At 41.7% G+C, this 72,089-nt stretch overlaps 2 pseudogenes; both read right to left on the minus strand.

Annotated features, from left to right (window-relative positions):
* Window positions 1–47,304: 47,304 nt before the first annotated feature.
* On the minus strand, window positions 47,305–47,741 carry LOC121032634 (60S ribosomal protein L30-like; annotated as a pseudogene).
* A 2,638-nt stretch (window positions 47,742–50,379) lies between these two features.
* Window positions 50,380–52,792, minus strand: LOC121032699 (protein NipSnap homolog 3A-like; annotated as a pseudogene).
* Window positions 52,793–72,089: the final 19,297 nt, after the last annotated feature.

The raw sequence follows: 72,089 nt of genomic DNA on the forward strand, positions 1-72,089 counted from the left end.
CTCTTCTCCTCTCCTTCCCTTCCTGGAGGCCTCTCTGCTTTACTCCTCACTGATCAGATGTGCTGTCCATTCACCCATCCCTCTCCTCAAATTAGTCAAGGCCTCCCACCACTCCTGATTCCAGGCAGCTTACCAATGCTTCTGCCCCCACGCATCTGCAGAACATGATCTGTCTGGTTTTCTGCTGATCTCCCAGAAGAGTGAACTCCAGTCTTCGTATTAGCTGGCTTCATCAGCAAGGAGTTCCATCTAGTTTCTGGAGACGAAGACAAGTGGTTAACCAAGGTACATGCTGGGGCTCCCCATCTGAGCTGTAACTCATGTTTTCTTAAAGTTTCTGTGACCAGTCTCATCTTGCTACCCAGAGGGTCATGGAAGGGAGAAGAGCTTTATTAGGGATTTGGGAGGGGCACCACTTCAGTTCAAATCCCAGTTTTCTTGCTTATTAGGTGAGCATGTTCTTCATTAAATGGCTTTAAGCCCCATCCTTGTGTGTCAGGTTCCTCCTCTATAAAACGGTGATTAAAAATGCTTAACCCCTGGGGCTAAGAATTGAATGCGATAATATGTGTAAAGTTGAAGGTGTATTTACGTGTCATATAAATATTTGAAACCAGCAGTTGCCTTCGGTAGACATTTCCACTTAGTCAAAATGAAAATTTTACATTCTTCCTATTTCTTGTGAAATAATAAGCCTGGTCTCAACTACCTGAAAGGCTAGCTCACCTGACACTGGCAGACTGTGGCAATGGATGTCATTGCCAGTGATTTCCTTTAGATCAATGGGTCTCATCCTTCTTACATTGGAATCGCCTGGGTGCAGAGCTTTAGGAAGTACTAACGCCTGGGACTCACTCCCCAGAAATGCAGATTTCACTGGTTTGGGGCAGCCAAGGTATCAGCAATCTTAAAAGCTTCCCAGGTCGTTCTAATGCATAGAAGTCTCCTTGGACCTCCAGACCTCCACATAGAGGGGTAAGAAAGAGTGGGATTTGAAGGTTAGATTCATTCACCATACGAAACCAGGATTTTAGGGGTGCCTGGGTGGCTCAGTCGGTTATGTGTCCAACTTTGGCCCAGGTGACGATCTCATGGTTTGTGAGATAGAGCCCCGCATCAGGCTCTACGCTGACAGTGTGGAGCTTGGAGCCTGGACCCTGCTTTCAGATCCTGTGTTTCCCTCTCTCTCTCTGCCCCTCCTCTGCTTGTGCGCTCCCTCTCTCTCTCTCTCTCTCTCTCTCTCTCTCTCTCTCTCTCTCTCTCCCTCTCTCAAAAATAAATAAACATTAATTTTTTTTTTTTAAAGAAAGAAGCCAGGATGTTAGTAGGTGTTTTAGTAGGTGTTTCTTGAAAAACAGTGTTTCAATGCTAAATACAGCTGGAGATTTCTGGGTTAAATAACAGTAAATAAACAACTTCTCTTTGCTGTGGGACTTGTAAGACCTTTGGTATGTTAATGGACATTATCACTCTCCATAAGGAGGCTTGCTCATCAGTGTTTCTGACACTAATACAAACACAGATACTTTTAGAGTGTGGACTTCCTTGGGAACCTGGCAATCTGAGAAACATACTTTGGAAACATACTTTGATGACCATGCTTGAAACAGAGCGGGGAGCTAGGGGAAGCAGAGCCTAGGAGAGTGTTGACTTCCTTCCCAGAGCATTCCAGCCCAAATTGCCCCACTCACCTCACTGGGAAGGAAGAGAGCACACAAAAGGGACACTGCCTACCCCTGTCCGGGGGCGGGGGGGGGGGGGAACACTACACATCTGAGTAGAATTGTAGGAGACTCAGTCTTGGGCTGAGAATTTTTATTTAAATTAGAGTTCTTGGTTTCTAGGAATAGGTGTGACTTGGGAAACATGTGCATGAAGGAATGGTAAGAGCCTGGACCTGGGTCCAGAAACCTGAGTGTGATCTTCCGAACACTGCCTCGATACTCTGATTCAGTTTTATTAGTAAAGCTAAAATTGGGGCTGGAAATACCATGTGTGGGAAATAAGCTTAGGAATTTAACAGGGCATAAAGAATTAGAAAGCCACAGGATGAACACATACAAGACTAAGTACAACAGATTAGGTAAACAGGGCAAAGGCCCCCAGTACAGGACAAAGGTATAGGAATAGAAAAGCCTCAGGATGAAAGCATCAAAAATGAGGTTAAAAAAAAAAAAACAAAAAGATTAGGTATTCAGGGTGGAAACGTCCCCAACTTAGTACAATAGCAGAAAGCTGCTTTCACAGGAAGGAGGGACCAAAATAGGTAAACAGGTAAATAGGACTATAGACCTCAGCAGGGTGAAGTTGCCCAGAGTGGAGCTAATTAGCAAAAGAAAGGTGCCTGTTGACCCTGAGGTAGCATGCTCTGTCTTTCTTGTCCCCTAGACCAGTTCAGGTAAACAGAGGTGGTGCCTCATGTTGGCTGTAAACAACCTTCTGCCCAGCACCAGAATTTTGTTTTGTATTGACCCAAACCCCTAATACTACATGTCTTCAAAACCTCCTTTCCCCCATGCCCATGAGCTAATGTTCACAGTTTCATTGTCTCTTTGTGCATGCTCATCATGCTTGTAAGCTTTCTAATCCTAATAAAAACGGAGCAAGGACCCTTACTTGGGACACTTGTCTCCTCCCGGACATTAGCCTCTCTCACATTTTAATTCTGCATCCTGCTCTCTTGCTGGACAAGAGAGAACTCCAGACCCAGAAGTCTATAACAACTATATAGTCCCTAATTTCCATGAGTCAATAGTGTGGCTGTTAAATTATGGAAAGAGCCTAAATGTCCATCAACTGATGAATAGATAAGACGTTGTGGTTTATATATATAATGGAATACTACTTGGCAATGAGAAAGAAAGAAACATAGCCTTTTGTAGCAACGTGGATGGAACTGGAGAGTGTTATGCTAAGTGAAATAAGTCATACAGAGAAAGAGAGATACCTTATGTTTTCACTCTTATGTGGATCCTGAGAAACTTAACAGAAGATCATGGGGGGAGGGGAAGGGGGAAAAAAAGTTACAGAGAGGGAAGGAGGCAAACCATAAGAGACTCTTAGAAACTGAGAATAAACTGAGGGTTGATGGGGGAGTGGGGGGTGGGGGGGAAGTGGGTGATGGGCACTGAGGAGGGCACCTGTTGGGATGAGCACTGGGTGTCGTATGGAAACCAATTTGACAATAGATTTCATATTAAAAAAAATAGTGTGGCTGTTAATTTTATGTGTCAACCTGACTAGGCTATAGATGGTAAAACATTATTTCTGGGTACTCCTGCGAAGGTGTCCCTAGGAGAGATTAGCATTCAAATCAGTAGACTGAATAAAGCAGATGGTGCTCTCCAAGGTGGGTGGGCATCATCCAATCCACTAAGGGCCTGAATAGAACGAAAATATGGAGGAAAGGCAAACTTGCTCTCTCTTGAGCTGGGACATCCATCTTCTCCTGCCCTCTGATATCAGTGCTCCTGGTTCTTGCACCTTTGGATGCTGACCAGGACTTCCATCCTTATCACTCTTAGTTCTCAGGCGTTCAGACTCTGAGTTGTACCACTAGCTTTCCTGATTCTCCAGTTTGCAGATGGCAGATTACAGGACTTCTCAGCTTCCATAGTCACATGAACCAATTCCTATAATAAATTGTGTGTGTGTGTGTGTCTGTGTGTGCGGCTCCTACTGACTGGTTCTGTTTCTCTGGAGAGCCCTAATATGAATAAAATGTGCTTTCTACTTCACTCTTATCTTATACAATTCCTTATAATGTTTCAAACTTTTTCACTGTCTCATTGGACTCAGACATCAATGCTTTCTGGCAGGTCATGTGCAGTTTTGGTTATCCACAGTTTTTCAGCTAAGAGAGGTGAGCTGATCTGTCTGGGATTATAGAAATCAATGTTGGATCCAGTCTGAGAGCACAGACCTTGCCATGAGTTCCTTCCATAGCTCTGTACCTGCTTTAGGAGTACAGACTCAGAATTCTCTAGTGGGAACCCCCTTTTCCCATGGATGCGTGTTCCTGTGTGAAGTCACCCTACCCTTAGTGCCCTTAGGTTACCACCCCTGCCTCTGTCTACACTCACTCATGTCCACTGCAGAGGGTGGGAAGGGTGACTTAACTGACTGGAAAGCTTGGGAGCAGAGGGTGAGCCTCCGGGCTTAGTCCCTTCCGAGATATGCCGTGGGCCTCTGCAGGGTCTACAGACAGCACACATTGTCTCCCACTCTGGCCATGCGGCAAGAGTGGGCCCTCAATTTGTGGAGAGAAGTTGAATTCAGAGTAGGGTTAGCGGGTCCTTTTGCTGCACACTCAGCCATGTCCTTCAGTAGAGCTTTTCTTACAAAAGCCTATTTTGATCTCAATCATTTATAACTCCTGAGTGTGGCTCTGTTACAACAGATTCCAAACATGGGTAGGGAAATGGGACACTATTTATTTGCCCCCCCCATCTTACATATATGATAGCTGAATCAAATATTAATTTATTTGTTAAAGGTATTTTTAAAGCTAGTTACAAAAGATGCTCTACATCATACGTTGTCAGGAAAATGCAAATTAAAACAATAATGAGATACCACCACACATATAGAATGCCCCAAATCCAGAACACTGACAATGGCAAATACTAGTGAGAATGTGGGACAGGAAATTTCATAAAATGCTGGTGGGAATACGAAATGGTACGGCCCCTTTGGAAGCCAATTTGGAGGTTTCTTACAAACTAAATATACTTTTACCATAAAATCCAGCAATCATGCTCCTTCATATTTACCCAAAGGAGTTGAAAACTATAACTACACTAAAACTTGCACGTGGATGTTTACATAGCTGCCAAATCTTCGAAGCTACCAAGATGTCCTTCAGCAGGTGAATGGATGAATAGACTATGGCACATCCAGGCAGTGAAATATTATTCGGCACTAAAAAGAAATGAACGGGCCATGAAAAGACATGGAAGAATTTTCAATGCATATTGCTAAGTGAAGGAGGCCAATCTGAGAGGGCTACATACTATATGATTTCATCTATATGACATTCTGGAAAAAGAGAAACTATGGAGACGGTAAAAATACCAGTGTTTGCCAGGGATTAGGGTAGGAGAGGGATGAATAGGTGGTAGAGGACGATTTTTAGGGCAGTGAAAATACTCTGTATGATACCATAAGGACAGATACATGTCATTAAACATTTTCCCAAACTCATAGAATGTATAACACCAAGAGTAAACTGTAATATAAGCTATAGATTTTAGATGATTATGATGTGTAAATGTAGGTACATCAATCGTTAAAAAAAAAAAAAAAGGTACCGCTCTGGTGGGGGATGTTGATAATGGGGAAGGTTTTGCATGTATGGGGGCAGGGAGTGTGTGGGAAATCTCTGTACCTTCCCCTCAATTTTGCTGTGAACTTAAGCTGCTCTAAAAAAACCAAAGTCAAAATAAAATAAAATAAAATAAAATAAAATAATAAAATAAAAACACATTGCTTCATACTCTTGGCTGCTGTCTGATTACAAAGATGACCACCTCCCTTTGCATAGCACTAACAATGTGAAGGCCTAGTAAAATAAATACAAGTCTTGGCTTCCTATTACTAAGGTTCAGACATGTGATTTAATTTCCTCCGGTCAGACCCACATGTGTGAGCTTTTGATCCGGCAACGAGAAAATGAACAATCATGCAACTTCTACTTCGCAACCTAGGGTAGTGACAGAAGCAGGTTTGTATGACCAGAAGTAGAGGTGGAGGCAGCAGAGGCCACTTTCTGATCCTGTTTGGGGCAGGGGGATTCTGAGAGTGGCAGCAGAGGCAGCAGCTCCTTCACCAGGACACATCTGCAGGATATTTCTAGGAATTGCTCTGGAAATCAGCCTAGGGTTTCCCTCTAGCCCTCCCAAGCCCTCTGGGAGTTAGAGAAAGCAGCCTGGGCTCCAGCCCCAGCTCAACCGCCGACTGTGTGATCTCAGGCAAGTTATCTAACTGCTATGTGCATCAGCTTCTTTGTCTGAAAAAATGGAGCCACTAGGTAGCTGCCTGACAGGGCTGTTGTGAAGTACCAAGGAATTCATATACGTAAAGCATGTAGAATACAGTGTGACATGCAGCAAACACATTAATATTGGTCATTATATGATTGCAGTTGCTGCTGTTATATAGTGCCTTGTATTGTAACTCTAACTACCTAGAGTGGATACTCTTGCCTATAACTAAGCGCACTGATTAATACAGAGAATTTATGCATTTTATGTACTTGATTTTCCAGGTAAAGAAGTATTAACACGCATATGCATTTGTGCCAGAAAAGGCCAAAAACTCAGGATAAAAATGTGCAGGAAATTAGCAGGATTTTGATAGGTCATGCAGTATTTAAAGTATAAAATTGAATAAAGACAAATTTTTTAAAAACATTAAGGCAGCCGAGAGATCACAGGAGGAAATGCAGAATGTAAAACAAAACAAAACAAAACAAACCTAGCTGTGTTACACCTGTAATGCAACTGTATTACTAAAGGAAGTGGGGGAAAAGTGTGGACTTAGGCAACTTTGGAAGTAAACAAAGATTGTAAGACTAAAGGCAGGAGAAACTGTATGTAATTAAGCACTGTATTGTGGTTAATAAGGTTTTTCCTATGAGTTAACAATTCTGATACTGATTTACATGTGTACTGGAATTGAATAATTCCGCAGACAAATGGCAGATGATGGGAGCCAAGTTTTTCTACTTTTGGAGTACAAGATGATAGATAAGGGGAGATGTCTAGAATGATCCATATGGTAATAGATTAGAGTTGGGGACATCAGTCTGAAGTCATGTTTAGCTAATATAGATACAGAGCGTCAAATATAGAAATACTTGTAAGTAAATGCGTATACATGGGTTATTGTATTCAATATATTTCTTTTTTTCTGTCAGCAGAGATGTGCTAAAAGAAACAATACCCCACCAGCATACCTAGTACCCTGATCTTGGTTTATAATACCATTCTGCAATAAATGGAATAAACGCTCCGTGGAAAAGTGACTGATTCTAGAACTAGTGAGGGAAATATAGAAGATAAACCTGGAGTGGCTTGTAGTGACAGAAAATAAGAAAGGACTTTAAAAGAAAACAAAACAGGGGCGCCTGGGTGGCTCAGTCGGTTAAGCGTCTGACCTCGGCTCAGGTCATGATCTCACGGTCCGTGAGTTTGAGCCCCGCGTCGGGCTCTGTGCTGACAGCCCAGAGCCTGGAGCCTGCTTCCGATTCTGTGTCTCCCTCTCTCTCTGACCTTCCCCCATTCATGCTCTGTCTCTCTCTGTCTCAAAAATAAATAAACATTAAAAAAATAAAAAAAAAAAAAAAGAAAGAAAACAAAACAAAATGATAGGGGCTCTGTCAATAGGACACAAGAACCAACTTCAAGAGCTCCCACTGGCCAAAGCTGGAAAAACATAAGCACCAAAATAAATAAAGTCATGTTGATTAATAACCCAAAGTGTAAAATAAATACCCATGAGTCTATACTGACATAAATAAATGATTGACTAATACATAACTGAGGGAAAAAAGGATAATCTGCTGTGTTAAAGAATTCTAAAGAATTTGTATACATACTCCACCTGAAGAAGATAATGAGTAAATCTCTATTCTTTAAGTATGGGCTACATCGAGTGACTTCCTTCCAAAGAGTACATACGGAAACAGGAAGGGAAGAGAGTAACTTCATAGTGGAAATTCTTGACAAATACCACCTTATCCAGGTGATCAAGGTCAACATCAATAGTCATAAGTCAAATTGATAATATGTATCCTAATATGATGTGATGAGAATGTCGGTTACCTCTGTGGTCTTCTTCCCCAAAACTCATAACTCCATTCTAATCATGAGAGAAACATAATACAAATCCAAATTGAGGGATATTCCAGAAAACATCTGATCAGTACTCCTCAAAATTCTCAAAGTCATCAATATTAAGGAAAATCTGAGTTACTATCATAGTCTATAAGAGCCTAAGAAGACACGACAACTAAATATAATATGGTATCTGAATGGGGTCCTGGATCAGAAAAATAACATTGATAAAAGACTAAGCAGGTCTGAATAAAGTATGGACCTTAAATTTTTTTTTAAGTGGATGAAGAAATTTTGAAAGAGAGGATAGCCAATGACAAAAGCCTTACTGGTGTCGATATTTTAAAATCACAGACCCAGCCACTGGAATGGAGAACTCTGTCAGACAAAGAAGCTCTTTTGGATTCTATACCAGGTGCACAGAATTCCAGCTGGTGGTGGACTGTATTCTAGTCACAGCTAAAAGTTGTGATTTGAACTGGCAATGAGACGTAAAAAAAAAATCTATGTTGACCAAATCCCCTAGTACAAAAGGGGAGTTAAATCTGCTTTAAAGGACACTCAGGAATTTGGCAGAATACATCTCATTGATAAAATTAGTAGAACCCTGAAAAAGATTGGTAGCTGAGAAAATGCAATAACAATCACCTGGAGCACTCGGTCAAGACTATTGTGCTGCCCAATCCCAGCTGAGCAGGTAAGAGAGGATGCCATCTAAGAAATGGAGGAAAAATTGAAGAACCAGAATTCTTTCTAAAATCACAGAAGAGTAAATTAGAAATGGAATAAAACATTAGCAGCATTTCTAATAGTATCATTTTGCCAAATATGAAATAGAAACTCAATTGAAACAACAATTTAGGAGGGCATTAAACTTCTGGGAGGCAGCTCCAGTCAAAATCTAAGGCACAGGGTCCTGCATATAACAATTATTCCAGAATATGCAATGGATGCTTTTTTAAAATATATGATTACTCTTGCTTCTAAACAGTTGCTCTCTCATGCCAGATATAGCTCATTTTGCTTAGTCTTCAAAAACAATTATACCTCATAGAACTGGCTCAAAGTGTGTAGGAATATATATTTATCTAAATATATGTGCACACCTGTATATACATGCATATTGTATGGCAACTAACAAGATTTAAACTTTTGAGCATTAATCAGGCAATGCTTAATGATATTTTAAAAACATAATAGTTCCTCATTTGATCTTCTAAGGAATGTTGTGATGCAGTAACACCAGGTATTAGAATTCTCATTTTACAGAAGAAGAATTAAGTCCAGAGAGGTTAAGTGACTTGCACAAGGTCACAGAGTTACTTCATTAGAAGAGCTTGCAGCACAGTTAGGCTAATAAAAGACATCCAGGCACATAAAACATCCTGAGAATAATTAGAAGCTTGTGATTCTCTGAATCAAATTCCCAAGCTCAAAAGATGTCCTCCTAACTAAAAAGAGGTCCACACAAACAAATCATCCTTGTCTGCCTAAGAAATACAGTTGGTTCTTTTCGAGGATGAAAAACAAACTTGCTTTCTTCAAGCTTGCAGATGAAGTAGAAATATTGGTGCAAGACTTTTACACTTCATTAACTGTCATCCAGAGCAAGGAAGATTTGTGGCTTGCTTAAGGGATCGTTAGGCAGGGGTATGACAAATATGTCAATAGGGTTAACTCTTTAGTAGCAGGCCATGTCAACAGACCGGGAGGCCACCAGCCCCCAAACAAAGGCAATGAGGATGTCAATCACCTTCAGAGTAAATTTTTTTGAGTCCTCAAATTAAAAACTTTTTTCTAGAAAATTCTATTTTTGGAATGGTTTTTGTATGCTTTTTGGTGGTTTCCATTTTAAAATCAATATTTAGAAGCCACCTCTGGAAGACCTATGTTGTTAGTATCAGATGCTATAAATTGAGTATTATAGCCATCAGCTCCAGATTCCTAGTTCTCTAGATTTATAACCAGCATTTCGCATGTGCCAGAGTGAAGGACAAAAGCTGAACTAAAATCTATGGCAGAAAAGAACAATTAACACATAAAGTGTTCTTTCAGATTCAAGAGAATTGGTATTCTGCCCATGACATGTTGTTTACTCCAAAATAAATTTAAAAAGAATTGACTGATTTGGACCAAATTTATAACCAAAGGGCATTGCATTGAAAGAATACCTGAAATGTGATGTGGGGGTCAATCAGTCATCTTGAAAAGAAATAGTAACTCAAGCTTCTCAAACAAACTTATCTTCAATTGAGATTTTTATCTTATTGGTAGTTGTCCTGGATGGAGTTCTAGTTGACAGGAGCAGTGGTTTAGGTCCACTCTGTTCTTCTGTTGATAACATTTGCTTTTCATTTGGGTGAAATAAAGTCTTCTGTGTCCCTTTAAGTAATCAGTGCTTGATATTAAGTGAATTGTACTAGATTTATTCAGAAGTAAGTCAGGAGAGCTTGTATTTCACAGAAGGGATGTAGACAGTTAATATTTCTCCATGCTGAAAACTGCAACCAAGGCATAAGCTGTTATTTATGGTAACAAACAATTACCCATCACAATAGAACTAAAAACAGAAATCTGATTCATGAATATGCTCTCACTTATTCTTCCCTGCTGTGGACTTTATTAGTCCTTTTCAGCCCTGGGACATATTGAGAAAGAGTGTTCTGTACATGCACATGAATGGCTGTGTGTGTGTGTGTGTGTGTGTGTGTGTGGGTACACATGTGCGTGTGCATGTGAGATAGTCAATAACGTGTAATTCCACTCATTTTTTATAATAAATACGAAGTAACAGCATCTAGTGTGTAGCAAATGAGTATGACAAATGTTCTGAAAACTTTAATCTAGAGCAAAGATTATTCTCAAGATTATTACAGATATACTTTTTTTAGATAAGATTACAAATATAATCTTTCAATGAGTGATACACAAATTATTGTGACAATCCTTTGAGACCATAAGTATGTTGTCAAAGATCAATTATTAGGTAGTTATTCACCTCTGATTCAAACTGGTATAGAGAATATTTGTGTTACTTTCTGCAATACAAGCGCATATATTATACCGTATGCCATTGATATTAACTCTCTATTGCAAAATTCTTTTACATGTCTGACCTTGCAATCAATGGTAAAACTGCCAACCAGGTGGCAGTTGTAATGTAGCTCCCATTGCATACTCATTCATGAACTTGGCCATAAATACTCTATTATTATTACTTCAATTAAATTGAATAATTTGTTAGGCCTGAAATGAAAAGCATGTTGTAAAAGACAAAAAATGTCATACAGGACCTTTTCTTTCATTCTTATGTGGTCTAATTAACCAAACTTTTTTTTTAGTACTTCATGAGTATTGAATTCTCATTAGAAAGATTTTCCCCAAGCTAAGATTTAAAATGTTCCTACATTTTACTTTTTATTTTTATGGTTTTATTTCTTATTCTTAAATCTTTGATATTTTCAGAGTTTATCTTCATATTCTATCATTTCTCCCACTTATTATATTCTAAATTTGCTCATATTCATTTTAAGCCATTTCTGGTCTTTCAATTATTTTCCTTTCATCCATTCATCAATTTATGCACTGGCATCCCACTATTTTAATAATTGGAACTTAATAATAACATTTTAATACATAGAAAAAACTACGGACACCTCGTTTATCTTTTTTCAGAGTTTTTCCAGCTATACTTATTTTTTAGTTTTTATAAGAGCTTTAAAGCGTCTTGTTTCCAAAAACATTTGTAGTGTTAATTTTCTTAAATTTAAAAATTAACATGGAAGAATTGGTATTTTTATAATATTGAGGCTGCCTATACAACAACATGAGTGTCAAAGGTGGTTAGCTGTTCACCAAAATAGTTCCAAAGCTGCTACTAGAAAGAGGAATAGAGTAGAGAGAAACTAATAGAAGGAGAGCAAGTTTGCTGTGTCACTTCTAGATCAGAGTATTTAGTAAGAGTGTGTCTTTGCCAGGCTCTCTTTCTCCTTCTACAAGCTGGAATCAGAAGACCAAGCAATTCTAGCAGATAGGAAATCAAAAAGTTGAAAGGAGCCTGGGTCCCACAGTCACTTGGGCATGGCTATTCTCCAACAATAGATACCTGCCTCAGATTGAGCAAGAAATCAGTTTCAATTATATTTAACTTACTATACATTTTAGGCTCAAATTTCACGTCAGGTAACACAACATAATTAATACACTATCCTATCTCTTTCCATTTGGTCATTTGTTCTTTTGAGTTTTCTAGGATTGTTTTAAGGTTTTCTTCCTATAAGTCAGCACATTTCTAATTAGTTTTATTCATGGATATTTTACCTTTTTAGTTGCTCTTGTAAATGGAATATTTCCTCCATTATGTTTTCTAACTGGCAATTGTTTGCATATATGAAAACTGTAAATTTCTGTACATTATTTTTTTACTCCACTACCTTGGTGAATTTTCTTATTGTTTATTGCAGATTTCTGTTAATTACCTTAGATTATTCATATCAAATCCAAATTTTATAGGTTTATTTTCCCCCACTTTGAGATTTCTAATTTCTCTATCTTGTTGAATTTCATTGAATAGTACCTGCCATATAAATAGTTATACTAGGGGCACCTGGGTGGCTCAGTCAGTTAAGCACTTGGCTTTGGCTCAGGTCATGATCTCACAGCTCGTGGGTTGGAGCCCCACATCAGGCTCTGTGCTGACAGCTCAGAGCCTGGAGCCTGCTTCAGATTCTGTCTCCGTCTCTCTGCCCCTCCCATGATCACACTCTGTCTCTCTCTTTCTCTCTCAAAAATAAATAAATATTTAAAAAAATTTTAAAAACAAAATAGTCATAGTAGACAGCCTTGTCTAGTGTGTGACTGTGGTGGAAATATCTCATGTGTTTCCCTCATTAAGCATGATGTTGGCTTTGGGCTAAGATAGATATACTTTATCATTTTGAAGATACCATTGACTGATTATTTTATCATTTTGAGCAATAATAAATATTAACTTTTATCAAATATTTTTCAGTGTCTATTTTTCTCCTTGGGTCAATAATTATGATAGGTTATTAATGTGTTATAATACTGAGGACACTGCATTAATTGCATTACTAGAATAAAATTGATTTGCTCATATATTTGGGTCTTTTAATGTTGTACTAAATCCTTACTAATGATTAACTTAGGGTCTTTACATTAATCTTCACATGTGGAATTTATATAGAAAGTTATTTATAACTTTTTTTTCTGTGCAATCATTATCAGGCTTTGATATCAATGATTTCCTCACTTCATTAAGAATATGTGGATTTATTCCTTCTTATTCTTTATTCTTGAAGAGTTGAAATAATGTTCTTTAATTGTTTCAAGGAATTCTTCTATGCAAACAAAAAGAATCTAGTAAGTTTATCTACTTATGTTCAAAATAACATAATAATATATGCTCTATCTCTTCTAAGGTCAGTTTTGATACATTTTACTTTCCTTGAAAATAATGGATACAAGCCAAATTTTCAAAATTATTTGTATAAAGTTAGTCAGATTGAAACTTTCCTATCATTCTGTAGTTAATTTCTTCTATCATTTTCTTATATGTTTATCTGTCCTCCCAAAAAAGATATTTTTCCTCTTTGTTTGAATTACCCACTGCTTTACTTACTCAATTTTTAAAAATTTTATTCTATGTTTGGACATAGTTCTCTGTTAATTTTTGGTTTTCCAACTCATTAATTTCTGATTTTATTTTACAGTAATTTATTTGTTATGCTTTTCTTCAGTTTATTGCTGTTTTGCTAACTTTCTGAATTGGATAGCTCATTTATTATATCATTCTTTTTATTGATATAAATATTTAAAATTATGAGTTTTCCTTTGGTCACTCCTTTGGCTATTTTTCATATGTTAGGCAGTCTGAATCAGGGTTTTTTAATTATTATTTAGATATTATACAATTTTGATTATATGTCATAACTGATCCTGAAGTTGTATAAGAGCTTTTATTTTCTTAAATTTTCCCGTTGGACGATATTTTTTATTATCTAATTTTTTTCTTAGAAATTTATTCTTTTTCTTCTTTCTTTTTTAAAAAAAATTTAATGTTTATTTTGGGGGGAGAGAGAGAGAGAGAGAGAGCGTGCGCACGCGAGTGGGGGAGGGGCAGAAATAAAGAGGCAGACACAGAATCTGAAACAGGCTCCAGGCTCTGAGCTGTCAGCACAGAGCCGGACGCAGGCCTCTAACCCACGGAGAGTCAGATCATGACCTAAGCCAAAGTCAGACGCTTAACTGACTGAGCCACCCAGGTGCCCCTGTTAGAAATTTATTCTTTGCATTATGAAAAATTCGTGTTTGTGGGGCACCTGGGTGGCTCAGTCAGTTGAGCATCCGACTTTGGCTCAGGTCATGATCTCACCGTTCTTGAGTTCAAGCCTCACATCAGGCTCTCTGCTGTCAGGGTGGAGCCTGCTTCAGATTCTCTGTCTCCCTTTCTCTCTGCCCCACCCTGGCTCAAGCTCGCTCGCTCTCTCTCTTTCTCTCTCTCAAAAATAAATAAACATTTAAAAAATTATGTTTGTAAATTTGGAAATTTTTTTTTCCTTTTGTGTATCTCCTTTACTAATATTACTACCATATTTGCAGCATTTCTAACACTTTTAGTCACCAAATGTGTGAGGTTTTTTCCCCCCAGCCAAGCAATTCTCTGCAACACCAGTTGGGTCTCCTTTGTTTAATTCCATTCTGACACCACCTACCTGGAGATAGAGTCTGATCCCACAGGTTAAGGGTGCAGTCCTGAAAGACTACCCACTCCCCTTCAGATGCCAATCAAACGTCCAGGTTGGCACCTGTGCTTCTGACCAATCAGCTATAAATCAGAGGTTATTACTACCCCTCTTTGGGTTTGGTTAATTTGCTAGAGTGACTCTCAGAACTCAGGGAAACACTTATTTATGTTTACTAGTTCCTTAAAGGATACAATAAAGGATACAGATGATCATCCAGATGAAGAGATACATAGGGCAAAGTCTTGGAGGGTCCTGAGTGCAGGAGCTTCTGTCCCCGTGGAGTTAGCATGTGTCACCCTCCCTGTATGTGAATGTTTTCTCCAGCCTGGAGATTCTGTGAACACTACTATTGGGATTTTTATGGAGGCTTTATCACGTAGGCAGGATCAATCATTAACTCCATTTCCAACCCTTATCCCTTCACAAGAGGTTGTGGGGGTGGGGGGCGGTGGAGCTGAAAATTCCAAGTTTCTAAATCAAGATTTGGTCTTTCTGGTGACTAGCTCCCATCCAGGAGCCCAACAACACTCACCTCATCAGAACACAAGACATTGCTATCGTCCAGGAAATTATAAGGTTTCGGGAGTCATCGATGGGTCGAAGACCAAACAAAAGATGATCCTCGTACTCTTATCACTTAAGAAATTACAAGTGTTTCAGGAGCTCTGTGTCAGAAACCAGGGACAAAGACCAAATATGTATTTTCTATTATCTTACAGTCTGTATTACTTATATTTCCTGGAATATATTGATATTTTTCTATAACCTAGTATATGGTCAATTGTTGTTACTATTCTCTAGGCACAGAAAAAATTGTTTATTCTCTATTTTCAGGGAACAGAAATAATTTGAGATATATCCGTCTCATCTACATGTGAATCATACTATTTTGTTTTTGTCAATGTTTTTGATAACTTGTATTGTCAAAGATTGAAAGAGGTGAACTAAAGTCCCTTGTTACTTATGTTTCTTCTTTTCTTTTTATTCTTTGTGATTTCTGCTTTATAAACTAGGATACCGTGTTATTTGATGTGTAGGTAAACATAACCATTAAAGATTCATGAGTTGCATGCTACATGATAAAACTGCCTTTATTTAACCCCTTGTTTTTGCCTGAATTCTATCATTTCTAATACTAGGATCATGACACTTGCTTATTTACTTCCCTTTTTGTTTATTTAGTTTTGAGTGTGTGTTATTGTTTTGGAGAGTTTGGGGGATTTTTTTTTGGTTGGTTCATTTTTGTTTTTGGCATTTTTTAGCATACCTTTATTCACCTCTCATTTTCAACTTTACTGAATTATTTCAGCTTGGCATATTACCTATACAGCATATAGCTTGGTTTGTTTTTCTGACCCACTCTAAAATTCTTTCCATCAGTGAGTTAAGCCTATTTACATTAATATGAAAAGTATGTTTACCTTAGATCTGCCATATTATGTTTTCTCTCCCTTCACTCTCCCTCATTTTAACTAGTGGTATATTTTCTTTCTTTTTTTTTTTTTTTTCAAGTTTAAGTTTATTTATTTATTTGGAGAGAGAGAGTGCACATGAAAGGAGGAAAGGGAGACAGGGAGGGAGAGAGAGAATCCCAAGCAAGTTTTGACCTGTCAGCACAGAGCCTGACATGGGGCTCAAATTCAAGAACCATGAGATTATGACCTGAGCCAGAATCAAGGATCAGATGCTTAACTGACTGAGCCACTCAGGCATCCCTTACTGGTGGTATATTTTCTTTGCTTCAATTTTGGGGCATGTTTCTTTAGACAGTATATATTAATTCCTCATTCTGAGAAACTATAAAATTAACACACTTCCTCTTCCCTGACCACCTGTTTTCAGTTAATATTGTACTTCCTTATGTTTACCTTTGTACACTTAATTATGTCAATTTTCTAATAGCTTGAAATAATAGCTATTGACTATTATTTGTGAGACAGTAAGCTGAAATATTCTACTCCCCACCTTCTTTTAACCTTTCTCTAAACTTTTGTTAACTGTAACATTTCTATACTGTCAGGACACATGAGACTTATATTATGGTTCATTGCTCTAGTCTCCAAATGTGTACTAGTGTTAATTCTGGAGTAAAATGTATTTGATGTTCCTTGCCTTTTGTTATAAGTTTCCTAGTTATCTGTTAGCTATCTAGAATTTTCCTCAAAAAGGGCTCCTAATAACTGTTTCCTTAGTTTTTACATACTTATAAATTTATGCACAGCCTTTATACTTAAAGGACAATTTTGGCGCATAGAAAATTCTTGACTTATACTTTCTTCCCTTGAGTTTTTAAGTTTACTTTTTATATGAGATAGAGTGCAAGTAGGGGAGAGGCAGAAAGAAAGAGGGAGAGAGAGAGAAAATCCCAAGCAGGCTCTGCACTGCCAGCACAGAAACTGATGTAGGGATCGAACTAACAAACCATGAGATCATGACCTGAACCAAAGTGAACACTTAACTGACTGAACCCCTCAGGTGCCCCTCTTCCCTTGAGTTTTTTTTAAGTGTTGCACCATGACACTTTGTCATGGAATTTTGCTGCAATGGAGTTTGAAACCTGCCTAAATTTTAGTTCTTTATATAGGCTTTGATCTTTTGCCCCAATGCCAAGAGAATGTTTTAAAAGTCTTTACATCTAATGAATTCACTTGACTCGGTCTCAGTATTGATCATTCTAGGTGAGTGTTCCTTATCTCATGGTGTGAACTTTTGACATAAGTAAAATGTCATTAAATCACATGTTTTAAATATTTTTCCCCCCCTCGGGGCACCTGGATGGCTGAGTCAGTTAAGCATCCAACTCTTCATTTCAGCTTAGGTCATGATCTCGCAGTTCCTAACATCAAGCCCCGTGTCAGGCTCTGTGCTGACAGCGTGGAGCCTGCTTGGGATTCTCTCTCTCCCTCTCTCTCTCTGGCCTCCCCCATGCGTTCGTACACACACACACACACACACTCGCTCTCAAAATAAATAAATAAATTTTTAAAAATATTTTTTCTCTTCCATTTTTTGCTTTCATCTTAAGAGACTCCGACTATGCCAATGTGGAATCTTTTGAGATTCCTAATTACCTAAACATGCATCTATTTTTCAGAGTTGCACTCATTTTTGTGACTTCTCTAATTTCTTCTTCTGTGTCTATGATTGTTTTTCATAGGGTATGTTCTCCATTGTGCTTCTTACAGTGTTGTCTTCATTTCTGTGATGGCTGTTTGTAAGTTTCCTATTTCTCTCCTGAGATCTGACTTCTCGTGTTCTGTCTTCTCTTATTATCTGGCCTTTTCTAAGTTCTTATATTTTTCATTGAATTCTTTATTTGTAGAAGTGATTGCTTTGTGTGGGTTTTTTTTCTCTTTCTCTTTCTTTTTTAATTTGTAGTGAAATATTGCTCACAATTTTCTTCTACTTTGTGGAAATGTTTTTCTGGTAAATGTTCTTTATGTGTTAGTAAGTTTTGATGTCCTTTTGCTTCTTTTGTTCTTAAAGTACCTTTGCATTGACTTAGTACTTGCTCCTCTTTGTCTTAGTCCTCATTGAATCCCTGGGCCAGCTGTTTGCAGGAAGTCCCTTCACTGGAGGGAAGAGTGCACTTTAGGGGAAGGGGGACGCTAGCAGACATTTATAACACAATCCACACAAATTCAGCATGTTGGTACAATTCTCTACGAAGCCCCCCCACCCCCATTCTCTCTACTGAATCCATTTTGTGACAGCTTCTGCTAACACTTCTGATTAACCCAGTTCTCACCTGGATTATTGTAAACAAAAGGTAGAGTTTCTGCATTTGAGGGATTATCCCTCCCTTCAGGAGGTGCTGGGGCATCTGAAGTAGCTGTCACCTACCCTTCTCCATGCCTCTTCTCTTCACTTCCTGCACCATTTCTCCTGGTTCTCAACTACTTTTGGTGACCCTTGACACATATTTTGGGATCCGTGACTTATACAGTTCTCCTAATCTCACCAAAAATAATTTCTAGGTCTTTGTTCCCTTCATTTTGCTTCTGGAATGTTGGTAATTTCCAGGATGATAAGAATAAATGTCAATTTACAAAACCATATTCCTTCTAGAACTGATAGGATATCCTTTTAACCAGAACTCCATTCTCTTCCCCGCCCCCCACCCCGCCAGTCCATTTTATATGTTGGTGCCAACTGCTAATCTTTTTTAAAAACATCTGTTTCTCCATTTACTCAAAAGTCCACAGCAACTTCCTGCTGAATTCAAAATCTTTAACCTGCTATGCAAGGCTGAGTGCCATGTAACCCCAGCCTAAACTTTGAACATCCTTTCTTATTCTCTCATTCCTGTACGTATGCTCCCCATTAAGGCTTTTCTTTTCAACCTCTTTATTTTGTGCCATTTCTCTGTGCAAAATACTCTTTTTCCTTCCCTTATCTTTATATGAGTTTGTCCTACCATGAACCCCCAGCAGAAAATAATTTTTATCTTACTCTTAACTCATGTAATGTTTTTTCTATACTTACCTTTGAGACTCTGTCTTTCTCTCTGACATTATAGTTATTCACATTTCTTGTCTTCCCTCTTAGCACAAAGGCTCCAGAGAAAACAATCCTGCCTGCTATATCTTGGTTTCCCACAAAACATCCAGCACAATAAAAAATACCCCATAAATACGTGTTGAATGAATGAGGTCACTCTCAGTACTTGACAAGAATAAAAATAAATATTGTCTTAAAGATGAATAGTTTTTCAGGGCTTTAGGGACATCATCTTCCCACGTGGTAGGGATTGGGAATTATCTGTTGTTTGGTCTTTTCATAAAACAGAATTTTTAAAAGAACCATTTATCATTGAGGATGCCAACTCATTGAGCTCCAACTATCTGTAGTTTGGCAGGTCTACTAGACCTATGCCTCTCCGGTGAGATTCCTCCCTTCTTCCCTGGGTCTGCCTTCTCCACCCTCTCTATTTCCATAATCCCATCAAGATCCAAGTGGGGCCTTTCCTTCACTCAAAGCTTCCCCACCACCAGGACTCGGGGACAGGCTTTGTTATGAACTCTCAGGGCAAATAGGTTGAAAGTGAGACTCTTAGCAGAAATTACCTTACTCCAATAACACAAATGTCATAACTAAACTTCTTATCTTCCCAAGTAGACTGGATTCTTTGAGGACAGGGACGATATCTTACATCTTTTGTCTTGAGCTCTAATAGCTGGATCACATCCAATACTATTACCATGAGGCTTCTAAAAGCCTTAGTCAGATCAGCCGTACAGACAGCTTCCCCAGAGAGAATGGCCATATAAAATTCAGTCACAACATCTCAGACACATACAGTTCTTGACATCTTCCCTCAAGGACAAGTCTACCATCATCGTTTTCCCCTCTGGCACTTCCTGAGGCTACCAATTCAAGCCTTGACCACTATATAATGGACATGAATACTGAAAAGGTAATCCTGCACTGGGTTCTAGTAAACCAAAGTGTTCCAGTGGGTCATGCCATTCTAACCACGGAGAGGAACAGGAACAGGAAAGGGACAGGGAGGTAGGAAATAGGAAAAGCTGGAAAAGAAAAAAACATGGCAGGATTTATCCCTACAGCAGTTGGGGTGTGTGTGTGTAATGAAAATGACCCTTCCCTTCCCACTCAGGTTATAATGGCTATTCCCCTCCAGTGTCCTTTGCCAAAGTCCCAGAAGGAAAGAATACATTGTAATTGTAGAAGACAATAGAACCCAAAACATGACAATACATGAAATCAGTACATGAATTAGGAAGCGTAAGTCATGTGTTCTTGACAGTGACCGTAGGGCAAAATTTTCTGTCAAGAGAAATAGAAATAAAGCTAAACTATGAGTGCCACCTGGTGGAGAGACCTGTCACTGCAATAGTCTCCCCAAAGTGAGAGGTGGGGTGGAATGAGGACTGGACAAGACCCTCAGCCCTTGTGCCCACCCTCTATCTCATCCTCGGCATTATGTCACTGCCCTAGCATGTGAGGAATAGAGGGTAGTTCCCTGAGCCCCCACCATCTGAAGACTCTTACTAGGAGTAGCAGGTTACACAGAACAGTGATGCAGGGGACAGGGTTAATGAGAAGGAAGGGGTGATGCCATTAGCTGGCACAGTAAAAGCAACAAACCTGATATTCAGACATCTATGTATGCACACATTCATACACACACACACGCACACACACACATACAATCCTAAGTGACCCTTCACCTTTCGCCATCTCCTGCAAAGGGGGAAATTTCCACTCTCCTCCTCTGGCTCCATTGCCCATCAGGATTTCCCATTGTCCTTGAAGTCCATTATGAAGAACTTTGTAAACCCTGGGGCATGTGGCTATAAAATCTATGGTAGGGCGAGCATCCAGGGGGATCAGGCCTGTGCCAGCAACTCTGTTAGACTCTCCCTGGAAGAGTTACCACTCATTCATCTTCTTTTCTACGTCAGCCCGCAACAGAGACTTGAATTTGTTGTGCGAGTCTGAATTGCTAGGCAAGACTACAAGAGAGGCTGGAACTGGACTCCTGGGTTCAATCTTCAAAGCGTTTCAGTCTAGCAGCTGCCGTTTCGGACAAGCTCCTTGGTGAGAGAATCAATGAGACAGCATTTATCTTCCTGACAGAATGGCCCCCAAAGAGGCTGTTTGTTTTTGAACTGGCAGTGCAGCTGAGGAAGATAGGACCTGGATCCCAGCCCCGCCTCAGTGACTTTGCAAAGGGACAGATTTTTCCTCGCCATGTTGACCAAACTGAGGCCACTCACGGAGCAGGAGCATGGGGGTTATAGGTCCCACAGCCGGACAGAGGTCCTCAGCAGAGGCCAGACTTGAGAGACACGCCTGCTGTTCAAGCTGGAGCCTCCGTGGTAGGAGCTGCTGCCGTTGGCTGCCTTCCATCTGTGCTGCTAGAAGAGCAGGTGCCCAGGGCCAGTGCACCAGCTGAGTCAGACAGACCCGGTGGGACCCTGGCCTAGCCGCTAACCAGCCTTGTAATCCTTGTTCGGTCACTTAACCTCTCTGGGTCCCCTAGTTTTCATCTATAAAATGGGGGTAATATTGTTTTCCTCAGGGGATTATTATAAGAACTCATGAATGCAACAGTGTCTGGCACAAGTAGGCTCCCTATGAATCCCCTTTACAGTTGTTCTCTCTCTGGAAAATGAGGCAATAGCTCCTTATGTTTGTGTAGCTGTGTGTTTTCAAACTTTTTGGGTGTTTTTTGCACATACATTATAGCAATGAAAACCGGTATTACATCAGAACATTTTTATTCTTATTTACTTTTTTAAATGTTTATTTATTTCTGAGAGAGAGAGAGAGAAAGAAAGAAAGCACAAGCAGGGGAGGGGCAGAGAGAGAGGCAGACACAGAATCCAAAGCAGGCTCCAGGCTCTGAGCTGTCAGCACAGAGCCTGACACGGGGCTCAAACTCATGAACCATGAGATCATGACCCGAGCAGAAGTTGGATGCTTAACCTACCGAACCACCCAGGCACCCCTACATCAGAACATTTTTTAAACTATAATACAATAGTTGTTTCATTTTGGATTGTTTTAAATAATTAGCATACAGTTGCATTATTTTCATGATTTTCTCTTCTGTTTTTTTAAAGATAAAATGTTGTCCCTACAAAGTATAAATATAATTGGATATTTCACAAACTGGGAAATATTTTTGCAACCAATCTTGTGTTTTGCTTAGATAATACACCATAAGTAAATTATTTTTTTGGCATTGATATATTCCTCATTTTCTACAAAGCAGGCTTTTTTCCCGTTAGTAATAGAAATAGTTATTAAACAGTTAAATGTGTTAGTCTGGTTCTGATTTTCTTTCCTGTAAATTTATTTTCAGCATACAAAGGGTAGAACTCATTGTTCCTGTCATATGGTTTCCATGAATGTTGACAAATGCATGGAATCATAGGTTCACAACCATAGTTGATACAGAACAGATCCACCACCCCCCCAAATTCCTTCATGCTGTCCCTCTATGGTCAACACCTTCCTCACCCTCAGCCCTTGGCAACCACTGGTCTACCCTACATCCCTGTTGTTTTGATTTTTCCAGAATATCATAGATGTGGAATCATACACTATCCCTTTGGGGTGTGGCTTTTTCACATGAAGCATTTGAAATCTATCCATGCTACTGTGTGCTTCACTAATTCATTCCTCCTCTTGCTAAGTAGTCATCAGAACTACTTTCAAAGACATATCCATCAGTTCTCCTGCCTGATACACAGGCAAATGCAAACACAGGAGATAGAAACTAAGATATGGTGCTCAGCCTTAGGGAAGGTATCATCCCACTGGCTAGCTAGCACCAGACTAGCCCTATCACTCAGCTAAGAGTCCCAGCTTGTTTTGGGGGAGTGAAGAGTTGAGTAGAGCCGTCAAAAAAATAACGTCAGGGAGTCTTCATGGACGAGGTGAGCCTGAATTGAGCTTTAAAGTAAGAGGAAGCTGGGGTGGTTCAGTTGCTTGAGTATCTGACTTTGGCTCAGTCAAGATCTCCTAATTCATGGGTTCAAGCCCCCCATTAGACTTTGCACTGACAGTGAGGAGCTTGCTTCAGATTCTCTGTCTCCCTCTGCCCTCCCCAACTCGTGTGCTCTCTCTCTCAATAATAAATCAGTATTAAAAAAATAAAATAAAGTAAGAGGAAGCTTTCGGCAGGCAGAAGGACCCAGGGGAGAGCAATATGAGCCACAATTGGAGGAAAGGGCAGGGAACCCCTGTGTGATGCAAGATAGGGATGGAATCTAAGGAAGAAAGGAAGCTAGTGTGGCTATGAAGGAGAGACTGGTAGGAAATGCATCAAGTAAAGGGGCCAGAGACCAGGTTAAGGGCCCATGTGGCCATTATGAGGACTTCAGATTTATTGTGAGTATGACAGTATCTGCTGGGAAGTTCCAAGCAGAGGATGGGTGTGGTCGAACTTATGTAGTAGTAGGATCACCCTGGCTGTCTGCTCTGAACATTCTGCAGGCGATAGGGGTAGGAGCAAAGGACCTGGTAGAGGTGTTTTTTTGTTTTTTTGTTTGTTTTAATAATGCAGGTGACAAATAGTAATGACTTGTGCCAGCCATGGAGATGTTGACTAGAGCAGTGGGTGTATGAATCAGGGAGGAAGTTAGGGCTGGAAATGTAGAGTGTCATCTGTGCATAGATGAGTGAACAGGGTATACAAAGGAGGTGTCACAGAGGACAGGACATGAAGGGGAGAAGGGCCATGGAGATAGCATTGGTCCAAGCATGTGGGATAGGGGTCAGGGCATGGAGGAGAAGGAAAAGAAACTTAGAGATTGTTTAAAGGATGTCTCTCTGGCCTTGGGGATGAAGACAAAAGGTCCCCATTTAAATCTTGGAATGGCATCAAGACTGGGGTCACCGTACTGGAAATAATTATTAGTGGATCACATTTAAATTTCAGTGCAGAAATACCTTTTACAACTGATGAAAGCACATGCTTTATATTATGAAAAAGGAATCAGTCTAATTATTTTTTTACCTCAGTGGAAAAAATGCAAAATTTTTGTTTTGTGATAGTGTACCATCAAATGGTGGTGTGTGTTCAACTCCAGTGCCTGAAAAGCTTCCACTCCTTCTGCTTTCCTCAAAAACATCTTATCTTGAACAGTCCAAATCTATAAACTATCTCAAATTGTTTCCAAAGTGGGCAGCATGCAGAGTTGGAAGAAATTCAAATTCAAATGCCAGAGTTCAGTTTCCTGCTTTAATGAAAAAAATTGAATCTTTCAGGCTTGATAATGACTCACAAGGCCTCAAGGTCATCATCCTAAATATCAGTGGTCTTTGTCCCCCGTGGAGAGAGACGATGCCTGAAGAGCACTACTCCGTTGAACCTAGAATTTGCATTCACTGTTGGGAATTGCATGTTTATATATTTAAAAATTCTCTTTTCTTAATACAAGCTAATTCTGGTTTTTTTTTGTTTGTTTGTTTGTTTGTTTGTTTATTTTTATTTATTTTTTTTCAACGTTTATTTATTTTTGGGACAGAGAGAGACAGAGCATGAACGGGGGAGGGGCAGAGAGAGAGGGAGACACAGAATCGGAAACAGGCTCCAGACTCCGAGCCATCAGCCCAGAGCCTGATGCGGGGCTCGAACTCACGGACCGCAAGATCGTGACCTGGCTGAAGTCGGACGCTTAACCGACTGCGCCACCCAGGCGCCCCTAATTCTGGTTTTTAATATAGTTCCCTGAGGTGATACATATTCTTCTAATATGAGTCTTTCTCCCAAAGGAGGACCCTCTTCAACTTCCCCATCTCAGGGAATGGTCCACTAGCCATCCCATCACCAGATTGAAGCCTGAGAACCATCTGGTCTCCAATGTCATGTCAACCATCTGCAGTGACTTTCCTCAGTGACTCTCTGGTCCATCTCCTTTCCTATTTATTTATTTATTTATTTATTTATTTATTTATTTTTGAGAGTGGAGAAGGGGCAGAGAGAGAAAGAGAAAGAGAATCTTAAGCAGGCCCCACACTGCCAGCACAGAACTCAATGCAGGGCTCAAGCCCACGAACGGTGAGATCATGACCTGAACCAAAATCAAGAGCTGGATGCTTAACTGACGGAGCCACCCAGGCGCCCCGGTCCATCTCCTTTCTATCCCTGTTTGTCACCATCTTTGCTGAGTCTTTTCTACCTGGACCATAATTGGCCCCCTGATTCTCATCTCTCTTCTAATCCAGCCTCCACTACCATCATAGTGATCTTACCAAAGCGTGCAGTCTTGTTTGAAGTCTGCAGCCATTTTCCATCACTTTAAGGATATGATCCCAACTCCTCAACATGGAATGCCTGGAACCTCCCATTGGGATCCAATTTTCTTCTCCAAACTTCTCTCCTGCCAGCGTCCTGATAGTGCTTCAGACCTCCCAGCTGCAGAACCACTTCGTTTCCATAAGCAGCCTCATTCCCTCTTGCTTTTTGTCCCTTTACACAAATGCTTCTTCTGCTTTGACCACCCTATTTTCTCTCTCTCCCTAAAAAGATTGCCATCATCCTTCCCAACCTAAGTCAAGCATCAGTCCCTCTGGCCTATCTCCCCAGCCATCCTGTCCAGTATTGAGTTGGCTGCTTTTATTTACCTCAATCCCCGAACACTCCCACCTTCTTTCTACTCTTGCCCTCATTCCACTGAATCATAACTGTTGGACTAATGCTCTGCAAATGTGTGTACACATATGTGTGGGGAGGGGTAAACACATACTTCCAATAGGGCCTCTATCCTTCATTTGTTTTATCCCATGCACCTAGCAGAGTGTGGCACAGAATAAATATTTACAATGTTTCAATTTAATTAATGAATTAATGAACCAAAAGTTTTAGGTTCACTGGGCTCTGACAACTTGAAATATTAGTGTGAGGAGCTAAATGCACACAAAAATATATTTCCTCTTTACATCTTTAAGGGAGCCATTCATTTTTTTCCCTCTAGCGTCTAAAACTCTCCACATAAGAACTTCTATAGATGGAACAAAGCCAGAACCTGTGGCAGAGGTGTGTGAACTCTGCCCATCTCCCCTCAGTGGCATAGGCAGCTTCTTTTATTATGCCACTTTGGACCCGTGGAACAAATCAACTTCAGTGGTCTTTAGAATCAAACCCACTCATATATAAAAAAGTTTGTCTAGTGCATTTCTGTACAGAAGATCCAAAGAGTGAGTGCTTTCCAAAAACCCTAATTTACCCCTGGGGACTATGTAGAATACTACTGCAGAGAAAATGGGACCAGAGGGTCTAGTTGACTTTGTATGGCACAGAGCCTGTGTTACCCATTGGATGGGAAGTGGTCGCTTTGTCAAAATGTAGAAGGGACCCAAATCATATGTGCAACATAATTTAGAGAGACTCTAGGAAAGCCATCTTGCCCCCCAAAGTCTCCTCACCCAAGAACTGTAATCCTCTATCTCTATCAACAGAAATACCCATATTGGAGCTCCACATTAGTCTTTCTAACAATATATATTCCTGGGAGGGGCAGTCTGTTCAACTTCTACAACCCAGTCCACGGATCACTTTCTCCAAAACAAGAGGTCCTCAGAGCATGAAGGGAACTTTGAACAGAGAGGACAGACTTAGAAAGGAAGCAGGGCACCAAAGTTACACTTGCCAAACTTTGACATGTCTGTCCCTTTTGCTATTTGTCGGTATCCTTGGTTTGGGAAACTTTTCTATAATAGCCTTTCCATTCCCCGCTAAACAAAACAAACTGATGATTTTTTTTTTGCACCCACAACTCTACCATGATTTTTGCCAGGTGCTGGCCAAAGTCTGGGTCTGAATAATGTTTCAAAACCACACAAATCAAACCTGGCTGAGGGCCTCTCTGGCCTGGCTAAAGTATGTGCATTAAATGGCAAATGAAATGGCCGCATGATCTCTTTCAAAGGCATGATTGTTCTCGGCAGTTCCATGAAACTGTCATTTTCCCCCAGAAGGCAGAGCAGGCCCGCTTTTCAGGAAATGATACTATGCAATTTATAAGTACGCAGGACTCTGCTGCAGTCTCTGGGGTGCCCAATAAAGCTGATTTGCACACTGATCTCCAATAATGCCCATGAATAATACATGAGTAATGCACATTTCAAACATGTCCTGAATAACAGTTTAAATAGAAATAGATGGTGTTATGTCATGTCTTCCAAGGGAAGGGTTCAAAGTGCACAGCAAACAAATTAAACAGATGAAGAAAGCAGGGCAGGGGGGATCGCATCAGAGAAATGGGGCATTAATGAAGGGATGTGCTCAGTGGGAACAGACTCAAGGTAGCTGAGGCAGTGGTTTTGTGAAAGGTTTTGACAAGAATAAGGTACTAAATGCATCAGTGCGTGGTTTGATAAAGCCACAATTGAAACAGGCAGTTCTTGACAGGGTAGGATCTGGGGAAGTGAGGGAGCACTAGAGGGAGAGTAGAAGGCATATTCTATATCAGAAAGGATTAGACATGACCCCCAGGTGACTTCTGAATCCTAGGAAAAACCTGCCAGCAGCCTAGCATGGTGGGATTTCTACTGACTGCTTAGAGAAACCAGTGAAGCCTGCTGGGTAGCTTGGATTATCAAAATTGGCCCATTTGCTCTCTCTGGATGAACAATCACTGCTTCTGGTACTAGAAAAGTAGGTAGAATCATCAGAATCACTAAAGCAGTGCACTGTTCCTTAAGTGCATGCATTTGCCCTGTCAGTCACCGCCATGGTTTCCCGCAAGCCTACTGCCAGCCCTTACGAGACACGGGCCACCTTTGGCCTCAGCACTGACTGGCTTAAATGCCACCCAGATGCTGTGTTTAAGAAGGGCATAAAGGATAGGCAAAAGAAAGAAAAATAATTTAAAGAAAGGGTAAAGCTGAGAGCCAAAATAAATGAAATCATTTTCCCTTTGGTTTTGTGTAATGGAGGACCCAACTTTGAATAGGCTCTGTGATCAGACAAAGGAGATAAGGCTGGGTGTCAAGCAGACGCTGAACACATGCAACATACATGTGCACAAGCAGCCTCAGTCAGGTGCTGGGAAGGAGTCAGGACCTGGGGGTCGGCAGTGAGTGACCCTCATGTGCTCTCGCCAGGTTCCCTGCCCCGCGTTCAGCAAAGTCCAAAGGGAGGAGAGAATGAGCAGGTACAAGGGCCAGAGGATCATTTGGGGGAAGGAATGATAGATGGTAGTAGATCCTAAGACAAGCCCCCAGGAATCGTGACTCGTCAAACCCCGAATGAAGGAGTGAGCCTTCCTATCATACAACAACTTCGACACAAACCCTGAGAGAAAGCTGATCACTCTCTTCCCTACTTGAGTTTCTGCTTGGGGTGTCTTGAGGCCCCTGCAGGAAGGTGGCTCCCTCAGGGCTCAGAGCTGGAGATGAGGATCAGGCAGAGAAAAACTCCTCTGGAGAAGCAAGTGTTCCTGCTGTAGGCAGCACTCTGCTTGGGCTGGAGACAAAGCACTGTCTCTTAAGGCTTAAAAGTAAGCGAGAGAGAAAACAACAAAATGATACCAAGGACTGGGCTACTCGTATGAGCACCTTGGTCAGCCAGTCAAGACACAAGACTTTTATTGCATAACTACCAGCAAGAACTTCAGTATTCACTGAAACCCCTTGATTACGGGCCCCAAGAAAGTATCACTGTAGTAATGGGTATTTGGACATCTCGAATGACTGTTGACCCCCATGCTGTGCCAGTTCTCATTCCCAAACAGGGGCGAGTAGGCTTCTTATCTTCCAGTGGGGAGAGACAGTGGGGAAGTGACAGATATATGACCATTTAATCTTTCCGTGGTTAGCTCTTTGTGACAGCACAGACCAACTAAAAAATACTGTTTTCACTATCTCCCAATGATATGACTTGCATTTTATGTCATTGAATATTTAGAGCCCACTCAACTTGTGGCAAGATTTTGGTCAATTCTGGCTGAGGAGGTATCTCTCTACTGTACTTGTGAAGAGAAGAATAAGAGAAATTTGATATCTACCTGACAATATATATTGAATGTGAACTCTGTCGGGCAGAGGGCTAGGCACAGCCATGAGCAAGACAGGTAGTTCCTGACCGTTTGGAACGCATAGTCCAGAGGGCAGACAAGCATAAAACAAGTAACGGGAATACAAATGTTATGGACGGAAAGCACAAGATGCCTAGGGTAACATTTTGAAGGATAAATAATGTTCATCTACCTTTTCTTGTCCCATTTTTGCTAAGAGAAAGAAAAACAAGAAAGAGAAAGAAAGAAAAGAAGGAAGGACAGAAGAAGAAATTATTTAAAAATAAGTATAAGTAGGGGCACCTGGGTGGCTCAGTCAGTTAAGCGTCCGACTTCGGCACAGGTCATGGTCTCGCGGTTCATGAGTTTGAGCCCTGTGTCAGGCTCTGTGCTGGCAGCTTGGAGCCTGGAGCCTGCTTTGAATTCTGTGTCTCCCTCTCTCTCTGCCCCTCACCGCTCATGCCCTCTTTCTCTCTCAAAAATAAACATTAAAAAAATAATAATAAAAATAAGTATAGGTGGCAATTCGCACCTAGCCTTAGGGGCAGGGAGGTAATAGGGAATGGTGAGGACTGTAGTAAATTTGGAGCTCACCCTGGATCTAAAGTAAACTCTTCAGGCTAATTGTTTCCAAGTAATTGCAAAGCCATTGTTTTAAAATATTCTACTTAAAAAAATGTTTATTTATTTTTGAGAGGGAGAGAGAGAGAGACAGTGCAAGCAGGGAGTGGGCAGGGAGAAGGGAACAGAGGATCCCAGTGGGCTCCAGACCGATAGCAGTGAACCCAATGTGGGGCTTGACATCATGAACCACGAGATCATGACCTGAACCAAAGTCAGATGCTCAACAGACTGAGCCACCCAGGTGCCCCACAAATCTTCTACTTTTTAAAGAAAAGCAAAAAAAACAAAAACAAAAAAAAAACAAAACAAAAAAAAAACCGATTTGTTTTAGCTAAACTCTCCTGCTTTTTAAATGTTCACTCATATAAAAAATTAATAAATTCTACACAGGCGAAACTTGGGAGGTGGGAGACAAACCTTGAGGAGCCAATTTGCAGCTTCTGCTTTAAATGGTCTTATGAAAGGTTATAGATCTCCGAGTGCGGGGCCAGACAGAGTCCATTATTTCAGACCCCGGGCTTTCTCCACAGCATGGCAAATGCCTCACACCAATTTCACATTCCTTATAGGTTTCTGCCTTCACAGACTTAGCATCTTACCTTGGCTTTTGGTAAGCTGAGGGCTGTCTTTTGAGGAGGACATTGGACTATGTGCCCTCAAAGGTCACTCCCAAATCTAATTGACAACCCACATCTTGAAATTATGAGAATAATGACAGCATAACAACGATAAAGCCAATGATGCATGAAGTACCTCATTTCCAGTGAGTTCATTTGTGCTATCTGGTTTAAATGACTCCAAGTATTCAATCATCTCATTTATGTAGGAAACATTATCACTGAATCGGGAGCTGTGGATACAATAAAAGTAAGACCTGCTTATCTCTCCATCCAGCTTTCAATACCAAAGCGAGAGGTTACAGACATGCCTCATCCCAGTGGCATTTTACTTTACTATCCACAAATGTTACACACAGGGTGAGCATGTACACATCAGGACAGGTGCTGTGAAAAGATTACCATTTCCACCATGCGTCTCACCAGATTGAATCAGAATGGCTTTGAAGTGGCCAGTAGTTTCTCCAGAAGCTGACGATCTAGCCAGAGAGAGAAGGGATCCTCCCATGTTCGCAGAAAAGCAAGTGCTAACTGAGGCACAGAGGAGGCAGAGGGAGTTAGAACATTTTTCACAACAGAGGTAGCTGGAGTTGGTCCCTGGGGGGGTGAGTCATACTTGAAAATTCTGGGACGAGGAGAGAGGGTGAAATCCAAGTCATTCCTCTCTTTTGATTTCCAGGTTTTATCTCCACTTGGCAGCCCTGGAGAGTTGGGGTGTGCGGGGAATGGCAACGAAGACATGAGAGGAGAACCCAGGGCAGCCCGAGTCCCTGTTTTCTACCCCCACGTGGGCCCTGCCACCTTTTCCCTCAAGCCCAGACCACCGGGACAGGGGTGCAAAGTGCACAATATTGCGGTCGCAAAGGGCAGTGCTGGGCACACGGTCTTTGTGTCAGAACCACTGGTTTTGTTTCTCTGGGCTCCAGGCAGGAGCAGCAGGTCTAGAGCAGAGTTCTGAAGGCCTCCCTCAGAGACACAGTCTGTAATGGGCCTCCTGGGTGCACTTGGCACGGGCCACGGGCAGGTGGGAAAAGAGGGCAAAGTGGCGAGGGAACCGGAGCAGGCTTGGAAGCCCCCTCCTTCCGTTTGCCTGAAGGTCTACAGCTAGCTTTCCTGCACCAGTTCATGCAAAGCAATTAAAGTTGTCTGCAGGCAGACGAGGCACCATGGGATGCACGGAGAGTTAAGATGGGGAGGCGGAGTGGGGAAGGAAGGGAAAGAAGGCAGGAGAGAAATCCCATTTGGAAATAAGGAGAAGGCTTTGAACTTGCAGATTTCTCTAACTGAGGCAAAACCCACAAGAAACCAGCCTCAGCTGGATGCCACGAAGTCTGTGAATAGATGCCAGGGTGTGAGTGAAATGATAGCTCCTGTCCTAATGCATTCACCCCAAGGTGCTGCTGGGCATCTGTTCCGTAATTAACTAGGCTCTCCCCTCACCCACCCTTCTCCTCCCCCTTCCCTTCCCCTGTGGCTGCTGAAACATTTGCCATAATCCCTCCCCGGGTCTCTAAGGAGCCCTCTGGAAGGAGTCTGCATTTGGCTCTTTCCCCTCCTTCATCTCTCCCATTTGGGCTGGGTGACACCCTTGGCTAGTGGGGGTTGGGAGAGCCCCATTTCCCAGAGGCCGCTGCAGTAGTTCATCCTCCCCATCCCTACCCCACTTTGTCAACAGGACATCTGTTCTCCCCTCAGTGAGACCCATGGGGGTAGCGAGGAGGAAGAGGCTGAACAGGTTATCTAAGAGGGACATCTTCCATCATCTATATCATGGTGTCTGAGATTGTGATCTGATGTGTCCACGGGTTGACAATCACGGGAGTAATGAAAACTGATGGCACATAGAAAGTGTTGAGAACTTCTTTCCAATAGTTACATTACTAATATTGATAATAGCAATAAGAGTATTGTTTATTCTAGATAGAAGAGCAAGGGAAGGTGTTGGTCTGGTTTATTATTTATTCTTCTCAGTATCTGTCACCACTTGTGGTTTCACTTTATACCCTTTGAAGAGATGGATCACTGCTTTGTCACTTTATAAAAGTTGTCGCTGAATATCACAGCATTCATGAGACATAGCTAATATCACCTCCATTTTAAAGTGAAGGAAAACGAGGGGCGCCTGGGTGGCTAGGTAGGTTAAGCATCACACTCTTGATTTCAGCTCCGGTCATGATCTCACGGTTCATGAGATCAAGCCCTGTGTAGGACTCCATGTTAACAGCATGGAACCCGTTTGGGATTCTGTCCTTCTCTTTGCTCCTCTCCTGTTCAAGCGTAAGCGTGTGCTCTCTCTCTGTCTCTCTCTCTCTCAAAATTAATAAACTTTAAGAAAATAAATAAATAAAGTGAAGAAAAATGATGCACAGAAAGACTGAGTAACTTGCTCAAGGCCCCACAGCCAGTAAGAGACAAAGTCAGGATTTGAATACAGACCTATGACTCCAAGACTGTGGTCTTCTGTTATGGCATGTTGCCTGTCACTTCCCTGCATGACACACTTTAGTAGGTCCCCAAAAGTGGGTTTGCTGTTCCTCCTATCTATGAAGTCTTTATTTAACTAATTCCCCCTTACTGCTCAAGCTTAGACTCAGTGAAGATGCCCCTTAATTCATGAATATTTTATTAGCACGAATCATGTTTTCTGTAATTCTGTATCATGACTACATTTCACAAATACCTGCACGTGGTAAGTATTCAATGAATATTTTTTGAATTTCTATTTTACAGATAATACTTCTGAGATTCAGAGATGGAACTCACTCACTTATAAGCCCTCCAGTCAAGAACTGTAAGAACCACACTTTGATTTTGAGCTTTGACTGTGAGTTCAGAGACCTTTGCACTGACACATCTACCACTGAGTTCCATAGTATATCATTTCATATTGTATAACCACTGAAGTTCTATAATTGTGGTTATTTCCATTTTTTCTGACAGCTTAATATATACTACCAACTAATAATCACAAACTTGAGTTATTTCTGTCTTTATTATAATGAAAGTAATGCAAGTTTATTATAGAATATTAGAAGAGAACAAAGAGAAAAGAAATACAATCAATAATCCCAAAACATTTAAAATGAATATTTTCTTCCAATATGCTTATGACTTTTTACATAATTGAGATAATAGTCTTTATATAACTTAGGATTCTGTTTGTCTTAAAGTTAATATTATAATATAAACATTTCCCTATTTAGTTCAATAATTTCCTTGTTTACTATTTAAATGACTTAAAATTGTCCTTTCATATGCTCAATAATCATTTTTTAATGACTAAAAAAGATCCATTGTATAGACTATCAACTAAACATTCCCCCTAATCCAGGATAACTTTTCATTATTAAAAAATTATAGTACAGTGAACTTTTTTTCCTTTCTGAATTTCAGACCACTTTTTAGAGTAGTTTTCTAGGAGAGAAATTATTGATGGGTATGAACATTTTCAAGGCTCTTGACATAGATTGCCAAATTGCTTTCCAAATGAGTTGTGCTAATTTTTTTTTTCCTACTAACAATGATTTGGATTTTCCCATCATTTCGAAGTTGATAATTTCTTTAAAACACACACACACATGCAGGGGCGCCTGGGTGGCTCAGTCGGTTAAGCGTCCGACTTCGGCTCAGGTCAGGATCTCACGGTCCGTGAGTTCAAGCCCCGCATCGGGCTCTGTGCTGACAGCTCATAGCCTGGAGCCTGCTTCAGATTCTGTGTCTCCCTCTCTCTGTGACCCTCCCCCATTCATGCTCTGTCTCTCTCTGTCTCAAAAATAAACATTAAAAAATAAATAAATAAAATAAAACACACACATGCAGCCATAATGTGTTGAACTGCGCTATGAAATAAATGTTGGAAATGGTTTATTTAGGCACCCCTCCTCCCTCTTTTATGCATTAGGAAACATGTCTGGCAAATTCTACGGCCTGCCCTAGATCCTGGCAATTTGGGGGGATTAACTGCGCTATGAGCCGGGTGTGCTGCCCCCACTTCTTCACACTGTCTCCCAGGGATCTAAAAACAATTCTACAATTTATTTATCTTTTCAACGGCAGTGTTACACCGTTGCCATCACTTGACATCTTAATTTTGATTATGCCTTTAAGGGAAACAGCTTTTGAAATATTTGGTCCTGGCAAGTAACAAATTTCCCTCTATGGTGAGAAGAGGATATTTCCTGATAACACTCTTCTACCTGCCAGCGTTCTGCAGGGAACCTTGTATCTACTTATCACTTCCTCCTGGCTCCGGCTCCTGGAACTCTGTTAGTCCTGCTTGACATGCACCTTGGCAGCTTTCATTGCATCCTTCCTGTGGGCCTCTGCTTTCCCATCCCTGCTCAGCGTGATGGCAGCCTACCTCATTTTCAACCTGAGGCCAAGCACAAGTGTTGCTCCTGCCCATCTGCCACGTTGGCCAAATTTCCCTGATTGCTAAATAATTCCAGGCTCTTCCCAGGAGGGCTGAGTGAGCCGCAAGTTAAAGCTTTCCTCCAAGGCTCTGCCTTGTTCTCTGTCACTTCTGCAGATGCGCTCTGTCCACCAGGGCCCAGGGGGCCCATCTCTAGGCCCATCCATCACTCAGTGAACGGCCTGTACTGTGCTTTGGGAAGCAGAAAGTCCATCCCCAACAAAGTCTCCTAGGGGACATCCCAAATCCAGCCTCCTCCCTCCAATTCACGTTACATACCATGGCCATGAAAATTATTCTGCAATATTGCTTACATCAACTTGCTTCTCTGCATAGAAACCTAAGACCAAAAGTTGAAAATGCTTGGCCTTCAAGTCCTTCCCTATAACACCCATCTTCCACTAGCTACTCACTCAGGTTCATTATATGCTAGCCTAGCTAGTAAGGGATCACAAAAAGATATTTACAAAGAAGGGGAGTAGCAGACAGAGGCAAGTGGATTATGGGTGAAGGGAAGACATCATTGGGCTTGGGTAGGAGAAAAGCACCTCTTGGATGGTAAAAGCCTGTCCTGTCTGCTCTGCCTAGAATGCTCTTTCCCATTTTCTCCCCAGTAGACCACTGATCCTTCACAACTCGGTTTTCCATAACCTGCCTTGCCTCCAAACTTGAATCTCTTTCCATACTTCTACTCTGCCATTTTTCACACTGAATTAACGTCTTTTAAAAAATGCCTAACTCCTCCACAACCAAACGTGCATGGTATTTTCTTAAAGGGCCTGTGTCTGTGCATCTTTTTTTATCCTCAGTGTCGAATATTTTCCTTATGCTTGGTGCATGATCAAAATATCTGTTGAAAGAATGCACACAGTATGTAAAGCAGAATTAATGCCGGATGGGATGAATGAATGGATCATGGAAATGTGACTAGAAAAGAATTGTCTGAGAAGCTCCCTAGGTGGTTGTAATAACTATAATACCTGAGACGGGCACACACACAGGTTTGCAACACAAATTGGCACCTTTAAAATCAGGATGTGGGCATGCAGCCATCTAATTGGGCATTTTGCACAACATTGAACATGGGAAATTACCAATAAATATCAATCAATAAATGAACTTGGTAATTTCTTTGAGACTAGCCCCAAGACTAAAATTGCAAAGCCAAGCTCTATGGTCAGAATAATCCATTTAGCACTGGCCAGCCAGAAGCAATCTTACACCATTTCCCATGACAGAACATACATCATGGGCCGTTGGTGGCTGCTGCTAGGGCACCTATGACACCCCCCTAACAGTTTCATATCTATTAAGGAGAGGAAGGCTTGAGTGTAGAGCTAAGTGGTCAACAACCAAGAGGAAATTCAAAGCGTAAGTTTCCATACATGTCTTGATCACCAAATAATATGCCAGCACTAATAACATTCATGGATGAATTGTGTCTGGTTGGGCACTTGAAGAAGCCTTTGTACATCCTAATTTCAGGATATTTGGGAAAATATGACAGTGTCGTTTACTCATGGTTCTTAAATAGGATGGAGCATTCTTGCCAAGTAGCCTAAGAGCTGCTGGTGAAACATCAGTCACTTTTTACCCTTCTCTTCTTTTCTATGCATGTCTGTGCTTTGTAATTGAATCTAAATATGGCATCGGGGTATTTTTAAAATCTAGAGATTGGAAATACTTATTGGAAGAGCCTGGTTTACAGGTTGGGGGGCTTGGCATTGGCAGCAGCTAAGGGGCTTGGAGAATATGGCCAGATTAAGGCTGGCCAGAAGCACAGGGAGTGTGGAAAAGGCCAGGTTTGGCTTAAGAGACTTAGCGTCAGCTGTTATAACCTGGCAAATGGATAAGTAATTTTTTCACAGCCAGCAGTAAAATGAAACTTATGGAAACAATAAAGTAAATGTTCTGTCTAGCCAGTGAGTCAAATTAGAGAAGAGTAGGATTTTCCAACCAGGCCTGAAAATCAGTGTGCCTTGGTGGTCTAAGAATAGCCAGGAAGTTAATGGCATTTCAGGTTCTGAGTTAATGATATAGATCACAGGTTGACAAACCAGCCCACTGCTTGTTTTTGTAGGTTCACCAGAGAAGAAAAGTTTTTACAGTTTTTAGTGGATAGGGGAGGGAAAAAACAAAAGAAAAATAATACTTCATGACACATGAAAATCAGATAAAATTTGAATTTCAGTATCCATAAGTAAAGTTTTATTTACCCAGCCATACACATTCATAAACATAATGTCTAAGGCTGCTTTCCTGCTACAACTCAATACAGAGTTGAGTCTAGAAAAAGGAACCACATAGCCTGCAAATCCTAAAATATATATATTTACTATGTGGCCCTTTTTTAGAAGTTTGCTGACTTTTTTTTTTTAATTTTTTTTCAACGTTTATTTATTTTTGGGACAGAGAGAGACAGAGCATGAACGGGGGAGGGGCAGAGAGAGAGGGAGACACAGAATCGGAAACAGGCTCCAGGCTCTGAGCCATCAGCCCAGAGCCTGACGCGGGGCTCGAACTCACGGACCGCGAGATCGTGACCTGGCTGAAGTCGGACGCTTAACCGACTGCGCCACCCAGGCACCCCGAGAAGTTTGCTGACTTCTTAACATGCATAGTCAGAGAAAATTAGTTACAGACCCATTCCTAGGCAACATGAAGCACAGCACAAAAGACAAAGCTTGAACTTGGAGGAGAATGAAGAAGACTCCTGGTCCAGTCTCCCATTCCACTGAGTGTCCTACAGAAGCAATCCAGGCGTGAGGACTCACAATTTCCAAGAAGCCCGGCCCTTTATCGAACACCATGACTCTACCTATTATGTTTCTGATGTTAAGCTAAAACAATTCCCACCCCCAAAACCAGTATAGGCTTTCTTATCTATAAACTTTGTCTACCTTGAGAAGACATTAGCCACAATCTTTCTTAACCAAAGAGTAGACTCCTACCACCCTCCTTGGGTTAGAACTTTGTATGTATTGGGGAACTTTCACATACACTGTCACATTTTACCTTCATAACATCTCCTAGGGACAATTATTCATCTCTATACAGGTGAGAAATCTAAGGATTAAAGTTATGGACTGAATTGTGTGCCCCCCAAAAGGCACATATTGAAGCACTCACTGTGACTGTATTTGGAGATACCTTTAGGAAGGTAATTTAGGTTAAATAAGGTCATAAGGATGGGGTTCTAATCCAAGCAGACTGGCATCCTTATAAGAAGAGAAAGAGACACCAAAGATCCATGATCCATTTTTCTCTCTCCGTCTCTCTCTGTCTCTCTCTCTCTCTTCACAGAGAAAAGACCATGTAAGAACACAGCAAGAAGGTGGCTATCTGCAAGGCAGGAAAAGAGCTCTCACCAGAAACCAACTCTGACGACCTCTTGATCTTAGACTTTCAGTCTCCACAACTGTGAGAAAATAAGTGTCTTGTCTGAGCCATTCATTCTGCAGACCTTTGTTATGGCAGCTCAACAAGACCAAGGTGGTTAATAAGGTTAAATGACATGTTCGAAATGAGGCAGCTCACCAGTGGCAGAGCAGAGACCTGTCACTCATTCCACAAATATTAAGCACTTACTGAGTGTAAGGCATCTTTGGAGGAGACAGGTATCAATCAAAGAATGACATCAATAAAAATAAAATTTCAACTCTGCTACCACAGAGAGAGGTATGTGGTATGAGATATAAATAACATGAGCTGACTTAGGGTGGTCAGAGGAGGTTAGCCCAAGACACAGTTGAACTGAGACCTGAACGGTGAAGAAGAGTTTACTCAGTGAAGGAGAAAGGGAGTGAGCTTCCAGAGAGATGGTATATACAAATCCCCTGTGGTAGCAGAAGTATATGGTGTTCAAAGAAATGAGAGAAGGCCAATGTGGCTAGATCAGAAAAGTGGGGAATAACATGAGATGAGGCTAAAGAGGTAAGAATGGGTCAGACTTCTTATGGCCCTCATGGTCATTGTCGGTAACTGAGGCTTTAGGAAGCATTACAGTGCTTTCAACATGAGACTTGCTCTGTAAGGTTTCTAATTGGAAAAAATTACTCCAGCTGCAGTATGGGATACAGATTGGAGAAAGTGAAGGGAGCAGCAGGAAGACTAGGTTAGAGACTCGTGGTGGGCAGTAGGCGAGGGGAGAGAGGTTTGTCACCTGGACAACAGAGGTTACTTTGAAGATGTAGAGAAGGAAAGGGTTATGAGAGCTATTACAAGGTAAAAATGATCAGAATTTGTGATCGATGCAGGATGGGGTTACAGGAAGATGTCAGGTATGACTTCATGATCCCCAAGCATTCTGCTAAAACAGATCATGGGGATACCCATGGGGATAAAGATAAAGATACCCATGATCTGTTTTAGCAGAATGCTTGAGTGAGGATGTTTACTGAGATGTGAAATAGCACAAGAGGAGCCCTTCATCCAAAGACCACCATGAACACATCTGCAGCTGAACAAAGGTCAGGGAACTGAGCTTTTGCAGCAGGAGAGAATGCACATGATGGGAAGTGGTAGGGTACCTCAGTAAGAGGGTGTTAGAAGGGACAAGGGAATTTGGGCTTCTGGCGGGCAGGTTGCTCATTTTACAGGGAAATGTGGTTTGCTCTACGTTGGATGCTGTCAGGAAGTGGGGTAATTCTAGGGTTCGGTGACTATGATTCTTACCTAGAAGGCCATAAGGATGGAGTGAGCTTGAAGCCGGGATTAGTAAAGACAAATCCTTGCTTATATTATCCAGGATGAGGGTCATTCTGTGGTGGAGACAATGTCTATGTTTTTGTCTGTATTCAGACATGATTACAGAATGATCTTGTTTGTGCCTTTTCTGAGTGGCCTTGCCTGGCGTTGCTGTTCTTTGAAATGGTCTATAATTAAAAGGGGGAACACCAAAGCCTAGCTCTAATTGACAGGAAGCACCTCGTGATGCCACTGCCCCACTGACAGAGCCAGGTGAATTCCTGGCTGTCAGAGCTGTTTTCCTTCCTCGGCTACCCCTTTTGGCCAAGGACAGATAAAGTTAGGCTGCAGGACACTCATCTAAGGTATTCAGATTGCCACCATTGCTGAGCTTTTGCTGATCAGGAGGTTGAACAGACCACAGGAACTAGTCTAGGGTGGGCCTGGGGTTTACTGCTGGTGCTGTTCCTTTTGTTGCAGAACAAGTAGCTTAACATCTGACAAGACAATGGCCGCACAGTGGCATTTATAACTCTGGACAGGAGGCATCAGCCAACTGCAACACAGGCAGTTACCAGAAACAGAAACAAAAATGGGTATCACCTCTTATAAGAGACCCTGAAGACAGGGACTTAGATTACTATATCCAGGCAATGAAAACATGTTCCAAATTCCAAATGGTCTCTTCTTGAGATCCAAATGGTGCTTTCTTTTCTAGACTAATTACAAGCTTCTATTTAGGTGTGCACGCGCACACACACACACACACACACACACAATGTGTTTGCTATAGCATAAATTTCCCCTTGGCTAGCTAAGAAGAAATAAGGGCTATGTGATTAGCCATGAGAACATCAGTTAAGAATTTAAATTTAAACTGGTTTGTTGGGTTTCCAAAACAGAATTTGTATCATTTGTGATATCTGACAGGGTCAGAGATAAGTTTCAGACCGCCTTTTCCACTGGTGTCATTCTTACCCTGGAAAGTGCAGCTTGCTTAGCAGTGCAACAAGAGAGAGTCAGTTCTTCCTCTTGGGAGTTCTCCTGAGTAGACTATATTTGCCTCTTTTTCAAAGTTTCTGGGTATTCTTCTCAGGGATCTCATAAATCCATGGCCTGGGACCTCATTTCCTCTGGTTGGAAAGGAAGATGGGGAGAATTAGGGAGGGAATTGTCAGTGCCAAGAAAAGCAAGCAGTGACCCTCTTGTTGGAGAAGGGCTGACTGGAGCTGTTTCAGTTCAGGGTGAATCTTGCTAAAATTATCCCCTTTAAAATTATGTATTCGAGTTTAATGTTTCAAACCCCTGAATGATTGCTCAAGTTAGAGCTGTGATAACAGTGGTTGGTGTTCTTCAAGAGGTTGAAAATGCCAGCTCTTGGGAAAATGACAGTTCTTTGAGAAATAATCAGGTTCACTGCACATCTCTCTTCAATAGGAGGTTTATCACTGGGTTCACAAAATTGCCTGTGATGGTCTTCCCCTGGCACTGAAGGTCCCTTACTACTACCTAGAGATGCTGTGAAAAAACAGGAGGCATTTCATTTGAATGCCCCATTGCTATCCCTTAGCCTTTCTGTAGCCATCTCGTTGCAGAGAATGTGTTGCTTGAAAATAAATTCCTTCCATATGACTTGAACATTTCTTTGGAAAACTAGAGGACTGAATTATATGACCTCTGGATTTCCTTTTCTGTCCTTGGAATTCTAGGATTCCTGACCTGGAAATTGTATATATATATATATATATATATATATATATATATAAGCTGATACCAATTTGGCTACATATGAAATTAAACAACATTGATGGTAATATAACTATGGAGCAGGAAGGCAATGGGTGATAAGGGAGATGTTGCCTATAACAGTGATAAAGAATTTTATTTTGGCAGGGAGGACAAATGGTAAAAGAATCACTTTAATTCAATTTCCAAAGAACTTGATGAGCTTTGGTTCCTCCTAATAGATATTGGAAATGAAAAAAATCACAAATTCACAGAGCACAGATGGCTTAATATCAGAGCACTAAGTTTCAACAGTTGTAAGACAGAGATTAGAGTCAGGACCTCTGGGGCTAAGATAAAGATAAGGTATTTGAAATCAATTAAAGGATCAATAATTTTTGGCTCCCAGAAAGGCTCACTTTATCCTAAAGAAAAAGGTTGGTAGGCGCCTAAAAGCTCAGAAGCTTACCATTTTCTCTAGGATAAGGTGAACGCTTACTCCCTCCAAATATGAAGGCTACATCTGTGTTACTGAGTTGACGATTACACATGGGACCATATGGATATATTTATAATTGGTATAATGAACAGCTCCTTGTTTCCGATATTAAAAGCAAGATGATTTCAGCACATGATAAGCGAGCACAAGGAGAGACCTATCTAGCCAAATGAGGGAAATAAATTTAATAATAAAAGCCCACCAGAAGAAGCAACTGCTCATCTGAATTTAAAGGAAATTTTCCTGCCATCTGCTGTTGTTAGCATTTTATATCACCATATTTGCCTGCTCTCTTCCAGAGCCCAGTGCTGCTAAGCTCTTCATACAGAATAAGCTACCAGGCGGGAGAACAGAGCCATGGAAGGCATGGAAGTGAATACAAAAGGCACTTCACCATCTCCAGACCTAGGGTGACATTTTTACCAGCAGCATAGGAATCAATGCTGGACTTCTCCAGGAAAGCTTTGTCACGGGAGGAAAGGACAAAAAAAGGACCAACAAGGCCTTTGGGTGGTTCAGAGATCACAAGAGACATCAGGTAAAGCTGCTTGGCCACACCAGCATCCTGCTGCCTTCCTCTGTGCCCTCTCACACTCCAGCACCACATTTCACAAAATGAAACCCAGAGGTAATCAGCTCTAAAGATTGGGACAGAAGATATTTAGAGGAAGAACACATACATGCATCATCAGCAAATAACCTGAGCCATTTGTAGATGTCCCAAAGCCCAGGACATATCAATGGCCATTAGAGGGGAAACAGGATTCCCATGAAAGGCGAATCAGGCTTTAATGGTACTGGTAGTGAAGAGAGGATCTTTGATGTTTCTCTAATAAAAGAAGAGCTTAGGAGACAAGGCACTTAAATGAATACTGGTGCAGGTAGGTCTTACCCCACAGGCGTACAGCAGAGAAAATGGAATTAAAGGGACTATGGGGGGGTGCCTGGGTGGCGCAGTCGGTTAAGCGTCCGACTTCAGCCAGGTCACGATCTCGCGGTCCGTGAGTTCGAGACCCGCGTCAGGCTCTGGGCTGATGGCTCAGAGCCTGGAGCGTGCTTCCGATTCTGTGACTCCCTCTCTCTCTGCCCCTCCCCCGTTCATGCTCTGTCTCTCTCTGTCCCAAAAATAAATAAACGTTGAAAAAAAAAAAAAATTTAAAGGGACTATGGGTACAAGCAGAGAGCAAGCTCTCCACCATCTTCCAGGGAGCTGATTTGTTTAGACTGTGTTCCCAGGTAAGGAGAAAGGGAAATCTTACCTTGGGTTAGGCTCAGTGCCCGAGGGAGCTTCAGTGTGGCCAAGTTTCCCAGAGAGAGAGAGAGAGAGTAACCAGGTTGTCACAGAGGCTCAGACCTTCCCCAGCATAGATAATTTGGATTCCTGTGGAGATACTCCACGAGCAACCTGCAAAACACAGAACTCCTAACATTGGACCTCGGCAGACAATTTTAAACCCAGATAAGGGCCTGCCTTCACTGGGCACCCACATGGAGGCCATAGCAGGCTTTCTCCAAGACTTGTGCTCAGCAGGGGTGTAAGCTGCTGAAGATAAGCCACATAAGCCACATCTGCAGGCTCCACTCCTGCCCATGGCATGCAGCTATGCCTGGCGAGGAGGACCCACCTGTTGGCCATAAGAAACAATGAGAGTTTGGTGTGGGAGCACTCTGTAGGTGTTGGGGGCGGCGGGTAGGCTAATTGCTGACACAGCTCTGTCCATGTCCGGTTGGCTATTAGAGATAGATAGACTCTGAGGGCTGGGTGAAAAATGGCCTGGAGCATGGAGATATAGCTCTTAAGGTTTTTTTGTTTTGTTTTTGTTTAGAGGGAACAGTGGGATAGAGGGTTTATGAAAGTATATAAAATGAAAGCTAAAGTCAAACATCTCCCCAAAGAAATGCATATACATGTGACTTGCCTTCAATTTCAGAGAGCTCATGGAGTCCCTAAAGTCTGTGCATGCACCCTTGCTTAGAGGCTTTTTTGGATCCACAGATGAGGAGTTTATTTCTAGGACCTAGAAACCTCGCTAGAAATTTCTCAAAGTGTGTTTCCTACAGCACTTGCATGGGAATCACCTGCAATCACTCAGTGCATGCTGAAAATGCAGAATCCTGAGCCCCTCCTGGCTTTAAGGAATCAAGATCATCCAGGCTGTGGTCCTGGAATTTGCATTCTTACTAAGCATTCAGGATATATTTATCATTATATAGCTTAAGAACTGCTAAGAGTTGAAAATGGCCATAAAAAGTTCCTGGGAATTCAACCAAAAGCCAGGACTGACAGAAAAAGCTCTCCGAAAGTCATCACTCACTTGGGCTGTCAATTGATCAGGACGCAAGGGGATGGATGGAAGTCAAAGTTGTCTCATGGATCGAGAGGAGAAGATCCACTGACACTGGTTATAAACCAACGTTTGTCCAGAACCCGATTTGGTTCAGGCATGTGGCTTACACCATTTAGTTCTCAATGATTCTATTACAGATGAAGAAATCAAGGTTTGGAGAGTTTAGAGAACTCACATAGGGTCATAGAGCAAAATAAGAGCAACCAGACCTTAAACACAAGCAAACTAACTCAACTCTTTTTTTTTCCATGTTTATTTATTTATTTTGAGAGAGAGAGAGCGTGCGCACAAGCAGGGGAGGGACAGAGAGAGGAGCAAATCTCTGCTGTCAGCACAGAGTCTGACGGGGGCTCAAACCCACAAACTGTGAGATCATGACCTGAGCCCAAACCAAGAGCCAGACATTTAACTGACTGAGCCCCCCAGGTGCCCCTAACTCAACTCTTTTTTGATGATGATTTTTAAATGTCACCACCCAGTTTGCCCTTTGTATGCCAGACTTCTATTATAAAAAAGAAATAAATTCATTCATTATACTTTTGAAAAATGCTGAATATATACTGTCTTCAATTATCTGGAAATACACTTCAGAATAAAAGATTTATTCAGATGAAACAGGAGAAAGAAATAAAAAATGTGATGTCAGCCAATTGACAGCATATGAAGTTTGGGCCACATGTGCACTGAGCAGCCATGAGTGAGACTCACTATATAACTGGGAGTAGTTGGAGAGGCTTCCTAGAGGAAATGGTGTTTTGAATCAACTCTGAGGAGTCAGTAGAATTTTGAATTAATTCAAATAGGTATAAGTAGACTAGAATCTCTCAAAACTCTACCTCAAACTTTACTTTTGATAAACAAGAATATTTATGGAAGGTGGAGAGAGGAATTCCTGAACAAAGAAATGTTTCTCAATTTATAACCACCAGTTAGTTACTTAACAGCTTTCAAACATAAAGAAACTCATTGATAACAATACCACAATAGTAGGGGGCTTCAATTCTTCACTTACAACGATGAACAGATCATCTAAGCAGAAAATCAACAAGGAAACAGTAACTTTGAATGACACATTGGACCAGATGGACTTAACAGATATATTCAGAACATCTCATCCTGAAGCAGCAGAATACACATTCTTCTCAAGTGCACATGGAACATTCTCCAGAATAGATCACATACTGGATCACAAATCAGCCCTTAACAAGTACAGAAAGATGGAGATCGTACCATGCATATGAAACTTGAAATCAACCACAAGAAAAAAATTGGAAAGACCATGAATACTTGGAGATTAAAGAACATCCTACTAAAGAATGAATGATATAACGAAGAAATTAAAGTGGAAATTGAAAAGAACATGGAAGCCAATGAAAATGAAAACGTGACCGTCCAAAACCTCTGGGATGCAGCAAAGGCAGCCATAAGAAGAAAGTCTATAGCAATCCAGGTCTTCCTAAAGAAGGAAGAAAGGTCTTAAATACATAACTTAACATTACACCTAAAGGAGCTGGAAAAAGACCATCAAATGGAGCCCCAAACCAGCAGAAGAAGGGAAATAATAAAGATTAGAGCACAAATCAATGATCTCGAAATAAAAAAACAACAACAGTAAAACAGATCAATAAAACCAGGAGCTGGTTCTTTGAAAGAATTAACAAAATTGGCAAAACCCTAGCCAGATTAATCAAAAAGAAAAAGGAAAGGACCCAAATAAACTAAAATCATGAATGAAAGAGGAGAGATCACAACCAGTATCGCAGAAATACAAACAATAATAAAAGAATATTATAAGCAATTACATGGCAACAAATTGGGCACTCTGGAAGAAATGCGCAAATTCCTAGAAACAGATAAACTGTCAAAACTGAAACAGAAAGAAATAGAAAATTTCAATAGGCCCATTACCAGTAAATAAAGTGAATCAGTAATTAAAAGTCTCCCCAAAAATAAGAGTCCAGGGCCGATGGCTTTCTAGGGGAAATCTACCTAAAGATTAAGCTAACCAGGCTGAGTGCTCACTGTGTGCCAGGCGCTGTATTAACTCACTTACTCCTTATAAACACATTTGGGGTTACATGTTATTATTACCATGCCCAGTATAAAAAAAATATTTTTATGTTTATTTTTGAGAGAGAGAGAGAGAGGGCATGAGTTGGGGAGGGGCAGAGAGAGAGGGAGACACAGAATCTGAAGCAGGTTCCAGGCTCTGAGCTGTCAACACATAGCCCAAAGTGGGGTTCGAACTCACAAACCATAGGAACATGACCTGAGCCAAAGTTGGAAGCTTAAGAAGAGTTTCTCACATTTGAAAACATGTTTATTTTAGCTCTGAGCAGTGTTTTGTTTGCTTAGAGTCTAAAAAATAATCCTGAAGGGCACTGACCTTGTTTCAAATGCTTCTCTTCTTTGCTACTATCCCTGACTTTAATCCCACCACGTAGCCTTTGAGGGCCCATCTTTTTAAAGCTTGATTGACTGACTGCCAAAAAAACAAAGAGGAGGAGAAGGATTTATAAAGATATATAACTGCGTACCCATGGGTTCACCTACAACCCATCTTGGATAATGGTGCACACCTCTACTCCCCTAAAAGGGTAGGGGGCACTTGGACAGCCCACTCAGATGGAGGCTGTAATTATTCAGCAAGAGATACCCCCAAATTGATGGTAAATGTTCAGCTGCCCTTATAAACTAACCTCGTACAACATCATGACTGAAACCATTACCTCCAGACATGTCTATATGTTTCCCAATGGAAGGACTTATCAACCTAAGCTTTCTTGTGAACATTTTTCAGTACCTTCCTTTTGTTCATTTCCTTAGCCCTGTTTATCTCTGAGGATTTCTCAGTGTTGTTGCAGATTCTCTGGTTGACATGGGAATGCTATTGCTTCTGGCATTCTCAGCTCTGTCTTCACATAATGCCGTCCTCAGCAAGGTAATAAGAGCTAACATCGTTAAGTGCCATGTGCCAGGTGACATTCTAAACAATTACATGTATTTATACATTTAAATCTTTGTAACAGATCAGTGAGTTAGAAATGGGAACACAAAATATCCCAGCCATTTGCCCAAGATCACAAAGCTAATATGTGGCCCAGAAGGACTTTGAGCCATTCAGTTTAGCTTCGGAAACTGTGTGCTCAATCAGTATGCTTGTTGCCACCAATATGTCTATATTTCGACCCTAATGATACCTATTGTAGCTTTACTTATTTATGCCACACTACCAACTCACGCACACTTTTTTTTTAACAAGCTCTGGCCAGTTTTAGTAAAGAAAAATGTTTGCGTGATTTACCTTTCCCCAGTCTGCAGGCTTCTCATGACATTAGAATCACCTGGATCAACGGCAACCAGTGTGCATCCTCTGTAGTATCTCCCACATGTTGTGCCCAATTCAATTTTATTGCCACTGTAGTGATGGACCCCACTTTTGGCCAACACGGTACAGTATTCTATTTCAGATTTCCTCAAGCCTGGGCAGTAGTTGGCAAGGAGGATCCGTTTCACTTTGCCGTGTCTGATCATTTTCAGAGCCTGCTTGTACCCCAGAGCACACTGTCTACTTTTCATAACAAGTTGGAGCCTAGGGCTGATCGTCTCCAGTGACTTTTACATCTTCTTTGCAGGGCTTAGACCCTCCTGTCTTAGTGCGAGAAGACCCCAATCAAGACCAGTCGCCAAGATGGCCTGGAGCGAGGACAGAAAGCTCACGAACATATATTAGCACATATGCTGGAGCAGGAATGTATTCCAAAAGATCATAAACATTACTGAGTGGGCAGGTCTGCTGCTAACATTATGGGCCTACCCTCGTATGTTAAGGACCTTTTGTCCCCAGCAGTGTTCAGAATTCTCTTTGTATTATTCAGGTAGTAATAACAATAGCTACCATTCACTGAGCAAATTTTACAGTCTTTATGATTTTAAAAACATCGCTGCAAAGTTGTATAATTGACTCAATTTTTAACCTTATGAGTCAGACAGGTCAAGTGGATTGTTTAAGATCATCAGCGGGTCTGTGGAGATTGCAATCCAGATCTGCCAAATTCAGAAGCCCCTGGTGTTGCAGCTACTGTGTGACCCTTCTTCCTAAGCCTTAGGCACAACCCTTAGGCACTAACCCTAGTGTAGTGAAATAAATAGCCAGATAAAGTGACTATCATCCTTGTGGAACTATGAACAGCCAAAGAATGAAGGAATTGTTGGGGTCCAAGGGCAGGCCACCCCAAGATGGGCCACTTTGGCATAAAGATTATTTTGAGTTAAAAAGCAATCAAAACCCAGCAAATAAAAGAAAAGCTCTTTACTTCTCGCTCATGTGCCTAAAAAGAATTTATAGGGAGAGAACTATCATGATAGATAGCTACATTATGATATAAACTAGATATGGCAGACAGGGAGGAACCTAACAAGACCTGTTTGGGTAAAGTCCTCTATGCCCCACTGTTTCTGAGTAGCCCAGAAAATACTTGTTTTCCAAACCTTTATTCTTTTTCATCTTCCTGTGAATTGCATTCCTTCTTTCAAAAGAAGTCCCAGACCCCTACCCCTTCTCCTTAGTCCAGAATGACATATATACCTTATTTTTCCTGCCTTTGGGATTTCCATGTCTGTGTAGATTCCCTGTACATACACTCTTAAATTTGATTTTCCCGTGTTAATCTGTCTCATGTCAATTTGATTCTAAGTCTGGCTAGAAGGACCTTGAAGGGAACAGGACATTCTTGTTCCCCAACATAACCATTGGCCATAATTATACATAAATTCTAGATTTTAGGGAAAAAAATAGTTTGTAAAAGTTCAGAGAAAAGGTAGGAATGACTCCTTGGCAACATTCTAAAAGTTAAAATGGCTAAAAGAAGAAAGAAGTTTCACAGGAAAAAATTCTACCTGAACACTAACATTTGTCTTAGTCCATTGGGCTGCTGTAACAAAGTATCACAGACTGGGGGGCTTATACACAACAGAAATCTATTTCTCACAGTTCCGAAGGCTGGAAGTCAGAGGTCAGGGTCAGCATGGTGGGGTTCTTGGAAAGAACCCCTTCTGAGTTGCACACTGCCAGCTTCTCCTTGCATCCACACGTGGCACAGAGAAAGAGTGAGACAGCTCCTCCACCTTTTTTATCAGGCTACTAATCCCATTCATGAAGGCTCTTCCCTCTGGACCAAAATCACCTCCCAAAGGTTCCATCTCCAAATACCATTACACTGGGGATTAGATTTCAGTATATGAATTTTAGGGCAACATAAACATTCAGACCATAACAACAAATGACATAGATCAAGAAGAAATAAGGGGAAGTGTCTTTGACAAAAAAGAAACCAAAAGCAAATAAAAACAAACAATGCAGAGAGCTTTCTAATGATTACAGATTTTAAAAAGAAACACCTGAAATATGAAAAGAAGCACTTATACACTTATCACCAAGGAATATTAGCCAGTCATAATGATCCTAGGAAAAACAGAGTCCAAATTGCCCCGAGGTTTCAAAATTCAGTGTAAGGGCACTAAAAGGGGGCTTTTGGCTGGGCTCAGAGCAGGAAGAATGAGGAATGAAGAGGCTCTTAGGGGCAAGTGACGTCATGTTGAAAGTTAACAGAGAAAAGCAAGGCAATTCAACTCCTATACTCCTTTCTCTATCAAGGAAAGTGATCTTCAAACTGGGAAGGCTAGAACAAATATGGTTAGTAGGAAACTGAAACCTGTGATAGGCAAGGAGACAAGAAAACACCTTGCCACTCAAATGTGTTCTGGAGAATGACATCCCACTCCACAGAGGCAGGTGTGGGGTATAAGCAGCTGCAGGGAGCGATGGAGTATTGGAGGGGATTTTGAGGAATAGGAACATGCTCCAATTTAAAAAAAAAAAGAAAAGAAAAGAAAAGAAAAGTAAATGGGTGGATTACATAAAGGTGAAAATTATCCAGACCTGAGAATAATTTTTCTTTGGATATGTAGACTTTCATTATGGCAAGCATATCCATAACCATAAAGATCTCCTTAAAACAAAAACATGTCCCAAGTATCTTTGTTAAGTAGTGATCTAAAATGAAGTAATAATTGGGGTACCTGGTGGCTTAGTCAGTTGAGCGACCGACTCTTGATTTCGGCTCAGGTCATGATCTCACAGTGGTGAGATAGAGCCCCACCTCGGGCTCCATGCTGGAGGAAAGGGACAGAACTATCTCCTGAAGTGGTGGTGACAAAAGACAGAGGTGGCTTTCAAAAATGCAAGGGACATAGCTAATTAACTTATCACCTCCTTCCAGCTACAGTGAGAATCTATTGGGAGAATCAAAGCCCCATAGCAGACGCATTTTAGGGCAGTTCATGAAATGCCTCATATTTCAGTAGAAAGCTATTTCAACAGTGAAATGACATGGGCATCAGAAGCATACTTTGCTGTGACACATGGTAGTTGACATCTTTCCAAACAACCACCACAAGCCTGGGGTCCTCAAGAGACTGATGTCTCCCAGCTACACGATCATCTGTACTCATATTTCACTGAAGAACAGGAACTCTGCTGCCTGCTCCATATTCTGGGTGGAGAATGCCAACTGGTTTTACATAGCCTAAATCTACAAGGGTGTCAACTGCCATTTTTAGTGCATCACCCCACAGAGCTGGCATCAGGTTTCATCTGGAAAATAACCAGTTCTTGGACTCACTCCTTTGGAGGTTTTTTGGCCCATGGTATGACATAAGAAACCTCAAACTCTTGTTAATCAATGAGAGCCAACTTTGGAATCAGAAGCTGTTCCTGGCCATCCTTATTTTTGGTCAAACCTTTCTGAACTTCAGTTCCATGAACAAAACTATGATACTTCCAAGGCATCTGGGTAGTTCAGTCGGTGAAGCATCCAACTCTTGATCTCAGTTCAGGTCTTGATCCCAGTGTGGTGAGTTCAAGCCTTGTACTGGGCTCTGCACTGGGCATTGAAGCCTATTTTAAAAAGAGAGAGTTAAAAAAAAAAACAAACTATCGTACTTCCAAACATGAAACACTTTATTCACTCCACCTCCAAATGTTACACTCCAAAATCCAACAAATTCAGAGTCAGCTGTCCAAAGATGAATGGTTTTCTTAATATTTTCTGGAAACTCATTTTTCTTTAAAAGTTTAAAAACTCATAGAGTATTTCATCATATTGTCAGCCCCCCCCCCCCCCTTAGCAAAGGTGAACACACCTGAGGGTGAATGGCTGTGTGGCCAGACCCCTCAGGAATCAAGACTAGTGGTAGCTTCAAGTGCTGGGAAGGGCAGCCCAGTGGGAAGGGAAGCCAGTCAGTAGTCTTTCAAGGGTCTCTCTTCCTATGTCTTCCTTACTAGAAACCAGGTCCAGGCCAAGTTCTTTAATGTCTATTTATTTTTGAGAGAGAGAGAGAAAGAGCATGAGTAGAGGAGGGGCAGAAAGACAGGGAGACACATAACCCAAAGCAGGCTCCAGGCTCCGAGTCATCAGCACAGAGCCCGACGCAGGGCTTGAACCCACCAGCCAGAGATCATGACCTGAGCTGAAGTCGGAAGCTTAACCAACTGAGCCACCCAGGTGCCCCAGGACCTAGCCAATTTTTAGAAGAGTAAATATTTTTTAGTATTTAAAATATAATTATTAAACAGAACTACTTGTACCACTCTGATTTTTACAAAACAAGCTTTACCCAACTAACCTTGTTTCTATGCTTAGAAGTTATAAGGGAAGCCAACATTTTCCTGGGTCAAGACTTCAAGAAGTCATAGTCAAACTATCCCTATGGACAATGTGGATAAGCATGAAATGAATGGCAATTACACGAAGAAGAGTTTTCTTAACTAGTTGAGTTACTGAGTATATATGTTACGGATAAACTCAGTTCTGCCCATCTGAAAAGTAGCATGTGATGATGGGGGTGGGGGGAGGTTGCTCTTCTTGAAAAAATGCATATATTGGTACCTTTTTAATGACTTGTATGGATATATGGAAATCAAACACATGGTCTTTTGATGTAATGCTTTGAAGATATTTTGACAGCCATGTAAAACTATTTAATTTTTTAAAGAAATTTTCCTAAAGTGCCAGTTAATATAATTATATACACACTGACTTCCTGACCTTCATCCCATTTCTGAGTGAATTTTAGAGGCATAGTAAGGTCAGACCCAGGGATGGGATGAGGCTTTGAGGTGTCCATTGTTCACATTTCTAGGAAACAAAAAGATTTTTTTTAATATTTTGATGTTCCCATTTTGATATGATCACATCAAAGTTGTCATATCAAAATGTTTTTTCCAGACCCGATTCCCATACATTCATCTGCATCACAGATTTTGAAACTCCAGAGCAATAAGGATAGCTTTCTTCAGCACACCCAGAGGAGTTTACTTTCTGGTTGGCAGTAATTCCCTGGGCTTCTAATATTTGTGAAGACAGAAAGTTAGGAGGATTGCTGATGTGCTGGCTTCAGAGTCAGTATTTGATAGCTCTCCACCACGCCAGATGGTTTCTTCCTGCCTATAGGAAATACGGGTAAAGATACACAGCATTCCAGGTTTTTTGGTTGTGAGCAACTGAAATAGACCCTCGGTAACCTGAGCAAGAAAGTACTTTATAGGAGGGATACTGGGAAGTGCTTGCAATAATAGTAAAAAAAAAGGAGGGGGGGTGAACAACAGAGTCTTGGAAAAACCGAGAATCAGAGCAGCTGCAGGGATGTCAGTAGAAAACCCAAACACTGCTTCTGTAGGGAAGTGCCATCGACGCTTCCGTCCCACCGACCACATGTCCCTCGGCATCTCTGCCCAAGTTGCAAAGCTTGTCTCCTGTGGCGTCCCCTCCTGGGATTGGGCTGTTGGGGGTCACATGTGACTGACAGCCCAGCCACATGCATGCAGGAGGGAGGTTTCCCAAGGGAAAAAAAAGGGCACAGTCACCAGAGGATAGGGGCAGTCTGCTGAGAAAGAAAGAAAAAAATAGATCCACTGGAGACCTGATCTTCAAACACTCATTTTGGCAAAATTCGGGTTTGGTCTCACCTGCTTCATGGAAGTAGGGGCTTAGTTGACTGCAGGCTGCATGAGAGTGCCAACACAGTGCTGGCGGCCCCAGCATCAGTGGCACTGTGCCCCTCAGAGGTTCCACCCCTCATGGCACTGCCACTGTCCTGTGGGTGGCCTCCCGTGCTTCTGGGCTCAGGGACACTCCCCTTCTTCATCCTCTGGCTCTTGGGGTGGTAGCTGCTTCCCGCAGTTACTAACATCTCTGTCACATTTGCCTTTTTGTTCCCTTTGCCCTTCTTCAGCTACGTAGAAAGCTCCCATATTAATTTGTCTCTACTGGAAATGTTGCGAGTGTTTCTACCTTCCTTTCTGGATCCTGATAGATGCACATGGTGAGGTTCGCAGTAGGCTGGTGAGGAGTTTCACACCATTTCATACTTAGAACGGGTGCCTTGTGTAAAGGAAGACTTTAGGGAATGTGATAACCAGCTTCTCCTATCTGAAGAGCTTTCATCTGAAAAAGGGATTATATTTATCCCGTGTAGTTCCAGAGGGCAGAAGCAGGATTAGTGAGCAGGAGTTTTAAGGAAGCAGCTTTCAGTTGAAAGTAAGACATGGTCCTCTAAACACCTGAACTGCCCACAATGGAATGCACTGGGCAGCTCTTTTGGGGGGTTAGTCAAGCAGAGGGTTCGTTTCCATGTCTCCGAGACACCAGAGAGGTGCCCACCAGAGTGACAGGGCTGGGCCAAATCAATTCTCAAGGCCCTGAAATCTCCCTGCAGACCCTGTAGGCTTCAATTAAGGATTTGGTAATTTTCTATCAGAGCTTGAGAACAAAGCCAGAATGCTTAGTGGCCTGCAGAAAATAGTAGCTGTTATCCTCTAGGAATTACCGTGGCCCCCAGAGTAATTTAAAGCAATGTCTCTCACTCTAGGGCTGAAGAAATCATACTTCCCACCAGTCTATACCCAGCTGAGAGCTGACACCCTTTAGTAAAAGGATTCTTCTCATTTGTTTACGTCCCTGGATCCCCTCTGTGTACCTGGGATTTACACCCAGAGGCCCTTTGGAAGGGCCAAAGCTGACCACAGCCTATGAGTAATGGAATCAAACGATTCTAGTGTTCTGAAGAGAATGGCTCATGCTTGTGAATATTGTGTGATGAATTCACATCTCAGAATCCTTCTACTGCAGTCTGAGGCTTCCCACATCAGCCCTGGGTTCACAAGGGATGGACGGACAGGTATAAGGGAACGGGACAAGACTTCAAAATCCTGCGACTATCTTCCCACCACCTTGAAAATCCCACCACCCGTCCAATTCTTGCTTCAACTGTCCTTAATCTGTGTACATCTTGTACAGCCCACCCTTCTGAGGTCGGGGCACGTAGCACGAGTCTCAAAATGGCTGTTCTCCATACACTCGTTTTCCTTTCCTGGAGCAAAACTGCCTTCAATTGTACTGTGGCTGTTTGGGGACAGGAGAGGAGAAAGCCATTCCCTCTTGAGCCCTGTTAAACCAAATACAGAAACGTAAAATTCTAACTTCTAATATGCTCAGAAAATGGTAACTTCTAGCACACTAAAAGAATCATTCTCTTATATTTTCCAATGAGAATATTGGAAGAGAGAGGAAAATGCCATGTTTTACCCGTGATCACATACCCCAGATATAACAGGGCCAGAAATTAAACTAGAGTGCGTTTTGACTTAGTCCAGGGATGCTCCCCTGACTCACCACAACATTATTGCTTCAAACGATCCCACTTTACAAGAGAGGAAATCCATGGAATTAAGTGTGTCAGTGGCTCAGCTCGGTTTTCTAGCAAGTGATGGTTCAAGCCGACGGTGGGACATCAGTGGCCTGGAGGTTGCATCTTCTGCCAACACAATACCTTGTAGTTAATTCTACTTTCCATTCTGCCTCCCCTTAATTTTTCCCGATATTCTTCCCATTCCTCTCATGTCGCAGGGTGATTGCCCAGAAGACAAAGGGAAAATGTCTGACGATGGGTGGGCGGAGTCTGGCTCACCTATTGGCTAAGGCACCGGACACCTGCCATGGTTTAGGGCCATCAGGGTGCAAAATACCTTAAGACATGGACACACTTGTGTGCCAAAAAGTCCAACAAGAGCAAAGAATAATTGGGAGTTAAACAACATCCTCTTCCAAAAGCTTATCCCCCAAATTAGGGCTCCAAGGCCATGTTCTCCTAAGAAAACACAGTTGGTTAGTACCTGGACTGAAGGAGCAAGGCTGGGTAGAGGCTGGTGCTAAAAGGGAAGCAAAGGGCAGGAATATAGAATATTGTGATGTGGTGGGAGGTGAGGAGGTGGGAGGTGGGATGTGGGGAGGTGAGAGGTGGGGAAGGGGAGGTGGGAGGTGGGAGGAGGGGAGTGGAGAGGGCACAGCAGGTTGTCTCATGGATGGGCCCCCCTTTGGGATCCACTGTCCTGCTGCAGGTCAGGAGACCCCTCCTCATCTTCCAGCTCGGGAGATTTGAACTGCACTGTTCATCCAACTCTGCTCTCTGTTTCTTCTCCCTCTATCCCCTCTCTGCCCACCCCTCATATGGTTCCCCTCCTTGTCCCTTTATGTCCCTCAGCCCTCTCTCTGCCTGCCCCCTTCCAGTCTGAGGCAGCCACTTGGGGACCCTGCTATCCAATAATTAGCCTGAGCAGCTGCTCAACCAAACAAGCTCCAGAGATCCGCAGCTGGGAGAGTGGAGTCCTGCCTGGAGGAGGGGGAAGTGGGGGGAAGGTCCACCAAGCCTTCTCAGGTGGCCAGATGACGCCTAATTAGGCCCCCTGCTCTGGAGGCCTCACCAGATGGGCAAATGCCTGGAAGCCTTAGGGAGCCAGCAAGACTCTGTGGGAACTCCCAGTGTGTGGTTTCCTTTCCAGCTGCCTCTGGGCTGTGGGGGGAGGGTGGTTAAAATAGTAATTGGTGCCTCAGGTCAAGGGGCCTCGCTTTTCCCTGCCAGGAGGGGAGATGCTCTGCTTCCCAGTGGTACAAACCCCCCAAGCCCTCCCCCCGCAATTGCCAGCCTGGAGTCCGAGCTGTTGATTGAAAATGATTTTTTGAGACGCACACCAGAGGAGTTGGCACTGGGAACATTTTTCTAAATCTAAACAGTGCACACCATGCATTCACAAAACTAGAAGGGAAACATGAAGAAAATGCGTAGGTTTCATTCTTTCCATCTCCCCAGCCTGCAAAAGTGATCTGTGAACGGCGTGGCAGAGGGAGAATGGAGCAGTAAATGATTTCATTTTGACAGCTTGCGGTTTCTGGGCAAAGGAGAAGTCAGGGCCAGGCAGTAACGGGAGGGGGACCTCTGCGGAAAGTGCACGTTTTAGATTGCAGAGTGAGGCCACTGCCTGCCAGGGAGAGCTGCCCTCTCTAATCCACACGGCCGTGGCACCACCCCCTGCCCCTCGATATGGCCATATCTACAAGAAAAGAATGCAGGGAGGCAGAAAATGTGCCACCCTCCTCCCCCCAAGTTCTGTTACCAAAAGGAGTTTGCCATTCAGGAATCCAGCCGGGCATCATTGGAAATACTGGTGATGAAGGTGACGAACGTTAAGGGAGAAAAAAGTACAAGAAGCAGAGCTTAGGACCGACCAAATGCCCTCTTTGTCCTTCCCTCTTTTGGACTTCCCTAACTCCTTGTGTGACAGAGAACATCTTTGCCTTTGGATGAAGACAGTGATATCTGTAGTGCTTAAGTCCTCAACTCAAATGGCCTTAACTCAAATGGCCTAGTAAAGTAAAGGTCAGGAAAACCAAGAAATCTTTTCTACCTGACGCCATAGCCCTTACATCCCTGGTTGCGATACCCTAGAAGCAACCATACAAATTCGGAGCCGACACTCACTCACTTGGTGCTTTCCTTTTTCAAGCTGTGAGAAAGTGAACTCACATCAGAATTGGGTTTACCTTACAATCACCTTCTAGCCCAGGGATGATTATTTTCTGTTATATGTGGAATAAAACCTCCAAAATAAAATAATAAGACTGAGAAAATTAGTGTAAGAATTACTCATTTTGATATTTCCTCTTTACTCTTGTTATTAATGTCCCTAATTTGTGGGACCAATTTGTGGATGGGATGGGCTATATGCATGATTACATTTTTGGCCAGCAGAGGACCAGGCTGGCAGAAGAATGTCTTTGAGAAAGCTCAGTTCTCCGTAGTTTCTGGAATATAACATATTTTCTGCCGGTTCAGGCTGATACAGTGGACATTAATTGTTAATTCTCCTACAAGAGCCATCTGCTAAACCTTGATGCCTTGGAAATCTGGGGAAACAGCGCCATCTAGCAGCCCTTGCTCTAAGTGCTTCGAAGCTGGGTTTATCTGTCGTTAAGTGACCAGTGGAAAAGGCCACCATTCTTTTGAGGTTGACCAAGTTGGTAAGATGCTCTTCACAAGCCCACCTTGGCTATCAATGAGCACAATCATTTTGCAATCACTTGGGGTCCATTTTGCTTTAGGTAAGTAGCTCAGCTTAAAATTCTGGATGGATAAGCCAGGTTTCATAAAATTACATTAGCATAGAGCATTTCAGAATATACGAGAGGGAAAAGGCAGTCTTTTCAATAAACGGGGCTGGGAAAACTGGACAGCTACAGGTGAAATAATGAAACTGCATGATTTTCTTTACACCACACACAAAATCAAAGTCAAAATAGAATAGAGACCCGAAACAAAACAGGAAAGCATAGAGCACTTCATCCATGAAACACGAAAGTATAGAGCATTTCATCCATGAGACGCTTTAGAGCTAAGCATTTAAACGATAAGGAAATTTGGGGTGCCTGGGTGGCTCAGCCAGTTAAGCATACCACTGTTGATCTCAGCTCAGGTCATGATCTCACTGTTCATGGTTTTGAGCCCCACATCGGGCTCTGCACTGATGGCACAGGGCCTGCTTGGGATTCTGTCTCTTCTTCTCCCTGCCCCTCACCTGCTTCTTCTCCCCCTCTCTATCTCAAAATAAATAAATAAAATTTATAAATAAATAATAAGGAAGCATGGGCCCAGGGAGAAAAAGATACCTACCTCTTCAAGGTCACTCAGTTAGTTTGTGGTTGAGTCAGGCTCATGAACTAAAACCAATACTACTATTCACAGAATAGGAGCAACCCTTTTTCAAAGGCAGGCCAGAGATGAAGATAGGACTAAGACACAGAAGTGAGAGCAGCCCTCGGTAAGCGAAAGTGTGGGTCCCTTTCTGGATCCACATAATAACTGTGGTATGACAAGGCAGATATTAAACATAAGGACAGATTTTGGCCCGTGTCTAGGACACACGCAAAAAACAGTAGACAGATCTTTGATCAGCCCTCCAAAATGTCATTGAAATGGCTGGAACAAATATTTGGGCTATTCCCCAACCCAGCCTCTCTGTAGTCTAGCCAGTCAAAGTTCTTCTCCCTCAAAGGAGAAATACTACAGATTTTAATTTGGGGAATAGGGGTTTTCAGGTTTTTCTCCTTCAAAAGCCCTCTGGAGCTCTGACTTCAAATATGTCAGGGTCTCTTTCTCTCCCTTGGTGAGGAATGTTGTGGAGGCTTTTCCTGTCAGAGCTGGAAGGGAGGGGCCTTCGCGATGAGCTCCTGCAGCCTGCACATTTGAATTGCCTGGAAGAGCGTTCAAAATGTCAGTGCTAGGTCCCTACCCCAAACCAATGAATCAAAGTCTCTAGTATAGAGCCTAGGTATTAGTAATGTTTAAGTTCCCTGAGTGATTCTAATATGCAACCGAGGCTGAGAATCACTAGCTTCTAGCCCAACCTTTCTTCTTAAAGATGAGAAAACCAAGGCTCAGAAAGATAAAGTGACCTGCCCAGCAACACACAGGAAAGTCACGGCAGAACTGAAACCTGTTTTCTCTTCCCTGTCCTTCACGGTCCGCTACAGTTTACTACGTCATGCTCAGCAAATGCAGCATGTCACCAGCCACCAGCCACCAGCCACCAGCCACAGTTGTCACCCCATGCAGACACTGCCCCAAGGGACAACCATCTGGGAGTAGCTGTCTATGGATGGGAAGTGCTCCGAGCGCTGGGCAAACTCAGCCTTCAGGAACCTGAAAGAAGAGATGCTTTCTCATCTAACCAATGCTAACCAATGTGGGGTGCTGCCACTTGGTAATATATTTTTTCCAGCTATGATTTTCGGAACCGCAGAAATAACCACACGGTGGGTTTGGGGACTTTGAGGTGGACCAGAACCAAGACCCATCGATCATCTGATTGGTGGATGGTAGTGGCACTTTGGGTCTACAGGTTACACTAGTTTCCAAAAGTCTGGTTCCATCCCTTTCCTCATGCACCATCACCCTGATGAGCAGCCGTGGGCTCTTTAGGGAAGGTTGGGAGGAAGGCTGACAATGTACACTGTTGGCTGTGCAGCAGGATTTCCTCAACGGGACTTTTCCTCCCTATCACTCGAGGGACTCTGGGTCTAAGAACTAGCCCAAGTCTGGGAATTAGTTTCGGGTCCACGACCTTCTATTGACCTTTACCACATCTAGAGCTTTTCCATTCATGCAAATCATGTAAGCCTTTAGTAGCCTGCCCATCTGTTTCAGCCCAAGGAATATCACTATCAACTACCTGGCCAAAGCAACGTTCTGATGGTTATACTATTCTGGTTACTGCTTTGGCTCTGCTAACCTTTCAGCAACCTCACCCACCTTGTCCTTGGCAGTTAAATACCACCTCTTGCTCCCAGGTTCCATCATCCCCACTTAAGTCAGGGAGTCCAGTCTAAAGATAGCAGCCCCCACCGTCACTCCTGGCCCATAGAGAAGAGCCACCACGGTGCTTTTCAAGGATATTGGGCCTCTCCCCCGGCAAATGCATCTCACCCAAGTTTGGTGAAAGGATTACCCCCCGGACCCTCGGGGAGAATACAGTCAGGAGATGGGTGAGGTGGTGTCATATTATACACCTACTCTAGCATTCCCATCTCCCGAAGCCTTCAGACACCTTCTTCCTCTGCCTCACGGAGGCCTTCCAAATAGGTCTTCCTGCCCATCCCACTTGTCAGAAAGACCTGGCCAGGACTCATTATCTTTTTGTCTTCATGACAAATCAAAACCCCAGTGATTCCAATATTAAAATTTTGCTTCCAAACATCTCCCAGGCTCTTTCTCAAACCTTAAAATAGCTTTAAAAAAATCCTGTTAGACAAAGTGCCCCTGGTTTTACAGAAATAGCAGATCGTGAACCATGAAATGAACAAGTGCATTAATACCAAACACTTAGAAGAGAAGAATGATTCAGGAAATCTTAGCATAAGATTCTCTAGATGAGGTTTGCTCTGACCAGGAATATACCAGCAGGCCATTGGCATGAACATCCCAGGCTGAGCCTCCCTGCCCTACTTCCTAGTATCACCCCCTGCCTTCCACCAGACATGCAAAAGTGGGGGGTGAAGAATCTTGACCTTGTGGAGCCAAAATTGTTCCAGGGCTCATAACTCTATTTTTCTTGCTTTTGACCTTTAGCATTCTTGAGGTAAAACAGAAGCTTTTCCAGGGTGGTGGGTGTTAGCAGCACATGTAGAGATTTGCATTAGGCTCCACACTGTACCCAGGGATGACTTGGTCTGCAGCTTTTGGTTTTTTTTTTTGTTTTTTTTTTTTGGATTTGGATGTTGTGACCAAAATAACACAGGCTGTCAAAGAATTCAATTCAGGAATGCTTTCACACTGCGGGCCTGTCATGTCACTCCTCAGTGAAACCCTGGATTGGCTTCACCTTCCAATGGGACCCCCTTTCCTCTCTGGCTCACTTTCTATTCTGCTCCCTTACTCGCTGTGGTCCAGACACAGCAATTTCCTTGCTGTTCTTCAAACATGCTTAGGCCCTCCCCCTGGCCATTCCCTATGCTTCCCGTGCCCCTCCACCAGTTAGCCCTCTGACTTCCCTTAACCTTTGCTCAAATGTCACTCGAGAGCCACCCTGACAACCCCATTTTCTACTACATCCCCCATTTCCCTCTTCTGCCTTTTTTCCACAGTACGACATACACTATACTCCATTTACTTTGATATTGTCTGTCTCCCCAACTAGAATGAAAGTTCCAGGAGGGCACACATGCTGGTCTCATTTGTCACTGCTGAATCCTCTGGAAAAGCTTGGCACATGGTAGGCGATGAGTAAATATTTCGAGAGTGGGTGAATAAACTACGAGTTTCCTGGCTCTGTGGTTGAGACGATTACAGCTCAATAAACAGGATCCATGAATGAACTAGATATGGCCCGTTTGCCTGCTTTTTCTCTCCAACAAAGTGGAACAATCTCACAGTGATCAATTCAATTAGTTAGGAATTGCCCGACTGTGATACAATGTACAGATACAACGATTGACATTTCTACAGCATTTCTTTTTTTTAATTCTTTAGTTAAAAATACACATACATAACTAAAGCAAAATGTTTCCACTCTGCTTAAGCTTGCTATATGCCTGTAGTTAAAAAAAAAAGTGCCTCTTGTCCCAATAAAAATGGTCTTCATCATTTTGTTTGGAGAAGGAGGTTTAAAGTATAAGGGAAATCATAATTGTGATTCCTTTCACTCTGGATTCATAATGACTCTACAAAGAGAGCAGCCTGTGTTTAACTCCATAGACCTGGAGGAAGTGAGAAGAAATCCTCAAACACCTGAAGGTGAATAGCATCAGTTCACTGCAAGAGGAGGCCACTCTTGTCAGTCTTCATCTGAGTAGTTTTCCTTTGGGCCGAACGAGAGGTTCAGCCAATGAATTGCTTAGTTATTAAGGTTTATTCTGAATTCAGACAGCTATCTTATATCTTGGAAATTTACCACCAAGAAATACATTCAGCAGTTGGGGAACTCCTGGTAAAATATTCACTCTTATATTTGTCAAATATTAACTTAGAACTTCATAGGCATGTTGAATAAACCAAGTAGAATGTCCGGAGACAATATTTCAGCATTCTGAGAGACAGGAGCTCCAGGAAGGCCTCCCAGATAGTGTGTCCTTTGGACAAGCCCTGAACAAGATGACAAAGAAGCCATACAGATGTAGGAGAGAGAACATTCCAGGGAAAGAACTTGCAAAGATTCTAAGATGGAAATGAGTTTGACATGTCAGGACACAGGAGACTCTCCTTTTGGCTTTTCTCCTTTCTCCCCTTGGGTGGAATCCCAATCCCTCATCCTGGCCCAGAGGCCTGCCTCCCCTTCTCTGGTAGATCCAGGGCCTTCCCAGCTCTTAGCTTGAATTGGACATCTCAGAGTAACTCCGCTCCAAAACTTCTGTTGCCAGGGGCTCTAAGACTAGTTCTCCCAGGTAAACAAAACCCCTTTGTCCACCCACAGACAGGAAGCTGTGGATTCCTGGCCTTTCCACACAGGTTTTCTGTTGCTGACAAACTCTATAATCAAGTAGAGGGATTGGCCAGATTCCACGTGTCCCTGGGCTGTCCCCCCTCCCACCCCACCCCCACACTCCCTCAACAGAGCTCAAAACATGAAAGGTAAGGTTGAGCTGAGCTGCACAAAGGACACGCTCACAGTGTGTCCCATTTCCCACAGGTCTGACACATGTCATCATCACGAGTGAGCTGGATTCCCCATCCCCTCCCAGACCCTGCAGGGAAGGAGGGGAGTCAGCAGCAAGGAAGAGGAGGGAGCCACCTCCCCCAGAGTCAGGCTGGGGGTTCCAGTTAGGGACACGCAGTCCTGACCAGACCTTCTTCCTGGAGGGAAATCACAGTGGGTAAGGGGAGAAGGAAACCCGGTCATGGGTTCAGAGCTCCTCTAGCCCGTGGGTATGGGCGCTGCAAACAATATATGGGCTGTGGTCACTGCTGAAATGGGCCCAGGTTTATGGATGTATTAATGTTTTCACTGTTGTCCATTTGTCTCAGCCTCATTTCTAGCAGCTCCCAGTTCCATGCTTAGATGCAAGATGGGCCATCTATTTGAACAGAAATATAGAAAGAGTGAATTTAAAGGATGCTAGAAAGGCAGAGTCAGCCAAGGTACCCGTGAGTTGTCCACTGCCTGCTTGCCACCGTCTTTTTCTACTCTGACGCCATTGTGCTAGGTGCCTTCTGCACGTCACCTCATCTAACTGCCATCTCAACGTGATGCGGGTCTACTGTCCCCAGGTTGCAGATGAAAGAATTGAGGCTCAGAAAAGTAGAGACACCTGCCCAGGCTCACACAGCTAGAAAAGAGCCGGAGTTGGACAGAAGTGTTAGAGTCCAAGGAGACTGCTCTTGGAAGCAGTGTTGCCCAAGACACTTGGAAGAGGATTAACTATATGCTGAATACCTGTGGATATGTTAAATTTTCTAATTCACTTTCTTAGAATTTCAGGATTTCAGGATTCCATCAAGTTTCTGGTAGGGGGAGTGGCAACAGGGGGGTAAGGTGTAGGAAAGATGCAAACCCAGAGGAGAGCGTTGCTGACTTCATGTGTGTTTGCCCTGTGGACTGAGCTGGCTTTCTTTCCAGGGCTGAGGGGAGAGACGCCTGTGTTAATCATCACCTTCCCCTAGACCAGCTTCCTATCCTGCCTGGCAACAGGCTTCTCTGGTATATAAACAAAGTACCAAGCCGCCAAAACAGTGTGGAAGGGAGGAAGCCAACAGGTCTGCCCTTGAAAATCTCCCCACTCTCAGGCTTGACACCTCCCTTCATTTCACAAATGCAAACAGAGAGGCACAGAGAGTGGACAAAAATGGCCAAGAAGACATCACCAGTCACGCAGAATCAGGATGAGAAAGAAAAAGCAACTCGCCCATAGTTTGTGTGTTCATTCACTCCCTCGTTCATTCATTGGGATTCATTACAACAGCAAAGCCCTGGCCCTCATGGAGCTGATGCTAAAGAGAAGATAGACCATAAATGAATAAATACACACTGTAGTGTAAGGAGATCGAGAAGAATATAAAGGAGCTGAGGAAAGGCCTCCTGGGATGACTTTGAGCAGAGACGTGAATGAAGTGAGCCATGCATACAAGGTTACTGAGAAGGGAACATACGTGGTGTTTATAACAGTGGTGGGGGCCAGAATACCTCAATAGGAATGAATGAGGGATAGTGGGGTAGAAATTATGTTGAGAGGGAACTAGTGCTCTATCATAAAGCATCCTGTGTGAGAATAGGATTTTGGATTTTTTTAATAGTGATGCAAAGCCATGGGAGAGCTGAAAAGAAAGGAACATCATGATCTCTTTTATGTTAAAAAAAAAAACAACAAAACCTCCCTCTTGTTACCCTATAGAGAAGAACCCACAACCTGCAAAGCAGGACAGGTAGAAGGTGCTGGTGGCACGAGCTAGAGCAAGAGGAGCCGGAGTGAGAGGTGGGGAGATGTTGAGGCCAGGAAGTGTTGCCCAGGTGGAGGGAAAGTAACCTGCTGATGTATTGCATGTGGAGCGTGTGCAAAAGACAGGATTCAAGAACAACCACATAGTTTTCATCCTGAGTCTGTGCTCAAATGGTGACACCACTAAAAAAATCTTGTACACGTCCTAATCTGTGTCAAATTTAGCCTTGTATCTCTAGCCCTCAGAATGGTGGATCCCACATAACAGGGGCTTAATAAATTTAAATGATCAGATGAATGTGGTGACTAATACGTGTACATATACACAAATGCCAACATTCAACTACCCTGCTTCCCTTTGGCTTTTGCTGTGGTTTTTCAATTATTTTAGCTTCTTTTGCAGATAAAACCTTGGTTGGAATACGGATATATAAAACAGACCAATTGCACGATGTTATTAATGGTTGTTTACAATTTTAGTTTAATTATGACATTTACTTATGATAAAGTCAGTCAATGAGGCCAAATGGTTCTGATAAACACAGACATTTGGAATCAGATGATACAGATGACGACTGCAGGTTTTTATGTGCTCTAACTTCCAATTTATTTGTTTTGTTTCGTTGAACTTTATGAAGAAGTGCTTACAGCTGGCAAACGTTTTCAATGTGCTATGTGCCAGTTAGTAATGCTTTAGACTGCATGTAAGAAAAGAGTTAAATGTCAGAGGATATTTACTATTGATTAACAAAAGCTAGGAATATAGAAAAGGATACCAGTTAGATGTGGTGACTTATAAGACTTGAACAAGTAGCCCCAAAAGTAGGCAACGTAGAACAAGTTCAATGGTTCAACAGTGTCCTAAAGGACCCAAATCTCTCCATCCTTCCTTTGCCCTCCCTTGGCTGACCTTTCATCCCTAGGACGCCACTTCATGGTCATGAGCCATAAAAGAGCTGCCAAAAAACTAGAGCAAATGGTGGCCGGGACAGAGAGAGATCTCTTTGTGACATGCTCCCTATGTGAGGGAAACATCTTTTCCAGACACCACCAACAGAGTTCTCTTGTGTCCAGTTGGCCAGATCCAGGCTGCATGCCCTCTCGTAGACCTTCACTAAGCTACAGGACTTTCTACCTGATAGCTGAACAAGACCAAGGAATAGTTTCAAGAAACCTTTCAATAACCAATCTGGAAGCTTGAAAGTGGTGGAAACATTTTGCATAAATTGGAATAAATAATCATACATAATGTAAAACTGGACCATGTCCTGTTGTTCTCAGTGGCAAAAGGCAATTGTGACCAGGTCCATTCTGAAGATTTCAGAAAGTAGAAATAAACTGACACAAAGAAAGACATACTAAATACTACATTTTTTCTATTTATCAGTATCCCACTCACTGTGGCCTCTGCTCCCAGAAATCTCTCTTCTCTTTCCCATAAACTCCTAAGAACTTCATTCTTCCCTGACTCCTGTCTGCCATCTTTCTTCATCCATAGTCCCTATGATCATCACCAGTCCAATCTCTTGATTTCTCCATTTACACCTCTTCCCACTACCATGATGAGCATAGAGTCATGAAGACAAACTTGTTCCCCTAAGAGTGAAGAAGGGAAAAGGCCATAGTACCAATGCTTCAATATTTTCACCTCTGTCACATAACAGTATTGAATAACAATTCTCATTTCCTCTCATATGCGATAGAATTAGATCAGAAGTGCTTCAAATTTACAATAAGGGCAAAAAAAGTACTTATCGTTCAACATTATGAATATGCAGCATAAGTTAACTTGTTATTCCATTAGTGATTCAGTAACATGTCAGAACAGGCTCTGAGCATCTACTTCAGTATGATCCACGTATACTTTAGGGTTGAACTCTTGTGCAATTTTCTAAGATTAGTTAGATGCTGGCCTGAATTTTTTTTTATAAAACCAATAGCATTTTTTCTCAAGTTAAAAAATATGCTCAAAGATAGTAGAAAAATCCTTATTCAAGGATTATACTCCTTACACAGACACATACAGACACACACACACACACACACACACACACACACACACACACACACTGTAAACCTAACAACACAAAAACCTCTAGTGTTAAATTGAAAATGGGAAATATTTGGTGTGGGTTTTTTTTCCTTAGTCTATAGTTTTTAAATGAGCTAATGATGCATTACTTTAAACACACGCACACAAATCAATTCACCCCATAGTAGGGTAAACATGAGTTGTTTTACACATTATTTTTCCAGACTCCTGCAAACATGTAAATGTATTAATGAAGCAAAGTGTCATGTTAACAAGTTAGCAAGAAACATAGGTCTCCCAATAAATTCCTAACCCTGCCTGTGTACAATGGTGAGCAGGAACCCAAGCAATTCAGTCTATGAACTCCATGCAGCCATCCCTTCTATGACAGGCATATTGACCCCTTCCCATTGGAAAAAAATTTAAAAAGTAGAAACTCAGCAAAAAAAAAAAAAAAAAAAAAAAAAAAAGACTCTGCTTGGAATGGAAAGGACTATGACACATGCCAGTGGAAGACCCCATTCCCTACCATGCACAGGCTATTTGGTAAAAGGTAGTTTCTAGGATTATGGTTGTGTGCCTTGGGCAAGCCTCTCAACCTCCTCCAACATGGACGAGATAACCTGCTAATAATGATCATGCCAATAAGGCAGCAGTGGTTGAATGAATGAAGAGTTTCATTATCAGTTCAATTTTCAGCATCAAAAGTTCAAATTATGGAGCATCATCTCCGATAAAATTGAAACCTCAAACACTACCTATGATTTCCACCCCACCAGAATGAAATTCTCTGCCTTTGAAACCCTTCAGGAATTCTTTATGTACTTTTAACTTGAAATAATGACTTCATTTCAAAATAAAGCAGCTATAGATTTTGAGGTTGGCTTGCTTCTAATGATTTCAGGTTTTTCATCCAAGGCAGGAAAACTAGTCTGACCTTAATCACTGCAACAAAGAAGTTAACCAACACCACAGCCGCTGTCCCACCCCACTCTTTGATATAGACAACTAGTAGGAGTTCTTTTTGCAATGGCAGCTCCATATCCCAACTTGCCTGCCCTTAAGCTCCCCGTATACAAGAGCTCTACTGTCTGATCCTGCCTTACTTTCAGTCTTCTTAGCTGAGTTACTTGATCTCTCTTATAAGCTTAGGTCTTACTCAAGTCTCTAAAGCCCAGTGGTTCTTCAGGCAGGGCATGTGTATGATTATGGACTTTCTCCCAAAGTCTACAGTTGGTTTTGCTTCTTCTACTCCCAACATTGTATTCTATTCATTGGCAGTTACCTGAGTCATGAGTAACTGTATCTCAAGACACAGCAATATCGAGGCCATCCAATTTTATTATACTTGATAAAAGTAAGTGCCCTCCCCTTCGAATCATACATTTTGATGGACTAAAACTCATCAATAAATCATGGTTCTCACTCTAATGCTATGTTTACTTAATTTTCTCATTATGAGTTCTCAGCACATTAAAGAGCTGCTAAGATGCACTGTGCTTTTAACAGGTAGCATACATTAGGAAACAAATGACAGAAAACCGAACTAAAATGGTATGAACAACAGACACAGTTTTTTAAATTTCATAGCTGGAAGACTAGGTAGGGATATATCAGGACATTGTTTTTAGCTCCCTCATTTCTTTGAGGACTCAGCTTTCGTTCTTCTCTTCATTCTGCCTAATTCAGCAAGTCAGCTTATAGCTTTCTTCATGGTCATAAGATGGTTACAACAGTTCCAGATATCACAGATCAACACAACAACATTCCACAGCAAGAGCATCAGGAGAGAAACTGTCACCTTGCCCCTAATCCCTGGTTTCCTTTTATCAGCCAGAAAATTTTTCCCAAGAGCTCCAAAGTTATCCTGCACCACCTCTCATTGCCCATAATTGTGCCACATTCCCAACCAATCATTCACAAAAAGCAAATGAGACCACCTAGTTACTTTAAGGTCAATCTGTATTTGCTCTGGGCTGAGATTATGGCATACCCATCCTTTCCCAAAACAAACAAACCAACACACACACAAAAACCCAGAAGAATGTGAAGCATTAAAAAATAGAAAAGGAGAAAAGAGAGAAAGGGGGATATCTGGGGCAATCAAGTGTGCTAAAAGGGATATTGGAGACCAAAATGTAAATAAAAGCACATTCCTCAATTACTATATCCCCAAAGCCACTATGTAATATTATCAGATTTACACTCAGCACCACCTTCATGATAAGGGCAGAAAGGTCAATAGAGCCATAAGAAATTCACAAACTACTGTTGATAAGGCAGTGGTAATTTTTTTTTTTTTTTTTTTTTGCATAGCAAAGATACTTCTATATTTTAGGGTACATTACTTGAAAGGTTTCTGAAATCTGAGTGCTTTTTTTTCCCCTCATCTAACATAAAATCAAGTTATCATCTAGGACACTAGATGAAGTTTATCTCCATTGTAAAGAGGTTCACAAAGGCATTGGTATTATCTAAAGATAAAAACAAATAAGTAAATACTCACTACATGATTTTAATACTTATTTCACAGTTACAGTTATTAAAACAGTAATTTATGAACATAAGAGTAAGGTGATCAGTGAAACTGAATAGAAAGTCCTGAAATAGATGTTCACATATACAGGCGGTTGATTTTCAACAGATGATGTAAAGTAATCAAATAGAGAAAGCAAGTTTTGTTTTGTTTTGTTTTGTTTTTCAGAAAATTGGGCTGGAACTCATAAACCATAGTAAAAAAGAACCTTAATCCCTGCCTCACACTATACATAAAAGTTAATTTGAGGTATATCAAACACACAAACATAAGAGAAAAAAACAAAGCTTTTAAAAGGAAACTATCTTTATGACCTGGGGATAAGCAAGGATTTCTTAGACAGTACACATATTTCAAGAAAAAAATTATGCAAAAATGTTGACTGCAATTTTATTCATAAATAACTCCAAACTGGGGGGGGGGGACCAAATATCTAAAAACAGGGAAATGAGGAGCACCTGGATGGCTCAGTTGGTTGAGCATCCAACTTCAGCTCAGGTCATGATCTCACGGCTCGAGGATTGGAGCCCTGTGTCGGGCTTTGTGCTGAATGGCTTGGAGCCTGGAGCCTGTCTCAGATTCTGTGTCTCCCTCTCTCTCTGCCCGCTCGCATTCTATCTCTGTCTCTCTCAAAACTAAATAAACATTAAAAAAAAATTTTTTTTAAACAGGGAAATGGAAAAATAAATCATGGTATATTAATAAAATAAAAAATTAACCATTGGTACATTCAACAATTTGGATGAATATCAGAAACATGATATCAAGTAAAGAAGCCAGACACAAGAGTATACATACTGCATTATTCTATGTATAACATATTCAAAGACAAGCACAACTAACATAGTGTGCTATAATTAAGAATAGCTGGCTTCCTAGACTATTGGCTGGAAAGAAGCACAAGAAACTTGAAGTAGCGAAGGAAATGTTCTATTTTATACGGTGATAGTTACTTTAATGAATACATGTATCAAGATGTATTAAATTATACACTTAACATCTACCCATTTTTTATTTGCAAATTATTCCTCACTAAAAAACAATATATAAATGCTTGAATACATGAGTACTAAATTTTAAGTTGCATTTTTCTTTTGTCTATATTTTAAGATTTCTTAAATTATGAAGAATATTTTGATTATGGATTGTAGAAAGTTTCCAGTCATCTGGCATTGAATTATTTAAAATGACATAGATATTTATGATTTATTTATTTATTTAGTAAACTTTTTAATTGAAGTGTAAAATATATGCAAAGATCCCAAGTATACAGCTTGATATTTTTTTAAAAAAAATAAATACCCCCATATAACTAGATGGAAAACATCACCAATACCATGGAAGTTTCCTACTGCCCCCTTATTGCTATATAGTGCTCCACTGTATAAATACACCACAGCTGATTCTGCTACCAATTTCTGGGTATTATAAATAAAGCTGCCAAGAACATCCTTGTACATTTTTGGTGCAAATATGCATCTATTTATGGACCATAATGTAAGCATATGTTCAGCTTTCCTAGATATTGCCAAAATGGTGGTGCTAATTTACATTCCCACCAGCATTGTATAAGAATTCCAGTTATTCTACATCCTTGCCAGAACCCAGTATCACCAGATTTGTTTTTGGTTTTTGGTTTTTGGTTTGTTTGTTTGGTTGGTTATTTTGTTTTTATTGTGTGGGGGGGGGGGGGGGTATGATTTGGCATTTTGGTGTTTCTTGGGTTGTTTTCTTCTGTTTTTTTGTTTGGATGGTTTTTTTGTATTCTGTTGGTATCTCATTATGGTTTTAACTTACAGTAAAATTTAACTTAAACTTGGATAATTAATTAATGCTTAAAACGTCTTCAAAAAGATTATATGAAGAAGTAATTATATGCTAGAGAGCATAGTAACAGAGCAGCAGGAAATGTGGAGATGTCACAATTCAACATTTTCTTACAAAGCAACAACCCAACAACTAAGTGCCATAAATGACCTATAAAAGAGTTGATGAAGCTGCATCTGCCACTGACTCACACAGGGAGGAAAAGATATTAGGAAAAGATTGCTTGTCACAATGCCAGATAATACAATTACAAGCAGCAGAATCAGTCAAATCTTCACGATAACCCTATGCAATAGATGTCACTATCTCTATTTTATAGATGAGGAAACTGAGTAATTAGCAAACCAGAATTCAAATTCAGGTGGGTCAAATTCTAATATCCATGCTCTTCCCACATTAAGTCAAGCAGAATATAAAAGAAGCAGAGAAAAAGCTATGCCCCTTGACCATATAAATCATCATAGTCTGTAATTTTCAAGCTCATTATCTCAATAGAATACCTCCCAGTATTATGAGTATCCAAGCAAGGCCGAGATAAATCCCCACTTTGCTATGAGAGAACTGAAAGATTGACTGCTCCCCGTGATCACAGGGCTGGTTTGAGAAACAGAGCCTGGATCAGGATTGGAATCCCCAGCTCCCCAAGGACAGGTCATTAGGCTTCACCATCACAGGAGAAATCAGCCAAACATACCCATCTTTCATCAGATGTGTCTCCCATCAAACCTGAGCTACAGAGCGTGGGTGTGTGAGATGCATGGATGTCTTGGTCTCCTCCCCACCCCTTACTATATACTATATTCTCTTTTTTCAAACAGCTAGCACAAGATGCTCTGGAAAAGAATATTCACTGTCAAGGTTTAGTATTTTAATCAATCCCTCCTCCCCCCTGAATTTATAAGTTTACAAAAGGGCATTGATCACCCATCTACCATCCAAAAACAGAGTCATCAAGGATATGAAGTTCTACTTAATGAGGAGCCAAAGAAATATTTTAGAGGTGATCGTCTTCCAGGGGCATGTAAACAAGACTGTTGGTTAGGTCTGGAGATTAAAATGTCCAGCAATCCAGTAGAAACTACCTTGCACTGAAAGAACATCTCCATTTAGAGTTGAGACTGTCTTTCAACTACATCACTCATGATAAGGATAAAGACTTCCCAGTCCATTGACTAGCAAAGATAAGCATTTAAGTGGCCTAATTATGCCTGAACTAGCAAATCACCCTCACAAGAAAACTAATGCTTTTTGCCAACATAGCAACAATCCAACTGTTCCTTTGTCTTCATAATGATTGGGTTAACAAGGCAGGAAACCCCTTCAAAATCAAGTTTTATACACTTTGATTTACCGTAACTATCTAAAGTAGAAA

The sequence above is a fragment of the Herpailurus yagouaroundi genome, unplaced genomic scaffold (genome assembly GCF_014898765.1).
Source record: "Herpailurus yagouaroundi ecotype Mexico unplaced genomic scaffold, PumYag 142, whole genome shotgun sequence".
Classification (NCBI taxonomy): domain Eukaryota; kingdom Metazoa; phylum Chordata; class Mammalia; order Carnivora; family Felidae; genus Herpailurus; species Herpailurus yagouaroundi.